General features: G+C 39.0%; 3 protein-coding genes across 12 annotated transcripts in view; 2 read left to right on the forward strand and 1 right to left on the reverse strand.

Annotated features, from left to right (window-relative positions):
- Positions 1 to 12,150: 12,150 nt before the first annotated feature.
- On the reverse strand, positions 12,151 to 19,921 carry LOC124290964 (neuronal acetylcholine receptor subunit alpha-5-like). The gene is made up of 6 exons (XM_046727807.1): positions 19,683 to 19,921; positions 17,726 to 17,862; positions 17,058 to 17,102; positions 16,356 to 16,465; positions 15,203 to 15,750; positions 12,151 to 14,036 (listed from the first exon to the last, which is right to left on the reverse strand). Exons 1-6 carry the CDS (start codon positions 19,759 to 19,761, stop codon positions 13,405 to 13,407), a joined length of 1,551 nt encoding a protein of 516 aa, XP_046583763.1. The 5' UTR covers positions 19,762 to 19,921; the 3' UTR covers positions 12,151 to 13,404.
- Positions 19,922 to 31,329: 11,408 nt separating this feature from the next.
- On the forward strand, positions 31,330 to 55,619 carry LOC124290966 (neuronal acetylcholine receptor subunit alpha-10-like). Of its 9 annotated transcripts, XM_046727812.1 has the most exons (9): positions 31,330 to 31,613; positions 41,023 to 41,038; positions 46,593 to 46,861; positions 47,054 to 47,199; positions 47,554 to 47,598; positions 49,331 to 49,437; positions 49,697 to 50,229; positions 52,904 to 53,100; positions 54,495 to 55,619. In XM_046727812.1, exons 3-9 carry the CDS (start codon positions 46,801 to 46,803, stop codon positions 54,804 to 54,806), a joined length of 1,401 nt encoding a protein of 466 aa, XP_046583768.1. In that variant the 5' UTR covers positions 31,330 to 31,613; positions 41,023 to 41,038; positions 46,593 to 46,800; the 3' UTR covers positions 54,807 to 55,619. The 9 variants fall into 9 exon arrangements, with proteins under 9 accessions (XP_046583768.1, XP_046583766.1, XP_046583770.1 ...); XM_046727810.1 differs by lacking the exon at positions 41,023 to 41,038; XM_046727814.1 differs by lacking the exons at positions 31,330 to 31,613; positions 41,023 to 41,038 and adding an exon at positions 41,483 to 41,610.
- Positions 55,620 to 71,927: 16,308 nt separating this feature from the next.
- The window catches only part of LOC124290965 (neuronal acetylcholine receptor subunit alpha-10-like), a 22,802-nt gene continuing 22,640 nt past the window's right edge, over positions 71,928 to 72,089 (forward strand). The window contains exon 1 of one of the 2 annotated variants that reach the window (XM_046727808.1): positions 71,928 to 72,089. This exon is cut by the window's right edge and continues 249 nt beyond it. The gene's annotated coding sequence lies outside the window, so the exon portion shown is untranslated. The other variant, XM_046727809.1, reaches the window with a different exon arrangement.

Below are 72,089 nucleotides of genomic sequence, written 5' to 3' on the forward strand. Positions count from 1 at the left end.
TGCACATGTATCGATCTACTGATTGGCAGTCAGTAACCTGCACTATTCAATACTACAGAGACTTAAGAAGTGTTAACATGTTATGAATACGGTGATGGAGAACTGGGGTGATTAATGTGAGACATGGTAATTATCGATCATTTTCGTATACATCGACGTCGCATATAAGAATATTCACCTTTTATTGAAGCCCCCCTCAAAATTCAGTGCACTTGCGAATAATCAACTACCAAACGGTGAATCATACAATTCTTAAATAGAAGGGCTTATGCACAATTTACAACTTCCATTACAGGTGACACATCATGTCTATATTGCACGAGTATACGTGGGTCGATCAAAAGTACGTAGACTAACTGTATTCTCGATGCCCAATGTTTGAAAAGTTTCCATTTTGTTTTGAAGGAATCTTTAGCAAAGTCAAATCCAAAATTTCACACATGTGGGTAATGTGGTTAACGAGATATTAGTCATCACAACACATTGGGGTATAATATTTCTAACAAAACTGAAGAAAATGAAAACGATCTGTCATTTGGTACCTCTTGGATAATGGTATGCCCTCAGAGTATATCATATAAAATATGTTCAGTATAGTATTGAATGACTTCCCGTCATAATCAACAGTCAAAGATTTTAATTGCTTAACTTATATTTAGTCGAGGGCTGTTTTTAAGGACACCCCCATTTCAATCTTCCTAAAACATTACGTCCAGATATTCAAGCTGGTACTGTTTACAACATATTGTGAGCTGACACTTGTGTGACCATTCAGTGTTTCGTTTGAACCCTTGGCATCATGTATGAATAAGTGAAAACATTAGAATAAGTTATGTCCTTATGGTTACGTCATCTGAAAGGGGATGGGTAGTGTCTCCAAAACAAGCTCTTTCGGTCAACATGAAGGGGGGAGTCACTTTAACAAGCGATTGTCATTTCAAATTGCTTTTTTATGAACTTTGATAGAATCACACTTAGATATTAATCTCAAACACACAAACTATTTCTTGCATATTTTGTTTCCTGAAGTTTTTGAGGCATTTATTGTAGATTTTGCGGGTTTTTTAGGGTACCAAGATAAAGGTCAAACAAAATGGGGATCGTGAGACTGGAACTTAACAAAACCAAATTGCTTGAGCTTGACAGATACTATGTAGAAAAATAAAACATAAAAATAACTGCATTTGTATCGTTTTCTTGGTGACTCTACATACTTTTTGATCGCCCCTCGTATATGTAACTATCAACCAGGACGTAAATATTGACATAAGTGGAAGAACACGATACTTTTAGGTATCGCTAGGTTACTGTTAATGCTACCTTTGTAATATCCTACATCCAAAGTGGGTACACGTGTATGATGATATTGTCTTTGTTTGCGTCTTTGTTGTTGTTTTTTCAGTTAATGCTGCACTCAGCAATATACCAACTATATCACATGTAATTTATCGAGTGTGGACCACTGGTGATTGACTTCGATCTGCGCAGTTGGGATATAATGTCTTACATCAACCTAGTCAGTGAGCCTAACCACCTGATCCCGTTAGTCGCGAGAAGAATGTGTCGCTGGAGACCAATTTCACTCGGATCTTCACAGGTCCGTATTGTCTTTGATGGTCTTTGTCGAAAACAGATGATCCTGGGCGTTGAATTCCCCTTGTTATAAAAAACGCTGTTAGACAGTAGAACGATCGGTGACTGCCAAACGATGATAAACTCCTTTGGTGTAATTGCTTGCATATTATGTTTAACATAATCCTTTCCAAATCCACACACTTCTTCCAACGGTGCTGGAAAGCCTTGATCCCACTGGTACAGAAGATTTCACCCTGGCGTTGTAAAAAGACCCTTTCAACGGAAATGACGCTGTACCCGGACCAGTTATGGGAATGTAGGTAATTATCCTGTACCCACTATCAGGTAACGGTATGCTTGTCAATCGTGTATGTTCATACTAAGATATTCCTATGAAATACACAATGCCATTTTAGAAAGTGGTCAAATGTAACGTATGTTGTATTTGGGATTACACTTTCTTAGTAAAGTACAGATTCTAGTACTTTTGGGGTTGAGTCCCATCCGGGATTCGAACCCACACCCTCAGAGTCAGGCACCTAATCGCCAGCACACAAAGTCAGACGCCTAGACCGCTCAGCCACCGCGGCGTCCACGCGGCTTGTATACTAGAATCTGTACTTTACTAAGAAAGTGTCATCCCAAATATAACATACGTTATAAGATATTCCTGTTACAATAACAGATGAGATACCGAACAAACTGCATTGACCAACTGCCTGTTTCAACATGTAGTTATTAGAACTGGTATATCAGGTAAACCACGATGTCACATTGAAAAACTGCATAAACTGCCATTTGCTAAATAATAATTGTACTGGTCGGAAATCAATCACTGCTTCAACTAATTCCACTGGACATAATGTTTTAAAGATTTTATTTATGTTCCAGATGTGACGTACTTTTCATCTGGATGTTTCATTTCTTGTACTCTATTTGTGTTCTGTAAACACTTGCTCAAAAGGTCTCTGCTTTTGTACTGTACTGAATTCCTCCACCATGTCAAAACGTTGCTAAATTTACAGTCAATATAACAAAACGTCATATTAGTTTCATTTTAATCAGTCTGTGAGGTTTCCACTGTACCCTCGGGGTCGGTCGCATCTCATTTGAGAATAAAAGCAACCTATCCTATTGACAAAAGTAAAATAAAATCTCTAATCCGAATGGTAATCAAAACGCTTTTTACCGCAAATCACAAAATATGTCCGCATATGGCATATCATTTCATCTCAGTAATGACATCGCTTCGTCCAGACTGACCTTTCAACGGAGCTAAAAGGAATGGACAGTGACGCATTAGAGAAGTAAAGGGACATTATTGATACTCACTGTAGTGGAAGATGAAAACTGGTTCAACCACGTTGCTGGCGTAACCTTTTTTGCTCGTTTCACTCGAACCTGGGTTACATTTGGTTCGTTGTACCTCAGTCGAATGTTGCGATCTAAACAATTGGTCATTATTTCTTTCTCTTTTGTGCTACTTTCTTCAAAGCAAAGTAGAAAATACAATGCCTTAACTCAGTGTGACGCCAGCCGACGCTAGTTGATTATCTCGCTAGGAAATGGATCATGGTTTTTCTATTCCCAATGTTAAATCGGAGCCCTTACTTTCAAACATTGTTAAGAATAGGTTGAAATTCATCTGAGCTTCAGTTTAACCTCTATTTACGTATGGAATACTCAGAATAGCCCCTTTCATTTTCTGAGAACAATGGTCATGACAGAGAGATCTTAAGAAATCTGAAAACTAATTATTGATCATGATGGATGCTTCGGTTGAGGTAATTATAGTTATTTGTTGAGATGATATATAAACACGCCACAAATCTGGCATTATCAGAATGGCACCATATTCATTTGGAATAATGTTTTTTGGCACAACGTCAGAATTGCACATCCAAGTTAGTCATGAGTTGAACAGCAATTTTACAGATGACAAAACTAATTTTTGAACTGGATATTGACTCAAATAGAAATGTCTGGTGTTTTCATTTTAAAAACATGTATGGGGCTTGTGAAACCAACTCATCTGTTTCATAAATCTCGAAATGTGTACAGATTCAAAGTGACAAACGTCTTCAACAGATTGTTTGACACAGGGAATAATTTCCATTTTCTTATTTCAGCAGCCTTCTCTTTGTCTCTAATGGGCAACTTGTGGGCGATGGCTACTAATTATGACCCGGTCCTGGCATACATGGACTAATGAGTGATTCTGGATAGTCAAATGGAGAGGTTTTACTTCAGTTGTCTGAATTTGTAAAAGACATGTATTTATTACGTTAATGTATATGTTAAAGGTAACCTTTTCCGATCACCTTAACCCCCTTTGCTGCACTTATATATCTGTAAAGCCCATTTATACATTCCAATAATAGAGTTATTATTAATTTTCTTTAATATGATAATTGAATAGCTGAGGCTGTTCAACAAATTGAAAGTGGATGTCCTTCCTTGGCACAGCCCCTCTTGAATGGCACGGTGACATGGCTCGGTGATTGTTTTAACGTCTTCGCTAGGCCTATGGTTTTGGCACCAAGACTCACCCACGGCACGAACCCTGAGCACGTCCAGAGTGTCAGGTAAAATTATGTTTCTGAACTTCTTTGGAAAAGATTACATACGTCTTAAAAGAATCCCTGCTAACAAACCTGTTGTTGTATTTTTTCATAATGTCAATGAAATTGTTTATGTTATTGAATTTTCTCTCCCTTTTGACAGCAGGGTGATTTGGCAGCAAGATTCGGAAAAAGAATGATAGATATGCGACCCTCGTTTGTGATTCCCTGTACACTACCGTCAGGCTCCCCGTTGTTCTCGATGCCCTTGATTTGGTTCTCTCTCTCTTGATGCTCTCTCTCTCTCTCTCTCTCTCTCTCAGCTCTTCTCACTCTCTCTCTGCTCTCTCTGCAGTCTTGAGGAGTCAGCACATTCTCTCTCTTGTTGGTGGGATGGACTAGAGCTTCTCTCTCTCTCTCTCTCTCTCTCTCTACCTAAGTGGATACTGAGCTCACTCTCTCTCTCTCTCTCTCGTGTTTGTATTTTACTATCATCTGTAACAAATGATATTGCTTACAATCTATGATCTAATCTAATCACCACAACTGTATCTGATAAAAGTCCCCGCCGTGATATTGTTGGAATATTGCTAAAGTGGCGTAAAACTAAAATCACTCACTCACTCACTGATAAAAGTTCATTTCATTTTCGAAGGGAGTTTTATGCCAAGTGTACCATTTTTCAATGTAATATGCGCATACCTAGTCGTGTCACGAAATAAAACAGCCACAACCTCAAAGAGCAGATAATGCCATATTTATCTGCAGACTAATGGCAACAGAAAAACAGTAGTTTCATATGAATGGACTGAGCACTTCATCGCCTCTCAGCTGGTACTCAAACAATGGCATTTACACTCTCCATCAGAACCAACACATTCCCTATCACGCTAATGCATGCAGAAGATGCACAGATCAAATGGCTGTTCGCGATGAAGTGATGTGAGTGCATAGCCAATGGCGTCTGGTAACATGTTGGAAATGACCGGATTAGCAGCAACACCAAGGATATCGACTATTGAACATTATCATAGTTACTTCAACTGTGGCATGAACATTTTAGTGTTGGTGTCATTTCAGATTCTGCCCATCGTTGCACAAGTCTGGACCTAATTGTTTAAATATCAATTATAACGCCAGCTTCAAACCAATAAAACACAAATGGCAGTATACCTAGTGTGCATATAAAACGTTTTAGAGTGAGCACAAAACACCCCTCTGGTGGATAACGAACATTTCAAAACCACTTGAAACATGTCTACAGACACACCTGATTCTTATCTAAAATGTCAGTGCCATTCTCATCTGACCAACGCTTAATTGATCAGGCGAGATTGGCTGTAAAAAGATATGTTGTCACAGTTTGGTTAACATGAGTTACTACTAAACGTAGTTTCAAAGTGCGTTTAGATATAACTTTACTGTTTAGATAAAGTGTCTTGGCAATGGGCCTGAATTGATGCCCACAACGTGATGTTAAACTTTAAACGTTAAATGTTAGCTCTCAGTTTAAAACCTTGACCTCAATTCCATGCACTATCACCGTGGAATAACTATACACACGGAAGAAGTAACGATGGCCATATTACCATTATCCATAGTAAAGAATTTACATATCCAAACCTTATTTAAACTTGCTATCTGGATAAAGTGAATAATTAAATGGCAAATCTAAACACACAAAAATAACTGTCGTTTATTTATAGGAGCAAACATGGCAAAATATTTTTCTTATTTTGTAGTGCTGATAACTGTGGTCGTTTGACGTTGACATGTGCAGTCATTTTTAATATTTTGGCATAAATTGCTCAAGAAATACCGTAAGTATCAATAACCGAGCACAATGTCAACTTGGTGTAACCTCCGCCAACTTCAATAACATGCCTAACCCTCCTCGTCACTGACTGTACCAGACGTTGAATTTGACGGTGACATATCATGTGCCATTCTTGATGGAGGGCCTGTTCCAATACATTAAAGTTTTGTATTCATAATGTCCAAAACATGCTCTATGGGATTGAGATCTGGACTCCTGGCGAGTCAAGGTAGAGTTGCTATCGGCTAATGACATGAGAAATCACTGCACGTCCACAATGTGGTATAGCATTGTCGTCTATGAAGACTGGCCTCGTGTTCCGGGAATGGTAATCGAAATATTGTGCAACAGTCCTGTCTAGGGTATCAACGATGTACCTGTGTTCATTAATATTTTGTATGATCGTCACATAGTGAGGTTTACAATCATGAGATTTCCGCACCAACAATGAACCTCCGCCAAAACCTACTTGCTCCAAGATATTCCGTTGTGCATAAGCGGCCTTCAGCCATGAACAACAGAAATCAACTTTCTTTCTACCAGCTGACTCTTCTTCTTGACATCCAACTGAATTGACATCGCCCTTGACACCAAGCTAGTCGTGCTGCTTAGTGATCTGGCTCTATACCCTGTCGGTTGTAGGTGTTGTCGGATCGTTCTACTGTACAAACGACGATGTGGAAACCACACGCCACGTAACGTGAACCGATGAAGTCAGAGAAGGGTTGTACCCTCCCAAGGAGTAGTCACTCGTTGTCGATCTGAGCCCTGGCCGTCCTGAGTTTACCGATACTTTCTGCCAATTGGCTGATGGTCAATGGATGACAAGAAACATCTCTAGCAACAGCCCTCAATGAAATACCAGCATTCCGCATACCGATAACTTGTCATCGCTGTGCCGTTGGTAGTTCGGGATAAACCCCGGTAGACATTTTGTGGGAGACGTGATATACCTGAATTACTTTGGTTTGCATCGTTAAATAACATATATTCAATAGTAAAGCAACGGCTTCATGGATAACAATGTCTTCCAAGCTAGCTTGAAAACGGTGTAAGAATCTACACCGAAACGTCGCTCTGTGCAATAAACATGACGTTGTTATCAATAATATCGTTCCCTTTATTATGATGAAGTGTGTTTGTGTTATATAAGCCTCACTCTGACGAATCTGACTCACCGTCAAATTAGTGTAGATTTTATGGGTATGAATACCGTAGGGTATCGCACACCCAATGTGACTACACCCTGCATTCCTAGCAGGACAACCCCTATCAAAAGTAAAGATGATGTTTAAATGACATGAATAAGACACAGAAGCTTGTGCCTTCAGCAGAATTATTCACAAATTGAGTTCATAAAGACAGAAAGCCTCATTGCATCAAGCAACTCAAGTCAACACACACTGCCAGATCACCACCACCAATCCATACAACCAGAAAGCTAAAACATAACCCTTATATATCTATATTCATTACTTTCGAGTTTTATGAATGTATTTACATTAACTATTTTAATTTGCACTGTAAAATAGTTCTTGGCTTGTAGCACTTTAAACACATTAAAATCATTTCATATTTCCTTTTGACAAACTTGTGGTCTCGTATATATATATCCACGATTTCAGTTATGCAGGGTTGACAGATAAATGGGTTGGTCTTTCATGATAACGACAGGCTCGGAAGTCATATACACATAAAGCTTACAGGAACCATGTATCATTCAAGAGAATGACTGGTTTCCCATGTGGGTGCTGCTTCGTCATTCCTTTACAGAATTATGCTTTCTGTTTGCACATGGTTGTAGAAGTTGAAGAGAGGATTGTACCATGGGAGCAGAGCATAAAACACTTTATATATTTTCTATCTCTCAGTGTTCAACCCATGCTTTTTAATCACGCTATCGATGCTGGTTTTGTGAAGTAGACTATGTCATCTATGACAAAGTGAGAAAATGTGTCTGCATCAGTAATAATGTGAAGTCAACGATGATTTTGGCACAGCGAAAGATTATTCTTTCAATGATATATTCTACCAAGTGAATGACTCAGTGATTTTGTGAACAGTGTTCGTCTAAATCCCGAAGCGGAAATATATTTTTTATAGTGCAATGAGAAATTTGTAGATTTTAAAATGAATCAAGCTGCAAACGAAATGGAACCAGTTTGTTGGGAAATGAAAATCATAAGACACAAGGACATTAAGGAAGTTCGCTTTGTTCGTAATCATCTCTCAAATTTGTTTTCGAAACGTGAACTTAGTTCTTTGAATGGCATTTAGAAGTGATGGAAATAAAGAATGGAGCTTTTTGTGGATGTTAACTTCTTTATTATGAGGAACACAACGTTTCGGGGTATGTCCTTACTCCTTCATCAGGTGAATGGATGATATGAGTCAGAGAGCATATGTATGTACACGTAAGAACAACAAAAGTAATAGAACAACAAAGATGCAGGCTTCACAATGGAAGACAGCAGTTAACTGGCGTTGATGTGTGATTGGCAAAGCCAGCATTTAACAGTTAATTAGCGTTTCCTGTCATTCACCTGATGAAGGAGTAAGAACATACTCTGAAACGTTGTGTTCCTCATAAAAAAGAAGTTGACATGCATAGAGAGAATTCTCTTCCTTATGAACTTCCTTATGTACGCCATTCAGACCATGTGATCAACATAACATTGCCAAAGTGCCATGTGTGTAAGATATATATACCTCCATTACATAGCTGATAGCATTTCAGAGCATATCATTACCTTCGTATTAGCAAAACAAAACAGTGTTTCTTGAGAACATTCGTTGGTATCAGCACCAAAAAGAACGACACATAATATGGACACTATACAAATTGAAAAAAATAGCCTGACACACTTATAATTCCATTAACACCAGCTCTTCATGAAAACACGGTGCACCTGGTAATGATATTGCCTTTTCCTTTGTTCAAACTTCTACAATCCGTTTACGGCTACAACACTTCATGGAATATTCTTCAGAACATTTATCCAAAGTAAGATATATTCGTGTACTGGATACCAAATTGCATGTATTTATTCACTCCCCTTCGAGAATAGAGAAACGCTTGTATGTCTGACCAATAATAACCACGTTGAAATACAAATATAAATCCCATGGTGTCTTGGACAGACTAGGTACTTGGTTTTGCACTTGTAGAAATCGCCGACTGACGTGTTTCGCGATATCTGACAGTTTCACAGATCATGACAACGTGGGGTTGTTGTTCATAACGTCAACCACTGGTTCGCGTGTCTCAGACTCGTTTATTGACTAACTCACCACTGCGACCTTAAAGAAATACTCAATTGTTTTTGTTTCATGTACGATGTTTCATGGTCTTTATTGTCAGCAGAACATCTGAACTTGTACATAACAGACTTAATTCAAACTTTACATATCGCATTTCGGTTTCATTAAAATTTCGTCCCTGAATCTTGTGGTCCATCACTTGATTGTCTGGTTGCTTCCCGGCCCCTATCGTACGCAAGTAGTACGTCTGTGCGGCGTCAAGAAAGCAAATCCTTACTTTCATATGTAAATTGTATGAGTGGCGGGACATGTTCATATGCTTCGCAAAGACCCACAATCGAGACTAGTTATTCTCTGACGCTGTTGTTGTATATGTAAATGTCCACACACACATAACTATTTAAGCTGAACAAAGGGCCACCGAAAACCGCCTTAGCAAATAATCGTCACGACATACTGTAAGCTATCGAATCATCTGGCAATATCTTTTAAGACATCTCTTTGAGTATTAACATCTTTGGTATACGTGTCATAAATAGTTTCGACGGCAATTTGCACTGTGTGAGGTTACATCTGGATGATGGACAGACACGAACCGTCAACTTCAAGGTTATCTATCCTGGGAACTAGGTTGTCTAGAAGCGTGAGAGGGGACGCGCTGACCACAGACCGACGAAGGTTTGTCTGGGGAAGAGAAATGCCCTTGTGAGATATGCGAGAGGACGGAAGCAAGGGGACAACCCCTCTATTAAGGCGCCCCGGGATCGATACCTGCCTTACATGTCATTAGCGGTTCAACAACTGGCCCAGCGATGACGCACTGTCGGGAATGGATTGAAGTTACTGATCAAGGATGATACACTTTAGGACAGTAGGAAGTTCAGCTCAAAGTTCAAGTTTCAGGATACGCTCGAGCATTCTTGTTTTTAAGGAAATATCGTCTGTTTATACTTTTTTGGACAACCATGTGGTGGCTGCTTTTTCAAGATATGTTTGTGAGTGGGGGTTTATAGTTATTCATGTGATTAGCGAGAAAACAAGGAATGTTTCTTAAGCATCCAAAAACCAATAAGATTATGATATATATAATTCACAAGTTAAAGAGCAACGGATTCCTTCTTATTACCATATATAAATGGGTTGACGACAGCACGTTTGTTTGCTGAATGCCGTGCTTATAAATATTCATCAGTATATTCTAATTCAATTGTTTCTTTGGAACCTTTCCAAGCGGCGGTTTTCTTTTTGCTTTGGGGTTTTACGGACAAACAAGAAAAGCATGTCATGTTGTTTGGCATCTTTGGTCAGCCTGGTATTGACATAGATGGCATGTGATCATAATACACCGTCTGTATGACTACATGTCAAAGAATCGTCATCAGTTATTGTAACCATCGAGGCGCTTCTGAAGCTAAGATGGAGTGGGCGTCGTTACTGCTAATGTGCGTCTTTTAATTCCAGCCATGTCCCTTTGTGCACATGGAACATCAAGTTTATTCTGGTTGGGAAACAAATTCGTGTCTTCGGCGTGACGAGCACAGAAAGTAGCAATGCCACCCCTTTAACAGTTTGCACAAAGTTTAAGTGCGTCCAATACAGCACATATACATAGCAATAGCCCACTGACTTGTCGATAATATTTCCCCACACCGCATTTCCAAATCAGAGACGTCTGTCAATTCACTCATTCGAATTCGAATAGGAACAAAAGACTACATATTTGCAAGTCCAAGTTTGGATTATCTTTATCGGTCGAAATATATATACAAGGATAACCATATTTGATTGTGTGAGTTATAGTTGTTGATTTTTTTAAGAAAGGTATTCATAACTAACAAATGACTCATATATATGAGTAACTGTTGTGTCCAAAATTGTGGCGATTATTACCAATGGTGCCTAACCTGCAGTTTGTCTTGTCCAGAAGTGATTATACAACTGGTTTTAACAGCAACATAGTTGGTACAAGTCACACGGTACATATTCTATAAAGCCGCTACAATATGGGTAACCAGCTGGAGTCAAAACAAAAAAAACAATCCAAGGGAAGTAACTCTAATTATTCTGGTGCATCTGCTGGACCAATGGCCCATGGTAGAGTTTGCGCGGTATGTCTTCCGGTCACATGACCCCTCTGATAAACTCCATTTAGGCACCAGGGTGCAAACAAAGTAACCAAAATAGCGTCTTCGTCAAATTTACGTGGAACTCCATTAACAAACTAATTTTGTAACAATGAGTCTGCCATGAATGTCGCCAACAGTACGTACTACATTGGCGGATCCAGAGGGCGGGTTCAGGGGGTTCGCTCCCCCGTTGAAAATGACAGAAGACCACAGTAAAGATTGTTTTTGCGTTGGCGGAGCCAATGGGGGGTTTAGGGCTTCGAACACCCCCCCCCCTCACACACACACACACACACACACACACACACACACACACACACACACACACACACACACACACTTTCAAAATCCCTGGATCCGCCCATGTAATACTTAGGACTCCAGTTTCTCCGTTTCAGTAGACTTTAAATAGACATACTTTTTATAGACTGACTGACTGAGTTTGGTTTTACGCCGCTTTTAGCAATATTCCAGCAACATCACGGCGGGGGACACCAGAAATGGGCTTCACACATTGTACCCATGTGGGGATTCGAACCCGGGTCTTCGGCGTGACGAGCCAACGCTTTAACCATTAGGCTACCCCACCGCCCCACTTTTATAGAGCATGTTTCAAAAGTAATATAGCAAACACGTACTATCAGATTTAGCTATATATGGGTGCTATGTGTGGATCTCATACTTTCCAATAGTTTTCAATAGTTTAACCCAAATAAAACAGATGCCATGCAATGACACATGCACTGTCAACTGACAAATATTTTCAAATGTCATATCCGTCACAGTTCTCGAACACATAAAATACAAGCTGTTCAGTTCTTAACTTTATTCGGTACAACACAAGTAACCACCTGCTGCAGTCGGGCATTGTACTATCACATAACATAGCGCAATGATATTTACAAATATAGTACAGTAAACGAGATGCGTAGATAATACTGAACACAACAAGTTTGGGTTTATGAAGGTTGGGGGTATGTTTTGAAAGTGAAAACTGAGAACATAATTTCAAATATATCCCCCAAAGTATTCATGATACCTAACTTTTTTACTTCTGAATACAATATGTTATAACACATTACCCCGGTGGTCATGCAATGGTCTTTGTTTCAAAATTGATCCATGAAATATTCCTGGATACATTCTTACAACAGGATTGCCATCCACATTCGGGTTAATACAAGCGTGGTCCTCCGTCTTTCAAGTTAACAAGAGTATTGTCCTCCAGATCTAGGAAAACACAAACGTGGTCCTTCGTCTTTCAAGCTAACAAGAGTATTGTCCTCCAGATGTAGGATAACAAAAGCGTGGTCCTCCGTCTTTCAAGTTAACAAGAGTATTGTCCTCCAGATCTAGGATAACACAAACGTGGTCCTTCGTCTTTCAAGCTAACAAGAATATTGCCCTCTTTCTCTGGGATAATACTGTGGTCCTCCATCTTTCAAGATAAAACGTGTTTAGCTCTCTATGTTTGGAATCGTCTTTGGTCGGTGCAAAGAATAGCTACGTCCGATATATCCGATTATACAATACTCGTCTATGCAAAGCTCACAAAAGCAACATTTCAACAAATCACATATCAAAACATCAAGGGAAAAACTGTATTAAACGACTCTTCCTTTTTCCCCTTTACCTGTCGTGGCAGTCACCCCTCTACTAACAACTGACTAAGTAACCATTTACTACTCCGGGTGGAAGTGTCTGGGTTCGTATTTAGAGACAGAATATTTTTTCGGCCATTGTATATATTTTTGCCTGAAATTAGGAGATGAAATTCCCTTCTTTATTCGTTTCACAACATATTTTTACAGGACATCGTACAAAATTTTGAATCTCCAAATACGAGGGAAAATGAGTTTGTCGACACGATCACGATATACAATTTCAAGCCCTCTCTATTGAGGGGTTTGCTCTCAATACTGTTGTTGGAGGAAGAACAGATTATGTGCGTGCGTGTGTATTGGACCTCGTGTTTGTGTCTTTGTCTGTAGATTAAGGAGTGCGCATCAGAACATGTGTGTTCGTGGCGGTCCGACATCTGAGCTGATGTTGGGGTGGTATGACTTTAAGAGTACAGTTTATAACTCGGAATTATCACCAGAATCATACCAATTGATATTGTCATCGAGATGAGATAAATAAGAAACAGAAACTTATCAACAACCTCAGCCACAAAAAACCATTGCCTCTTAATCTGAATCGAATGGTACTGAACGCTTGTGACACTAAATCGACCATCCGGCTTCCGGGTACGCCCAACTTCACCTATTGCGCCTCTGTTCATTGCCTCGATGTGGCCATCGGTACAGATCTTCCGGTCACTGCGGGATCTCGGGAACAATAGTTCGTTTGTTGGCCTGCTGGGAAGCAACTCTGTCGTACAGGTAGCCTCGTCCGGTGACTGATCAGTTTCATCTGCTGGCTGAAGGATGTTTTCGGAAGGTTGGCCTCCATTTAAAGTGACTTCAATCTTACTTGAAGGGTCAGGCTGGAATTCGAACTGATCGCAAGAGGCAGGCTGTTCCCAAGCATACTTGGTGAGAACTATTTTGCTAAGGACGACGCGACACAGCCAAAACAGCCATTTTGGAATGGCGGGGGACTGTTTATCCTCCCCTCGCTTCTTGATGTTCATCACTAGTGTGGCCATGATGAGGGACACGCAGTTGAAGGTCATGACCATGAACAGGAAGATACCTGGAGAAAATGAATAACACGTGTATTAGACAGGGTTGGGAGGTTAATATATGCACGCGAAATACAAAACAAAGCGTGAAGATCCGGGTAAGATTTATTTTCATAAACCCATGTCTAACCTAGCATTGGAATGTCTCGTCTTGATTCGATTGTTTGCAGGCCGCCAACATATATCTGGAATATTGCTGAGGGCAGCGAAAGCAACAACCAAGCTAGCAAATGAAATCCTGACAACAACAACAACAACAGGTAATTGTAGCCCTATGACTACTGGTCTCTGCATCCATCCACCTTGTGACAAATGAAAAACAGAAACATAGAAATAATCAACAACCGCTCTACCCCGTTCGGAATTATTGTCCTCCTGAGAGGGTACGTAAGTCCCAAAACATTTCAAGTAAATTTAAGTCTACCAGGTTTTTAATCGTAGTATTTTTGTCATTTTTATGTATGGCTAAATCTCAGTATAAAAGCCAATGGCTGAAGGGATGGTGTAAATCCAGCTAGGGTCCATGCAGGTAGCAAAGGTACTGTAAGTCCCCATGGTCCCTAGTATGGTGATCGACCTTCAGTTGTTGGCGATCTATAGCCTGTTTTTATCTTGTATTGTCCTAATAGTGCTATTAGTTTTAACCTTCCACACTAGTTTTAAATCTAATTGTGATATTCTAGTTGTTTTACTGTCCTTCGATGACAGGTTTTATAATATACACATATTCCATTTCAATGTAAAATGTTCTCGTGACGATATGGCTGAAATATTGGCGATGTGACGTTAAATATTAACTCACTCACTCACTCTACCCCGTTCGGGACAAGTGGTTCGGACCATGACATTATATTACCTTGACAGCATGTATTTTCGGCATAGACCAAGGATGATTATTCACCATCACCACCACCACCACAAAACAAAAATACAGAGAGACGCGCACACTTACACAGAGACCATAGTGGCAAATGCACAAGCACCTATGCGCGTCGCCATGGAAGTGCAAGAATAGTGGACTCGACATTTAAACTGATATTGTCCAACCTTACATCTTATCTGTCTAGACTAGCTGACCACCGTGTTCATTAAAGTCGACAGTTACAAACAGAGCAGACTGCAGAGTCTGCCCGGGAATCCCCAAAGGGAGAGAACTCAGTTCTTGTTCATATCTCACCTAGCACTGGCGTGGAGTTGGTGTCAGGAACGTTCTCAGCAATCAGCAACTGCAGCACGTACAAAGTGAGAAATACTGTCAACCCAATATTGATCTTCTCTCCCTTGTGACACGGAAGTAGAAAACTGACCAATGTCAGGATGCAAAGCATTATGGTCGGCGCAATTACAATATAATCGTAATACAGGGACTTTCGCTTGACACTGATGTGACAGTCAACCATGGCGTGTGAGCCATCTCCAGGACAACAGTTACTGTCCACAAGGCTCCGGCTCACACTAACAGCTGTCAGGTCATATTCGCTGTTCTGGACGTAATGACTCAGGTCTGGTCTGTCTGCGTTGAGACGCATGTCAACTTGGGTAACATCATAGATCCACGAACCGAACCGGAGGTGACATTTCTGATCGTCGTAGGGGAAGTAGGTGACATCGACTACGCAGGAACTCTTGACCATAATAGGCACCATCCACTTGACCAAACCATCGTTTCCAATCTTCACCTTGCTGCCGGTCACGTTCACAAAGCCATCAGCGTTGTCACCAGCCCTGGAAGTAGGCCAACACTGCATATAAACTGGTCAAGAGATGCCAGCCTCACGACTGACTGAATAATGCTTACACTGCAGTTAACACTGACTTAACATAGAAAAGCTTCCCTCTCATTAGTGAAGGGCATCAAGAGAGACCGTGAGAAATACCGTAAGGTGTATACTTATCAAACATTATACAAGCCAAATCTCGCCACATCACAATCCAAGGTTTATTGGGGCTCAAGGGTACTGGTGGGTTCTTTTTATTTGAGGTCCACATGTTTTCCGAAACATCAAGTAATAAGCTTTGTAAGCGCTTGTAACGGCCATTTTTCATAAATGGGGCATCAGGTGACTTTCAGATAAAAGGGGATAATGCTGAAAGAAAGGGGGAAAAGGATTCAAACACTAATGGGCTTAATAACATTTCAATTATATAAAATGAACTTGTATTTAGAAATCGCAAATGACATAATAGGAGGTAAATTTAATATTGCCTTGAAAGAAGCTAGAACTATGGGACTTGGTGGTTTACGATTCTAATTGTAAATTTGAGAATCGGAATGATGATCAAGATCACCGGATCACCGTGCATCATGCAGAAGGTTAAAGTAAACTTACTTGTTGAAGAGAAACATGTCAGGCACCCACACGTTGGTAGAGGGAATCATTAGTGTGTCTAGTCCATCGTAGTCCTCGGGGTCCCATCTCAGGTTCTCGTCAGTCCATTCCTGGATATAAAGATTGGCGTCCATAACAATTTGTCCATCAATACATTTTTAATATTATCAGATGGTCGGGAATAAAATAAGTCAATTACCTGATTGTAACTATTGATATAGAGACAACCAAAGTTATTTGTTCACGGAGGGGAGGGAAGCAGCTGATATTCTTTTCAGCCTTACATTTTCACTCAAAGTCCCCCTTTTTCACAATGTGTGTTAATAGCTTATATTTTTTAATACATGAATGTATTCCCTGTCTTTGGTGTATTTTTACACAAATGAACTGATATATTTTTAATAATTCTACAAAAATGCTGTTTCGGGTAACTTCAGTAAATGTAGATATGAAGAGAAGTGAAGGTACACAAGTACAGAAACATACATTTGGCAATTATCTAGTGCTTGTTGAGGATTTCAAATTATTCATTCGCACCTGTACCCAGTCAGCTACAGGTAGAGAAATATGTGGTGATTTAGTGTCGGGTCGTCAGCATGGTTCTTCATTGTGAATTAATCGTTTACACATAATAAGTCGTTGTTGTGAAGCCGGTTAGGATTCAACAAATGAAGCGCGCATAAAATGTATCCAAGTACTTACCTCGTGAACCCAAACGGCCGTGGTCAGAACTTGGTTCTTCTCATCCTGTCAATGGCAGGAGAACATGAGCACAAATACAGAAAGGTAATTATGTTTGGACAGTATTCATGATTCACGGAATCAAGGGACAATTTGACACATTTATCTCAGCGATTTTGTCAGTACAAATTTACAAATTTGGCCTTGGTCAAAGGCTGCCTTTAACTTGGTTTTTCAATAATTTATAAATACACGTTCTTTTTGTACCCCAAATGCATCTGTTCCGGATAATGTCTAGCTTGGTATATGAAGTGTAGTTAGTCATGACTGTGGAACAACTGCAGCCTATATTCACAGAAAGAGAGGCCCCTATAGACAACCGTCCTCCCTCCAAAATATTTACTACGTCGCCAATGTTATGGAAAATACAAATGTCATAAAAACTGGGCGACAGGACCGCTTGTTCTTAAAAAATATTACCTTTCGCATTCAGAGAATTTCGTATTGCGGATTAAGCAAGTGCACTATGACCACAGTGATATTGTACCTAGAAAAGACTGTACGTGTAATGCAGCAGGCATGTTTCATCGCAGCTTCCAAAACACAAAGCCCACTCATACCCTACTGTCAGGAATACGCAATATGGTAAGAGATGTGCTTTCTACTTTCCACTGTCGCCTCCAACTTACCAGATCAAGGAGCTGATTGAGAGCGATGCCGAAGCTGACGATGACTGGTTTACTGGCGTTCTCCACGGGCCTGGATTCAGGGTTGTACGACTGGAACAGATCGCCATACAGACGCTGTTCTGTCCCTACACGCCGGCCTATAATATACAGATAAACATACTCACTGTATAAATTAAAGAACTGAACACATTGTACAGGATTCGAACCCAGATTTTCGCTGTGGGGAGCAAAAGCTTTAAGCACAGTGCTACTCAGTCGAGCCCTACAGACTTTTGACATTGACTGAAGCTACAAGAGTATATAAGAATTACTATGTTTACTTACTTCAATACAAGGCAGACTTGTGAACAAGTGATCTAAGGCGCTACTAGTTGGTGTGCGGAGATGTGTCTATTACATAAGAATGATCTTTTTTCGGAGGTTCGAATCCTGTTCACCCTGGTTATGATCCTTGGTTTGTTAGTACCGTGTCCTTGTATAACGTTTTCACCAACTTGAAGGATGGTCACGCTGGTTGATTGCGTGCCAGTGTACTCAGACGGCATGGATTGCTGCTGATAATGTACAAGACTGGTTTGTCTGGTCCAGAGTCGATTGTATACAGACAGCGGTCGTATAGATTGACTATTGCCTCCTTAGGCGTTTAACAGCAAACCAAACACCCATGCAGTTTTCTGTATAGCACTAATTGATCTATTTGACACATTATTGTGCGTTGTATATCTTGAAGATAATTTCACAAGTATTAAGACTGAATTTATTCATAATGAGGACGTCGACGTTGACGCCAACAGTGTTGTTTCCAACGTCAACCTGTATCGTCAGCGAGCAGCTTCCTGAGCCGTGACAAATAGCTAGTGTGGCGATCCTGTCTGAGTAGTAGTATGTATAATTCCAAAAACTACGTATGTGTACAATATCGAAGTGCGTGAGTGAGTAGTATCCTTCAAAAAGTCGATACCGGGATTTCCTCCTCGTAGAAAGCACTGGTCATTATTTTCATTCTATTTTGTACGGCTACGTATACTTGTCATTTATCCATGCAACCGTGGTATTTTTGGTACGTTGTTCCGTCCATTCAAAACTGTTAACGCCTAACATACTTGACACATGCACCAGCATATACCGGGAGTAATAGCACAAAGACTTTCTCCTGAGTGGGGCGAATGTTTTATCTAAAATCAAAACTTTGCCAACGCCAGTCTTGGCTAGCAGGACATCCAATAATTATACCTTAATGTATTACATGTACATACGACGAACTATTGTATCTGTTTTTACATCTGAATCATCTTTTCCACAGTTCCCCTCGTAATGAAACCCACTGATGAGCACGGTTCCTTTAGGAAACAGATATCCGTCTTTCCGACGCCATTCCGCCTAATTGGCTCTGACCGTCTATACATACACAGCACTGCTGATGCGGGGGAGGGCCTGTCAGTTTAGGAAACTCACATCACCATGGCAGCTGAGAAAGATGTGCGGGAGATTAAAGGCGGGTTAACAAAGTGTAAATAATGGATGTCAGGTTTTACCAAGTTTTACGAATCCTTGGATCCACAAGAGAGTAGTGCAGCTTTTGAACATATACCGAACTTCTACAATTATTATACACGTATTATATCGTAGTTGTGACGTGTGTAGTTTTTAAAGAGATATAGTGACACAATATTGATAGGAGATGAAGACAGTTATTCGCTGGGCATCAGAAGTACATGTAGCACAATGCTTGAATGTATCATTGGTGCGATAGTGAGGTTTGGCGATAGTGAGGTTTTCCTTGTAAATAAGAATCTATGTTATTTTACCTGCCTCCACACACACGGCCCTGAAATAGTTCAATACTATCATTCGTCAAGTGTAGAAATGTTAATCAAGACCTGTGAACGAAACGACTACACATACAGCACATACAGACATGCAGGCACATAGGAATACACGTCGCTAAATACAATACCGTCGCTTCCGTGAATTATTAGCGCCAAAGCCAGGAGCACAACTGTACACTTCATCTTCGAAAGCCCGGTGCTCAGCATCTTATCTGTAAACAGACGGCCGCCATTTTGTTACACGACCTTGACCTTGTGCCAGTGCCCCAAGTCTGTAGCATATCGATAAGTTATGAGCGGCCGAGGCAGGATCTTCCATACAGCGGGGATTCATCCGGATTATTGATTCAGCAGCTGGCTGTGATTTAAAGCTGTGGGCTATGTCGGAGCGAAGCCCAAAACTTTTACTATACTCGAAAAGCTGTTAATGTGATACGCAAAGATAAAAATATTGATATTGCGCAATACAGAATGCTGATAGATTGTTGCAAGGAATGGAGCTTATAGATCTCGTCCTCGTGACATATTGAGTGATTGATTAAGTTTAGTTTTACGCCGCACTGAGCAATATTCCAGCTATATTGCGGCGATCTGAAAATAATCGAGTCTGGACCAGAAAATCCAGTGGTCAACAGCATGAGCATCGATCGGCGCAATTGGGAACCGATGACACGTGTCCACCAAACAAGCGAGCCTGACCACCCGACCCCGTTAGTAGCCTCGTACGACAAGCATGGGTTACTGAAGGTACATTCTAACCCGGACCTTCACGGGGAGACAAGCATGGGTTACTGAAGGTACATTCTAACCCGGACCTTCACGGGGAGACAAGCATGGGTTACTGAAGGTACATTCTAACCCGGACCTTCACGGGGAGACAAGCATGGGTTACTGAAGGTACATTCTAACCGGGACCTTCACGGGGAGACAAGCATGGGTTACTGAAGGTACATTCTAACCCGGGCCTTCACGGGTAGACAAGCATGGGTTACTGAAGGTACATTCTAACCCGAACCTTCACGGGGAGACAAGCATGGGTTACTGAAGGTACGTTCTAACCCGAACCTTCACGGGGAGACAAGCATGGGTTACTGAAGGTACATTCTAACCCGAACCTTCACGGGGAGACAAGCATGGGTTACTGAAGGTACATTCTAACCCGAACCTTCACGGGGAGACAAGCATGGGTTACTGAAGGTACATTCTAACCCGGACCTTCACGGGGAGACAAGCATGGGTTACTGAAGGTACATTCTAACCCGGACCTTCACGGGGAGACAAGCATGGGTTACTGAAGGTACATTCTAACCCGGACCTTCACGGGGAGACAAGCATGGGTTACTGAAGGTACATTCTAACCGGGACCTTCACGGGGAGACAAGCATGGGTTACTGAAGGTACATTCTAACCCGGACCTTCACGGGGAGACAAGCATGGGTTACTGAAGGTACATTCTAACCCGGACCTTCACGGGGAGACAAGCATGGGTTACTGAAGGTACATTCTAACCGGGACCTTCACGGGGAGACAAGCATGGGTTACTGAAGGTACATTCTAACCCGAACCTTCACGGGGAGACAAGCATGGGTTACTGAAGGTACATTCTAACCCGGACCTTCACGGGGAGACAAGCATGGGTTACTGAAGGTACATTCTAACCGGGACCTTCACGGGGAGACAAGCATGGGTTACTGAAGGTACATTCTAACCCGGACCTTCACGGGGAGACAAGCATGGGTTACTGAAGGTACATTCTAACCCGAACCTTCACGGGTAGACAAGCATGGGTTACTGAAGGTACATTCTAACCGGGACCTTCACGGGTAGACAAGCATGGGTTACTGAAGGTACATTCTAACCCGAACCTTCACGGGGAGACAAGCATGGGTTACTGAAGGTACATTCTAACCCGGACCTTCACGGGGAGACAAGCATGGGTTACTGAAGGTACATTCTAACCGGGACCTTCACGGGGAGACAAGCATGGGTTACTGAAGGTACATTCTAACCGGACCTTCACGGGGAGACAAGCATGGGTTACTGAAGGTACATTCTAACCCGAACCTTCACGGAGAGACAAGCATGGGTTACTGAAGGTACATTCTAACCGGGACCTTCACGGGTAGACAAGCATGGGTTACTGAAGGTACATTCTAACCCGGACCTTCACGGGTAGACAAGCATGGGTTACTGAAGGTACATTCTAACCCGAACCTTCACGGGTAGACAAGCATGGGTTACTGACGGTACATTCTAACCCGGACCTTCACGGGTTCCTCATCATACACACTTTCGAACAAAGAAGTTGATGTTTAACTATATTCCCTTTGTCCAGTTTACTTGCATTTGACATTTGTATCAAACCAATTGACCATGTGTCCATTTGATCTTATATCTTACTTCTAATAATTATTACGGTAATACTTTACTTTCTTCTGTAGGAAGATTTATGTAGGAGATGTACTGTATGTCGCTTTTCTGTTATTTTAATGAAAATATTATTTTTTATAGCAGCATTTTCTTTAAATTTCGTTTTCATGATGATGATGATGATGATGATGATGGGCCTGCCATGCCATGAATATTTAATTAGGAAATTTACCCGAAGTGGTAGGGGGAGCTGAACGGCGGGGTGTTCTGGTTGGTATTTGTTTTGTTTTTATGTTTTCGTGTTTCTTCTTTGAGGTGAGGTGAGGTGAAATTGAGTTTAACGTCGCGCTGGAGAATATTTCGCTCATATTACGACATGCATGCGTGTGTATGTGTATGTGCGGCTGCTTATACTAGCCCAGACCAACAAGTACCATATTTTAACGTCTTTTGGTATGACGCGGTCCGGGATCGAACCCGCGACCTTCCGCTCTCCGGGCGGACGCTCTAACCACTATACCACGGAGGCGGTCCTATTTCTTCTTTGAAAGGCATTTTAGAAGTTCAGTTGATGAAGAATGATGACACTGTTTATGGATATATAACTTCTTTTATTCTGTGAAGGGCGACGTTTCGACAGATTCTAATGCCGTTGTCAAGCAAGTGATGCATGAGAAACAAATTGAGAGAATATATACATGATTTGTTATTACAATAGATTGGGGATGTGTTGTTTATACAGTAAATGAAGTAGATGTACAACTATTGTATATGAGATTGAATAAGTTGATTTGAGTTTTAGTTTTTGTTTAGTTTTTTTTTAAGGCTATGTGGTTAGGTAGTTTTTGATTTTAGGTAGGTACTAGTTGGTTACGTGGGATTACATACAACCTAGATTGCCTCTTTTGATTAGAAATATACCTAAGGCTTTGAAAGTGAGTGTTATTTCGTGGGCGTCTGGAGTGCTTGTAGTGTTAGGAGTATGTTCGTGTCCAGTGAACTCTGGAGCACCATTCTGTGTTGTTGGTAGAGTATGCAGTGTAGAAGTATATGCTTACTTTTTCACCTACCGGTCATTCTTCAGGTATTATATATACATAAAGGTAAATCGTTATACATGAATTAGCTTTAACCTTCACGTAAAACACTGACGAATGACATGCATAAAATCGAACACTGCGAAAGAACAAGGAAAGTCAGTGAAAACAATGGTCGGGAAAATACTCGAAGCGCACATACAATATTTGTGAGAGCGTTGCAATATTGTAAAACGGTCACACAGACACGCACTACGCGAGTTACTGCACATGAAAAGCGAGACTTGTCATCACACGAAGACCAGATATCAGGGACCATATATGGTCTCTGCAAATATTAATGTTCGATGACATTTGGCATTGTTTTTATCACGGACAGATGTTCTTGTTAAGTGTTAGTTACACATTCGACATCGGTATTGAATATGTAATCTGTTTGCACTCGCAAAAACGTGACGAAGTATGCGTGCACTGTTTGAGCCTTTTGTAATTGATTACATACGCTAATGAAATATGTTCAGTGCACAGAACAAGTGCAGGACACCAACGCGTTGACAAGAACAATCATGATAGTACGTAGTGTTCAATTGTATTTCACATACGTCTTTTTTATTGCAAACAAAAGTGACGAGTGAAATTATACATTTTCCCCTCCGATACACACATTGAACATACTGAACGTGGCTGTTCTTTCATACAATGTTATTTGTCTAGTGTAAATATCAGTCTGCTTCTCTGGTGTGTTTGTTTGTTTGTTTGCTGTTTAATGTCGCACTCTGCGGTCTGTAAATAATCGAGCGTGGACCAGACAATCCAGTGATCAACAGCAGGAGCACCGATCTACGCAGCTGGGCTGCTTCATATCTTGCTGAAAGTCACGTAACAGTTTGGAAAACATGACTTTATGGTAACTATCAACCGAATGAAATTAGAGCGACATCATATCCACGTTACCTTGTGACCAACACTTTGTCGACGTTGTCAAGTGACGAATCTAGTCTTTTCACGCCGTTCGCCTCCCCTGAAAATCAACAGGCTGTATATCCGTCTTTCTGTGAGTGAGCGTTGTTTTATGCCGCTATCAACAATATTCCAGCTGCGTCTGGACGATATAGAACGGGACAGAACAATCTATGACATTGAGGCAAGATGACAAACTGTTTCAAGTCACCGACGTCGGCCAAACAATTGTATACTCTTGAGCGGGTTAGGCTGCTAACTTTAGAAAGTGTAATCCCAAATATAACACATGTTACATTTGACCACTTTCTAAATGGCATTGTGTAATCATAGCTACATGTAATGTATTTTAGCCGTTTGTAATGCACTTCACTGTGCCACCGGATACGCTCACCTTTTCACGATCTCGTGTTCACGTCAATATTTGGCAGTGATTCATAGGCATATTTTCACGATACATTTGTACATGAAATCGTAAATCTCTTCTTTTGGCGGATATTACTAATGATTATTAACCAGAATTGGCTATTTCATTTAATTACCACTGGTGTGAATAACGATTTATACAAAGTTGTTATGACAACCCTAAATCTCTATTTTATGAAGGTATCACAGAAGATATGATGTTTGTCCATTCCTAAATAAACATGTCAATTCCAGATGGTTTCTTTACATGTTGACATTTTGTTGCTTTTGAACGCAATGGTGTAATCACGTCTGTTCTCACCTCACAGTAGGGCTGCACGGTATTACCGGTATACCGGTAAACAGCAATACGATATTGTAACAATTAGGTATCGCGATTCGTTTATGATGTACCGGTATACCGACAAAGATTTATTTGTTCAACTCTAATCCGCTGATCGGTCTAGGCGTCTGTGTGCTGGCGATTAGGTGTCTGACGCTGATGGTGTGGGTTCGAATCCCGGATGGGACTCAACCCAAAAAGTACTAGAATCTGTACTTCACTAAGAAAGTGTAATCCCAAATATAACATATGTTACATTTGATCACTTTCTAAAATGGCATTGTGTATTTCACAACTCTAATCCATTCAACACCGTAGGTAAGACTTCCGCCCGTATACCCCCCTAAATGTTAATGGTGAGGAATAAGATATATATATGTATATTCAGGTAATATGGGTAGTGGTGGGTGGGGATTGGGCGGAAGTCTTTCCAAATGATTGGCAACGGGTCCACGTAAAGATTGTCAAAGAGCAAAGTATTGATGTTTCCAGGAAATCATTAAAGAAAAAAAATCTACAGTTTTCATGAAAGTTGTCAAACGTACATCTAAGTAACTATTTCCATATTTTTGTGTGCGATCATGTTATGCAAGTAAAGTGGCATCTCGGCTTTCGTCGCCTCGATCTTCATGCTCGAACAGCCACTGTCATTGGGTCCAAAACAATATCTTCCAGATTACCCAATAGCAGTTCAATTTTCACAGCAGAAGCAAACGCCACACTAAACAGCTCTTAAATATATAAATAGACACCCTAAATATAAACAATATATAATATTTTCAGACTCTCTTTCTTGCCTTCAGGCGATTAAAAATATTTCTTGTAAACATCCACTTTTAATAGAAATTATAGAATTATATAATGATCTTGCAACTGGTCAATACGACATCGTCCTCTGTTGGTTACCCAGCCACGTTGGCATTTCTGGGAATACAATGGCCGATTTTGCTGCCAAGGCAGCACTCAACAAATCTGTGACACCACTTCTGATCCCATACTCTGATTACAAAGCTAACATTAGAACTTACATCCGTGATCTGATGCAAAAGAAGTGGGACGCCCAAGTAGGTATCAATAAATTACATGCAATAAAACCAACTACTTGGGTTGTCAGTCCAGATTTGAAGAGGTCATCAAACGACGATGTCGTATTGGCCACACAAGATATACTCCTGAGTACCTATTGAAAGGTGAGGATATTTTAATGTCAAAACAGTAAAGGACCTTTTAGTAACGTTAATTATCATTTAATCATTGATTTTTTAAAAGAGATAGATCTGTTAAATGAATTTTGATATATGTTTTGTAAATAGATAAGGTTTTATAATTAGTAGTTTAGATTATCAACTTCAATTGTTAGTGGCTGTACCCTCAAAGGGGGTTGAAGTATTTTAAAATTATTGTCCTCCTGAGAGGGTACGTAAGTCCCAACACATTTAGAGTAAATTTAAGCTTGCCACGTTTTTAATCGTAGAATATGTGTGCTTTTAATTTATGGCTAGATTTCTCTTCTGTCGCCAATGGCTGAAGGGATGGTGTAAATCCAACTAGGGTCCATGCAGGTAACAAAAGTAATGTAAGTCCCCATGGTCCCTGGTATGGTGATCTACCTTCAGTTATTGGCGATTTATAGCCCATTTTTATGTTGTATTTTTTTTCCCTATAGGTAAAACGTTTTAGATTTAATTACTAGTTTTACATACATATCTGTGATATTCTAGTTGTTTTACTGTCCTTCGTCGGCAGGTTTTTTATAATATACTCATATTTCATTTCAATATCAAATGTCCTCGTCACGATGTTTAATGTGAAACAAATTGCATAAAGAATATTTGTCACAGGTCGCTTTCGAACGATACCCGCCATCACATTAATCTTCTCAAGTGTTAGTCATACCAGGGATAATCTACAACATTTACATAGTCTCCCTGTTCATACGGAGCTTCGAAATCAGAGGCATTTCCCAATGTTGTCTCGTGTTACCGGGCGAAAAGCCACGGCTATCGCGAAAGAGGCGACGATGCATATTATTGGATTAATCTTTTTAAAATAATTTTCTGATTACGTAAAAATGAAAATATACATATAATAGGTAAGAGGATATTATGACATCTTACAAATGGATTAAAATAGCGGGAGTTTTCGTCTCCTTCGTGGTATATCTGGACATTATAAGTGTGTAAACTTGTATTTTTATTGGAAATAAACTTTTTTAAGTTGAAGTTGTATTATTTGAATAATATGTTAAAAATACCTTTGGGATTTATCAACAGTTGGATTAGACCTTAATTATTGTAGTAGCAATAATATTTCACGAGCTGATATTTCCCTTGACAAACGTAGGCTTCTATCTTATTAAAACTAAGGCTGTTTCTCAAGATTCATTTGTTTCATTATTCTATTCAGTCTAAAGAAAGTTTACTTTAACTAATACAGAGAGACCTTTGCCCATCTTGAGTGCTTTACTAAATCATTTCTTTATGAGAAAGTGTACCAAACGTCATTCATGAATTAGGTAATGTTATTAATACTTTTATTCAAAGACATAGGTGCATAAATCATTGTTTTGATTAGAATGTTCACTTCAAGATCATGTCACATGATTGTGACTTCAATTATTTTTTTCTTGAGTAATACAGATGTGTACAGTAAATTCTTTAACTCTTTAAATTATTTGAAATTCAACATCCTTTGTTGTTTAAAGAAGTTAAAGTATATAAATAAACTAACGGCCAAAAGACACGATACCAAGTCGTAATCACTGATATTACAAAACGACAAACCACCATTAGTGTAAAAGGAAAGAGAATTTTGACAACAGGTGTATGGGCATGTGTATGCACGTGCATGTTGCCCATACACCTGTTGTCAAAATTCTCTTTCCTTTTACACAATGGTGGTTTGTCGTTTAGTATTATCAGTGATTTTGACTTAATATCGTTTCATTTGCTCGTTAGTTTAGTATGGGTGGGTTGATGGAGGACATGGTGTAAGCTAGTTTCAGTTGATTTTGTCATATATATGAAATGAGAAATCATACATTTATCTGTGTTAACTTTCCCTTGGACAGTAGTTACCATTAAAAGAAAGACTTGTTGAAAGGTTTTTATAGCAAAGTGTCGGGCTAGTAATATTTGGAAAGGACTAATGACATACAAAATCCACTAGCCCGGAGGTCTAGTTAAAATGTTTAGTGAGTGTCGATCCCTGCTGTCTTAAAATAAAAATATAAACAGAAGAATGTTCTGGTTTTTCCTTTTTCTTGCTTTGAAAGAAGCTATACAATGCGCAATGGTTATTTGCATATATACTGTGATTCAATATGAAGGTAAAAGAATATTACAATGTCGACAGATTTCTATAACTGTTCTTCCACAATATCTTGCAATGCGTATCGCAATACAAAAGAGTGTATCGCAATATATCGCAATACGAAATTTGGGGCAATACACAGCCCTACGTCACAGGGACTGATTAAAGTAGAAGGAAAACAGAACTTACAGCTTGTACGTTTTCACCGCTATTTGCCCTTGTTTACGAGCATTGTTTAACATTATTATGTCACAAATAATAAACAAACTAACGAATCTTTTGCACTTGTGACAATGTACTGACGTATGGCTTTATTGTAAATGTTTACTGATGTAATTAGATGTAAACAGACCAGATGTTTATATAATAATTGGACAACTAGGTGCAAAGCCAATTATGGTTTGAATCAGTTATGTCAATAATCATTAACAACTCACATAAATCTCTGTCACAAAAACTCGAAATGTCATTTATTCATGAAACTGGTGGCAACATACTTGACTTTTTTGGACCGTGGACCAGCACGAATTGTTTGTCTCAAGCGAGGGAACCTTACGTAACCATGGTGTATTTAATACTCACCATCCCTGATGTAACATTTGCATAAGTACGGCAAGTTAAGCACACACATTGCCACAATTTGTGGGGCCAGTATTGGTTTAACGCACATTAATTATTGACGTATTCCTTGTGGACATTTCCATGTCGACTACAAATTATTGCATATTCATATCCCATGACTGTTCTGAAGACAGGGGCGATACTGGTGTATGATCATGAATACGGAAACGTTAATGTTTTCACAATAACATTTAAATATAATCGATTCGATTGAACCAATTGGATGACGGAAGGACGTTTTTTTTGTTAAAATATAATTAGGTTGCCCTGTACTTTTAAGTGCATGTTGAACCATCTGGGTATTCTCTTGCTAAAATGCTAAAGGATAACGGATTTATATAACAATGGAAACGTAATTGTCACCATAAGTGAAAATCAATAATAATATTCATATGGACTTCATGGTCATCGATACCGATTATCATCTAACTTTGTGCCCACTACAGCACCTGCAGTTGCGGGTGTTTGTGTGTTTGGTGTATTGCTTGATGCCACAATATTACATCTGTAAGGTCGAGCTGCTAGTAATCAAGTCGGGACCAGACAATCCAGTGATTGACATTATAAGTATCGATCCGATATGTTGACATTCGTCTAGGATGTTAGCGGGCCTAACCAGCTGAACCCGTTAGTTGCTTCTGGCTACAGCTTAAGCATTTATATGGCTTGCTGAAATCCAGTTCTAACCTCAATCTGCATGGAGTCAACCTAAACAGAGACAACAGGGTATCTTATATACGTTTCAGTTCACATGATCAAGAAGACGCTAATACTTCGCATTTTCATTGCTGTTAAGATGTGCAATGTATTTTCCGAGATGTAATACAAATAACCAGACACAAGGGTAGAATAGAACCTAGAGGACGTTTTTTAAGAAAACGAATTTAGAGCAAACGTTAAGAAATTCTAGAGACAAAGTCTATGCACATAATACAAAAATCACAATATTATAAACAAAATGACGACGATGGTGATAATGATGATGATATGCGTTGGGCGTCATTAGAATGTTGGAGTTGGGATTTCACCAAATAGAGGAATGATTAATGGGTGAATATGCTTTTATACAAGAGACATTTCGACATGTCAAACTTTAACTTCAGGTAACGTTAAATGACACACATACACACAGCGAGGAACACACACACACAGGAACACACACACACAAAACCTGTTTCAAACATCCATAACACACAGATGTCACGGAAGATTAATTGATAAATTGCCCACGTTCCTGTTAGGAAAATACAAACTGTATCCCTGCTAATGGTCCTTGGTAGAGATAAGCATGTTGTCAACTTAAAACGTGACAGCTGATAACACGACAGACACCTTGCAGCATGTAATCTATACTGTACCGGAACAGAAGTATTGAGTTGTAAATTACAAACGTGATTTTGACACGTGAGTTAACCTGCTGCTACCCACTTGAGAATGAACTCACTGCCAATGGCATATAGCCGGATCTTTAGAAGCAGATGATATATAACACCACCCGGGATAAAATCAGGAACTGGTTTTACAACCAGTAGCTCCTCTGCTGGACTAGGGCGGTGGGGTAGCCTTGTGGTTAAAGCTTTCGCTCGTCACGCCGAGGACCCGGGTTCGATTCCCTACATGGGTATAATGTGTGAAACCAATTGCTGGTGTTCCCCGCCGTGATATTACTGGAATATATTGCTAAACCGTCGTAAAAGTAAACTCACTCACTTACTCACTCACTCACTCATTCACTCTACTGAACTATGAAATATTGGTTCTTATGTTCAAGGGATGTTGACATGGTGTTGCAAGTAAGACAAATAATGAAGAGTGTATTCAATGAAGAGTTCACTTTATATTGACATTCATGGAGGTATAAACGTACAACTCGGTCTTCACCGTGTAAAACCGGTGTTTACGTTAACAATATAACTCCATATATATTAAGAATACATTGAAGCCAAATGTCATGTCTAAAAATCTATTACGCAACGGTTGTAGCGTCGTTGACTCCGTATTCTAAATGCGAGTTCATTAACATCCTTCAAAGCAATAATCCCCTTCCCCTTTTCCGTTAGTGGGCGTATATTTTTTGGTTGTATGTCATTTACGATTTCTTGTAGTGAAAACTCTTTTATGAAATGATCCATATTTTCTAATTTTGGACTGACTAAAACGGATATGCAAACGTATGGTTTTAATCCTATACAAATGTTCAGATTTCCGGGTTAACAAGGTCCGACTATACAGGGCACACTAAGTGAGGCATGTGGTATGATGCTACTGAATGAATCCGGTGGTCAGTCTCAGTTAATTGGTCCATAAAGTGTCATCGTGAGAGCATGGCATCAGTCATTAGATTGTCTGAGTCAGGTTCGTGCGTTCCAAGTCTCCATCCACGTGCTGGAACATTGTTGAGTGTGGCGTTAAACAACAAATACCACTTCCTAAAATTTTATCGATAAAATTGGCAAAGGTGTCAACAACCATAACCACACACAATATTACACATAACACGTGTTATTTATAAATCTGTTGTAGAATATTACACGTGGAATACCTGATCTAGAGAGTATTTCAGTTGACAAAACATATTTTTATGTAATAATACAAAGACAATAATGTGAAATATCGTTGCAGTTAAACGAAACTCATCAGACTAGAAACAAATAACTATCGTACAACATCATTAGTCATGAATCACGCTCCCAACATCGTCATTGAAATGTCTAAACGTGAAGCAACTCCAACCCCTCGAGACCTTATCAGCCATAGACCGTTAATTGATGTTGTGAACGTCAAGGAGACGTTTACACATGTCGTCGTCACAGAGTTATCGAGGACAAGCCCAGCCGTCCCACACCCAGTTCCAGAGCAGTATTCAACTGCTACATCAGGCCCAATCAATGCTCGATACACACCACGGCCGACGTGTTGCCCTCGGCTCTGTGTACCTGAATGTTATAGAGTTGTGTGATGTCATTGGAAGGAGTAAAAACAGTCATGAAGATGCGCTTACAGATAGAAAGGTAAGGATGGAAACTGGTCCTGCAATATTTTTATGTCAAGAACTATTACATTTGTTCATTTAATTTCAGTATTTCGTATGTCAATTTAGATATGTTATCAATACTATAGAGTCATATAACGACACTACAATTGTTATACAGGTGCACGAAAAATCTGTTCTTTGGAGTTGTCAGATTCATAATTTACGTAAGAGTGTAATTAAGTGAACTCGGAGCTAAACAAAGGTGATGGTGAACCTTTAACCAGCTAATAGTGAACATTGCTGACTTTTTGGTCATGATGCTGAGTGATTAAGAAAAGTAGTCGTATTTACTCATTGCTCAGACATCGATGTATTCAAACACTATGTATCAATGAAGTATGTATACACCTCTCTACAGTGAGTGTTACATGTGTGCTGGAATAGGACTGGTCGCCGCAGACTAGTATTTGTGTCATTGTATTGTTGATAATCAAATGTTATTGATAAATACAGACAGACAGACAGTTTTATTCAGTAAAAGGCCACTGGCCCATAATACAGTCAAATGCATGATCACACATCACATGAATGGTACACAGTGATTTATAAAAATGTTCTGCTCTTAATTCTAATTTGTACACAATATAAAATAAAGAAACACTGATAAGCATTGATATTGATAAATACAAGACATGATTGAAGCACGTTTGTGCGATTACAGCATTACACACAAAGCGGTGTCGTGTTTCACAAAACTGTTTATCACAAGTCAGATACCTTACTGTCTCTACCTGTGTTATACTTACTTATCTAATACTCTTTGCATCTTTTTGAGCTTGTTGTTTTCCTACGTGCACTGGACATTAAGGGAATAAAGCATGGATTGTTCGGCTCGCACGCACGCACGCAAACACGCAAACACACACACACACACACGCACACACATACATACATACATACATACATACATACATACATACATACATACATACATACATACATATATACATACATACAAACATACATACATAAATCGGTGTATCTTAACTTGTCTGTCCTGATACTTAAGATTGAGATTACACAGTGAATAGAGGGAATGATGTGTTTCACTAGCTACCGTGACCCCCCTTGACTACTGGTCAAATCCCTTACCCAATTCCCAGCCCCAGTATATGTTTCCTGTATTTTTACTCAAGAAGTGTCCACCATGTCCCTCATGTTCAAATATTAGATACCAATTATTGAAAACCATCTAAACTCCTTCACTCCTCATTCCGTTACTCCTTACCTCTATGTGGTGCCATAATATGTCCGAAGTGGGCATTTGTACATATTCGACAATTTCTTTCAGTTATTGCGAATATATCAGATTAAACATTAAAACATTATAAGTGACAGGAAAGACTTGTCAATTCTTTGAGATTTTTAGTGTGCAGATTCTGTCAGTGTTGTCACAACCCCTAGTGTACAGAACCCAACCCTGTGCTCTTAAAAGAACCCACGAATCCGTTGGTAAATGACCAGATGGTGGCCACATGAATACGTGCAAACACCTAGTTGCGGGTACAGCAACGTGCAGTAAACTTCACCCAGCCGTGAATGGGTACCTCGTAAGGATGGGAGAGCCACATTGACTCGGTGCGCCTAGTGGCTGCAAGACTTGTATGCTGCTCAGGGAGTCCAGATTGATAATACGATGTGCCGTTTGAGATTGACACCCAGTGATCGAAGGAAAAACAAAGCGCCTTTGAGCAACTAAGCTGGATATCCGCGCTATGCAAATATTAGCATAATGACATTAATGACATTTTGCTCAGATGCTTTTAACAGATCTAACTGCAGGAATTCAGACATCGTGGAACCAAGATACCTTTCTGCAGTGGATAATGCACAGATGTTCAACATCGCGCTTATTTTAGCTAAGATATGTATCAATTTCGTGAAGTTAAGCTTCATACGAAACATATCCTATACAGAAGTTGAAACCTTAATATCAAAGACATACATGTTATTTTTTAAAAGTCCAGTTTTAGGTTGACAAAACCGGATAAACGTGAGGAGAATAATAATACACTGGAAGTTATAACAATCTATCAGTACCCAACGTTAATCTTTACATGTAAGTAAATGCTCAATAGCTCAGAGTGCGCTTGAGCTCTCGCGCCGTTGTACAAAGCGATCTTAGCGCTAAGGTGACCGTAATTCCCATACCTTAACATAGACTGATCACTCGATGGCGCTAAGGTTGCTTTGTACACGGCACCCTGATATTCAACCTCCAGCTCACTTATCTGAAGGACTGGCAACACAGTGAAGTGTTGTAACTGACCTGATGACATATTGGTAACGTGCCTGCTTCCATGACAGTGTTTGGCTTAAACAGATCAATAATGGTATAAGGTTAATGAAGTAATAGGTTACGGTATCAGCATCGGTGTCAGCTGGCATAATGGCATTATGCTTACCTGGACCCTAAAGCGTGATAAGGTTAATGAAGTTACATGAGATTTGGGTGGCAAAGGTAACAGCATATTTGAAAATATATTACGCGAATCCAACATTTCAAATGCTGGAAATAAATGCACATTTTGTTTTGGTAATATTAGAATATAAATCCTTATAGCCTTGTTACTCGAAATGATGATAAACACCTTCTAAAGCTCGATAACATTTGACAGTTTTCAAATTACAAATGTTTCGCCTCCTAAAGAGATGTCAGTATTTCTAATCCTAGTAAAATTCACTGGTGTCGGAACTTTCATCACCCAATCGTATTGGAAATACCCTGAGATAAAGTGTCCACTTTAGTGTAACATTTTCAGTTCAAGCTGAGATATGTCTGCAAAACCGGTCTCAACATTAATAACAATAGTGAATGAGCATACGGCAACGCCAAGTGATTATATGCTTCGAAGGTGTAGCTACACATGACATAAACACACAAAGTCAGTGCATATTGGAAAACATATTAAACTCTTGCCATTTCGTGCATTTCCTCCTGCAATTGTGTTTGTTTTAGTTGTGTTAAATCTGACATTTGGTTATACATCCAAATGTTCCATCAAGAGCTAAAATGTCTGTTTGTAGCGTTCAAACGTCAAAGAAAACTACTTTTATCTGAACGGTGAATTAGCTTCCTTTCACAATACCCGAAGTCCTTTGTTTTCATTCTTCAGAACACTTTACTTTAAGGTTCATGCTAAAAGTATAGCCTAGCCTTTAGCCTTTAGTTGGTGTATTGTTTAGGCACTATCGTCTTCGTAAATAATTTAACTATTTATCTACGACACACGGTCATCAGGTACTATGATATTGCCACAGCGGGAAATCATGTAAAGTGGTATTTGTACATATTCGACAATTCTCTTTCAGTTATTATGAATATATCAGATTAAACATTAAACATTATAGGCGACAGGAAAGACTTGTCAATCTCTTTTGAGATTTTTAGTGTGCAGATTCTGTCAGTGTTGTCACAACCCTAGTGTACAGAACCCAACCCTTAAACAAAAGAAACCCACGAATCCGTTGGTAAAATGACCAGATGGTGCCGCCATGAAATACGTGCAAACACCTAGTTGCGGGTACAGCAACGTGCAGGAACTTCACCCAGCGAATAAGTACCTCGTAAGCGATGGAGAGCCATATTGACTTTCGGTGCGCCTAGTGGCTGCAAGACTTTGTATGCTGCTCAGGGAGTCCAGATTGATAATACGATGCCGTTTGGAGATTGACAATCTTGCGATCGAAGGAAAACAAAGCGCCTTTGAGCAACTAAGCTGGATATCCGCGCTATGTAAATATTAGCATAATGACATTAATGACACATTTTGCTCATCAAGAGCTAAAATGTCTGTTTGTAGCGTTCAAACGTCAAAGAAAACTACTTTTATCTGAACGGTGAATTAGCTTCCTTTCACAATACCCGAAGTCCTTTGTTTTCATTCTTCAGAACACTTTACTTTAAGGTTCATGCTAAAAGTATAGCCTAGCCTTTAGCCTTTAGTTGGTGTATTGTTTAGGCACTATCGTCTTCGTAAATAATTTAACTATTTATCTACGACACACGGTCATCAGGTACTATGATATTGCCACAGCGGGAAATCATGTACTTAGCTTTTACTGGAGAGGTGTATAATCTCCGGTGGTGTCCAATTCCCATTGCATTAACTATTAAGCTTGACGTGTGTGCCTCTTGATAGCATAACTGCTCATTTCACTGTGTTCAGTGGGCATAACGTCCGCCCGGTATTGACCAACATCCTTCTCCCATCAAAAACACCTGATAGGAACAGCATATTTCATTTCCATTCAATTACAGACAATTTGTATTGATTTAGGCAAAAAGTTGGGTGATCCTAATCGAGTTTTCATTATTCTTATTGCTATTATTCTGTTTCGGGCCTTTTGTTCTTATGATTGTAAGATACAGCAACGATGCAGTTGCATGTAGTACACATTAATTTGCAAAGTGAAATTTGAAATACTTCAAATCATCAACGAACGCGTAACACATATGAAAACACAAAGGCACATGTATTGCAGTTACATAGAGGATCTCACAAAAGGCAGGATGCTAAAAATGATTCATATACTCTATGTTTGTTTGTTTCTTTCTTTCTTTATTTGATACCCCGCTCTCGATGAACTTCAGGCTACAAGACCGGAGCTTGTTAATCGAGTCCGTGCAAGACTAACTAGTGACTGTTATTACAATCAACATATGACAATGGCGGCGTACAGCGATACGTAGCCAACAGGTAAGCGTTCTTTACAAACGATCCGACAAGAATTGGTTTATGTTTCAATATTGACCCAAAGGAGAATTCAACCGAATAACTGAAATACTGTATGCGGACACCAGATGTTGCAGACACATCTAAATCTCCCCTCTTATGGGTATTTGGTAAAGGTAAATTACAATCCATGAGGTTTAACTCACTTATAAGTCACTCTGTATCGTAATATACAGTCAAGCTGCGATAATCCCAACACTTTCGTTTTTCATCAAAAACGTTCGGATAGTGAAATGTACGGACTACTGAAACGAACCATTACAATATAGGCGTTTTTTCCTATAGGATCTCGCTAACGTTCAATCCTTGCTAAAAGAGGGGAAAACATAAATAGCATCACAAAATACACATTTACATGTTTGAGCTTAAAGTAAACAAATGAATGTCCTTGTTCATGAGAGCAGTGATCGTTGTCCACTTGATCTATGTTAAAACCCTAGCAGTTGCGTACTGGATGAAAACAAATATTCATTGGCACCCGGATATATATGTCAAGATTTAAGACAAGGCAGCGCTTCAACAATTTGCGATATTTGCACCATGCATACTCTACTTGTTGAGAGTACACCACTTTAAAGGATTGTTGATCGTTAACTGGTCTGAAAAACTGATTGACGTTGAGTTACTTTCTTATATTATTATATCCACAACAAGGTTAATGATTATTTGTGATGATTCAACCGTAGTAAAACTACAGCAGTTGTTTTAATTATCCAGAAAGAAATAGTTGTTGTACAAGGGTGCCATTTCTATTATTACATCACGCTATTTACATCTGAGAATATATTTCACAAATAAATACTTTCCGCTTGAGGAAGATTAGGAAAATTAGGAATTCTCAAAAGAACATATATCCTTTGGGCACAAGGCTACAAATATATTTTTAATCTTTAAGATAAACATATATAGAATATATTATCCCTATGAGCATGCTTCTGAGCGTGAATATGTGCGCGTTATAAATATGCACTATCATTATTATTAATATACAATTTTGAGATGATGAATGAAACACTGTTTGACCTTAACCTATTTCTTTTTACTATTTCCACGACAAAGTTTATGATGATATGTGATGAGTTAACTGTAGGAAAACTGTAAAACTACATCAGTTGTTTCAATTATGCAGAAAGGAACAGTTGCTGTTCTTGTGTGCCATTTTAATTATTACATCACGCTATTTACATCTGGGAATATATTTCACAAATACTCACGGTCATCAGGTACTATGATATTGCCAGAGAGGGAAATCATGTACTTAGCTTTTACTAGAGAGGTGTATAATCTCCGGTGGTGTCCAATTCCCATTGCATTAACTATTAAGCTTGACGTGTGTGCCTCTTAATAGCATAACTGCTCATTTCACTGTGTTCAGTGGGCATAACGTCCGCCCGGTATTGGCCAACATCCTTGTCCCATCAAAAACACCTGATAGGAACAGCATATTTCATTTCCATTCACTTACAGACAATTTGTATTGATTTAAGCAAAAAAGTTGGGTGATCCTAATCGAGTTATCAGTATTCTTATTGCTATTATTCTGTTTCGGGCCTTTTGTTCTTATGATTGTAAGATACAGCAACGATGCAGTTGCATGTAGTACACATTAATTTGCAAAGTGAAATTTCTAATACTTCAAATCATCAACGAACGCGTAACACATATGAAAACACAAAGGCACATGTATTGCAGTTACATAGAGGATCTCACACAAGGCAGGATGCTAGAAATGCTTCATATACTCTACGTTTGTTTGCTTCTTTCTTTCTTTCTTTTTGTTTTGTTTTTTATTGTTTGTTTGTTGGGATTTTTGTTTCTTTCTTTCTTTCTTTATTTGATACCCCGCTCTCGATGAACTTCAGGCTACAAGACCGGAGCTTGTTAATCGAGTCCGTGCAAGACTAACTAGTGACTGTTATTACAATCAACATATGACAATGGCGGCGTACAGTGATACGTAGCCAACAACGTTCTTTACAAACGATCCGACAAGAATTGGTTTATGTTTCAATATTGACCCAAAGGAGAATTCAACCGAATAACTGAAATACTGTATGCGGACACCAGATGTTGCAGAAACATCTAAATCTCCCCTCTTATGGGTATTTGGTAAAGGTAAATTACAATCCATGAAGTTTAACTCACTTATAAGTCACTCTGTATCGTAATATACAGTCAAGCTGCGTTAATCCCAACACTTTCGTTTTTCGTCAAAAACGTTCGGATAGTGAAACGTACGGACTACTGAAACGAACCATTACAATATAGGCCTATTATCCGGTAGTGCAGTCTATGTTTACGATGTCGAGGATCTCGCTAACGTTCAATCCTTGCTAAAAGAGGGGAAAACATAAATAGCATCACAAAATACACATTTACATGTTTGAGCTTATAGTAAACAAATGAATGTCCTTGTTCATGAGAGCAGTGATCGTTGTCCACTTGATCTATGTTAAAACCCTAGCAGTTGCGTACTGGACGAAAACAAATATTCATTGGCACCCGAATATATATGTAAATATTTAAGACAAGGCAGCGCTTCAACAATTTGCGATATTTACACCATGCATACTCTACTTGTTGAGAGTACACCACTTTAAAGGATTGTTGATCGTTAACTGGTCTGAAAAACTGATTGACGTTGAGTTACTTTCTTATATTATTATATCCACAACAAGGTTTATGATTATTTGTGATGATTCAACCGTAGTAAAACTACAGCAGTTGTTTTAATTATCCAGAAAGAAATAGTTGTTGTACAAGGGTGCCATTTCTATTATTACATCACGCTATTTACATCTGAGAATATATTTCACAAATAAATTCTTTCCGCTTGAGGAAGAAAAATTAGGAAAATTAGGAATTCTCAAAAGAACATATGTCCTTTGGGCACAAGGCTACAAATATATTTTTAATCTTTCAGATGAACATTTATAGAATTTATTATCCCTATGAGGGTATATACAAATTTGAGATGATGAATGAAACACTGATTGACCTTAACCTATTTCTTTTTACTATTTCCACGACAAAGTTTATGATGATTTCTGATGAGTTAACTGTAGGAAGACTGTACAACTACATCAGTTGTTTCAATTATGCAGAAAGGAACAGTTGCTGTTCTTGTGTGCCATTTTAATTATTACATCACGCTATTTACATCTGGGGATATATTTCACAAATAAACTCTTTCCACTTGAGGAAAAAAAACAAAATTGGGAATCTCCATATATCCTTTGGGCACAAGTATACAAATATATTTTTAGTCTATAACATGCAAAACTATATAATATATTATCCGTGTGTGGGTATATACAAATTTGAGATGAATATGCCAACCATGACCTGTTCACATTTGTTGTAGTGTAAATGTATGCTTTTAATGGAACAAGAAATTTTGTTACCCCGCTATTGTCAATGCCGCTATGTCAGGAATAAACAAAATGCAAAGTCATGTTCTTAAATTAAATGTTCCATAATTGCATAGGCATAAACGTGGGCGATAAACTTTTGTCATAAACTTCTTTTATCAGAAGAAAAGAACAAATTACCTGTTCAGCAGACATTACCTGTTCAAGCAAATACAATTTGTTTCAGAGAAAACCGTTATATATTTATACTGACAGCGCCAATGCCATGTATTCATATTCGTACCGCCCTTACACGGGGGCTATTATAGAAATACATTCATTTTACAATTAATTACTCAAATATGTACACTAGTAAATTACACATTCATGGGCAGCCTAGGCTCCAGGTGGTCAGGAATGACTGCCAGGCATAAGGGAAATCCCCACCGGGTATACGCATTTAATATTAAATCAATTCAGCCATAAAACCAAATCAACCACGTTAATGAAGAAAATGGACGTACTGTCAAAATTGTGTCATCCAATTGATTGTTCTTGATATTTGCTCCTGCTGTCAATCCTTGCCGTTAACACATTTCCATTGTTAAACCCCTTGAAAGTAATTAATGACAGTGGGCGTACGTTTCATACAATATTGATCAAACCCAGTAACCTATTAAATCTGTAAGCTCCGTCATATTTAATTCACCACAACCATTTGTAACCGTTCTTTTCAAACCTGTCCATCTTCCAATAATATACCAGTGTGCTCTGTGCTTAATATCAACCTCTAAATAATGTACACAGATCTGTATAACTCCACTGTCACCTGCTGAGGGGATACCTCTTCGACACATGTTGCGGGAAGCCAAACCATCAATCAAATGTAATGATACGCAACATGATCGCATTATAACCCGGTATCAGTCGTACATGTCAGTGTAGCAGTGTCCTGAGCATTCAAAATAACAGTTTTGTCTATAATGAATAAGCAATTTGAGGAGAGGCAGTATATTTGTCTGCCGGTTTATCTATTCCCATTATTACACATTGTTCAATAAACATTTGACAGTAGGCAAATCAGTTAAGTTACCGAAAACAGCACATGATCAAATGACTGATATTATCTAATTCATAGGACCTGGTGTCGTGATCATGAGTAGCAAGATTTTATTACATGCAGTAGGTGGGCACTATCAGACGTGTTGATGGATGATATATACGACTAGGTATGTATTTGTGTATAATGATCTAATACTTTCATTTTTGTCTAAAATTGTTTATATTTTGTTTTCTACAGAAACATTTCCTCACTGGTGAGTTTGAAGAAATCATACTTTTTACTCTCGAATCCCGCCGATTTTTAAGCCTTCACAGATATGATTGTATAATTATATTCCCTTCAGGTTTATTTTGTGTGCAAGGACATTTTCACTGCATATCAGACTTGCTGACATATGTAAAATTATTGATATTTATTCATATCTGCCAAAAGAGTATGTTTATGTCAAGCATTCTGAGCCTGAATGGACAGCTTGGCCACCCCGTGCCTGACGTACATTAGGTGCGTGCCTATTATTTGGTAATCTTATGCCGGCTTGGGTGCCTCTGGCCCGGGACGAAGTTATAGACACCACCGTGATTTGGAAAATGTGCGTCACCCGATGATGACGTCATTGTGCACATCGACTCAGCTCCCAGTGTGTTGGTGTTTCCAAACTTCGACCGCTCATCGCTAACCTGCGGCTACCTGAGGAAAAGATCGGCGTTCTGAAATCACTAGCAGAACTGAACAATAATGTCTATAGCGTATCCAGTGATTTAACCAGACAACGTGAACAACTTAAGAATTAGAAGAACACAAGACTGATATGCTACTTTAAGAATGGTAAGTTTTTGACCAAACCATGTAATGGACACCACTGTGACATCTGGACAAACGAGGACTAGTAGACCGCGTTGTGGTTACAATCGTAAATGCCAATGCGGACAGGCATAAAATCGTTTCACACAGGACGAGAATGACTCACACACCGGTAACAATAGACTGTCTATATAATCATCTAACATAAACGGCTTATGTAAAAAGCTCTATGACTTTGACTTTTTGCTTATCTCAAGTCATTTGACATTGTATTTTAATGGAGACAATTATAACTACTTTTGCCAACGTATATTGGCTACCTGGATACCAAATTTCACTTTCCCCAGCAGTGACTCTTTCGTCATCGGGTAGATAATCTGATGGTCTGCGTGAGACAAGTTATTGTGAATCAGTGCGTTCAAGCACACAAACTGACACATTGATATGTCTAAAATTTCCTAAAGCAGTGCTTAATTTAAGGAATGACATCTTGCTGTTGAGTTTATATGTTCCGAGAATAGGCTCTACATTCTACAACGGGAATATTGATTCATGCTTCCTAACTAAAAGCCTTGAGATTTTCACATTGCAACATTGATCTGATTTTACTTCTTCTCACATGATACTTTGTGGGAATTTTAATGCTTGAACGGGTAATGAAAACAATACAATCTGTGAGCAGAGTGTTGTTTGTGGTAATCATGATGACATTGTATACATTGATGAAAACACCGCACCTTTTGAAAAGCGTGTGTCGCATGACAGTACTATAAATAGATTTGGACGCGCTTTACTGGCTTTTAGCTATGGTTGTCTGTTTATATGGAATGGTACAGTTGAAGGCGATAAAGGTGGTGAGTTTACACATGTAGGAGATATGATTCTAATGCTGTTGATTATTTCTTTGCATCTGTTGGTCTGTTTGAGTTTGTATAAATGTTTAATGTTGGTGACGGATACGATTCTGAGCATTTCCCCCTGGCGTTATTCATGCTAAGCTTACTGTAAATACTGTAGGAACTATCTTTGAACTATACGTATGTCTACAAAGACTTAGAATCCATTTTCAAAGGAGGGTTGTCAGTGATATTTTAGATTGGGACGATGATTATGCAAGTAAAGAGCCTAATGATGTTGATAGTTTTTGTTGGAATCACATATCACGGAATGTGAAATGTTCGATGCTGTCTCTCGTAGGTAATTTGTGGGCGTTTACCTGTGCTTTTTTTATTGCCCTGTTGGTTTACGTCAAGGTTGTGTTTTAAGTCCATTACTTTTCTCATTCTTTCATAAACGAGTTATGTTTTGATTTGGAAATATGGAAAACATGATATCTTCCTAATCTGATAGAACTTAAAATGTTACTTTTTGCTGATGATGTGATCCTGATGACGAGTACTTCAAAACCAACTTGATATACTCTTCGCGTGTTCAGATGACTGGCAATCAAATGTGATTGCTAAATTTCGCAGGGGTTGACCTGTGGCCGCTGCAGAGAAATGTTTTTTCAAAGGTAAATCAATGTTGTAAATGAATGTAAATACCCTGGCATATTGTTTTCCCTGAATCTGAATAAGCCGCTTATTAACTTGTTCAGAGCAAAGAAAGCTCTTTTTCAGCTTCAATCTGTTATTCCTAAAGTTGGTGTTATTCTACCAAATACGTATTTTAAATTATTTGATTGTCCAATACAACCTATTTTACTTTGTCGATCTGAGATATGAGGTTAAAAAGAGTATTATACAATAGAAAACGTTCATCTGCTTGTGAAAAGTTATATTTTGATGTTTGTACGTCAACACCAAGTGCTATGGTTTATGGTGAATGCGGGAGATTCCCACTGTACATTGTTTCTTACTCTCGTTGTGTGAAATATTGGTGTAAAAGTATTAGTATGCCTGACCAGTGTTTGCTTAAGAAAGCCTCCAGCATGTACATATTGATAATCTTGGTAAGAACACTTGGGCATCATGTATCCGCATACAACTGACTTATACTACTGACTACTGTTTATGGCTTTGGCTATATTTGGCTGCCGCAGATAGTAAGTAGTGTATATGTCTTATCAGACAGTTTCTTATGCGTCCCATCGATATGTTTACCCAGGAATGGCATTCATCTATTTATGAAAGTTAGTTTAAGTCGTTGCTAAAATCCAGGGTCATATTTAGTTGCTAACCTACCCTACAGGAATGTCGGTAATGTCTTTCCACGTTTTAGACTAGGACTTAATGGTCTGGAAATAACCCAGGACGATATCTATCTCTTGGTAAAAAACAAAGTATCTGTCTATTTTGTAACGTCATCGAAGATGAATTTTATTTCATGTTTATTTGCCCTATCTATGACAACCTAAGAAACAAGTATTTACCATCTTTGAGTGGCATTTAGAAGCTGGTATGATGAACAGGAACGATGTTTATGGATGGACAACTTTTCTATTTCAATGAACACGACGTTTCTGATGTCAGTGTTAAAATATTCTATTCATAACTGTCCCACAAAGAACTCTCTAAACAACACCGAGTAGCTCTGTTCATTCATCATGAAGAATTGAATTGATACCCTAAAGTGGCTAATATATGCTAATGCTATGTAACTCCATTGTATGTAGGCCTATGACCTGTCATGCAACGAAGAACGTATATGAAGTGACATTCAAATGCACATACACTTAATATACGCGATCATTCGTTTCCGAGACAATATCAAATAGTGATGTACCAGATGTTTGCACAATCAGGCGAACATGTTCTGCCACGCCGTTCACACCCGCAACAAACATATGCAAAGGAAATTCAGGCGTTCACCTGTACAAACACGGGGCCATGTGTTACAAATTGGAAAATGCATCAGACGTGCATGGAACGAAGAAGGCATCGAAGTGAAAAAACAATTGTGCTATCCCTATTGCTGATATCTGTATGCTTATGAATCGGAATATTTGCACCTATGGTCGTTTTTCAACACCAGTAATGTTGCCAAGAAATGTAAATTAGATTTCAGGTTTAACGATGATCGGATATCATTCATTAATGGTCTCATTTCCAACTCCATCCCAATGATTTACTGACCTGAACTTGAAGCAAACGAGACCAATGTGACTGCTTTATACAGTCAGATCTGGGCATATAGATTCAGTATGACAAACCTTGCTCGAGACTGTATGACATTAATGTTTTCAATTCATTTGATGTTGAGCAATGGTTACGCAACTCCAGCTCTTGGTGTCTACATATTACAACGGTCGAGGTACAGTCGAGCATGCTCTCTCTATGGACATTGCACAAAACGACAAACTAATTTTTTTCAAATGCTGTTAGAACTTGAATACTTCATACAATGCCTCAGTAACGTATTCATTTTAACGAGAATTGTTGAAAGCAGTACGAGCAACGTCGATATTTGCATGTAAACCAGTGGCATTGCATTTTGTTCTCATGATACCTTTAATTTTAGTACGCTTATGTACTAAGTAGCATGAAGTAACACTATTGCATATGGAAGAGAGAGGTGTATAGAAACAGTCGGCGTATGAAGTGATACGAAAACGTCGGGGTGTCTGATAAGATACCGTATATATTACTCCAGCAGTCTATTCTGAATTAATGCAACTGTTGAGTGAAACAAATTCATTGATCAACAGATCGCATTCCTCAACAGCTTGTTTGGGTAAGTAGATATATATCAATAAGTTATGCAACCTCATTGTTTCCCCATGGCACAGCCGTGCTGGAGTGTATCCCAGGTTGAGGATCGTAAATATATACGCAAAATCTATTCCATAATCATACCAAATCTATCTGATGCCAACAAGTGTTTATAAATACGTTTTGACGCCACTTTTAAGAGTTATCCTGATAAACCGGTGGCAACGGTCAAAAACACATGCAAACAGAAGTCACGCGTGCACCTTAAAAACACCACGGACAGATATGGTAAGTCAATCCATCATATCACTTTTGTCAATGGCACCTTAACTGTCCTCGAAAAGTCCACCATAAAATTTTGAAAGTTTCAAAAGGCTTTGAATGTTGTAACCTTTTATGAGTAAATGCTCGGCAAGAGTTTGAAATCTACCAAGAAAGAGTGTGTTGTATTGTACGTAACCAATATAACGTAGATACCAATGGCCGGCGCTCCAAACATATTGCTCTAGTCATCCCACTAGTCATACAGTGTTTTGTTACTCTGAATCGTTTTGCATAGATTTAAATATGAAACAGTTGATGCGGTCCTACTGCTGCGCTTCATTCCAAGTTAGACCCGTGAAGTGCAGGGCTAGAATTAACCTTCAGTAACCCATATAGTTGTCGTAAGAGGCGACACTAACGGGACCGGGTGATCAGGTTCGGTTGACGCGACTTGCTTGACACATGTCATCGTATCCCAATTGTGTAGAACGATGATCATGATGTTGATCACTAGATTGTCTTGTCCAGACCGCCCCCGTATAGCTGTATTATTGCTGAGTGAGGCGTTATATAACAAACCAACAAACCAACCATTCCAAGTTATGGTTAATAAGACAGTGGAGGGGACTCGACTATTGTGTCTAAATACCAATCCCCAAATTTCTCTAAGTTGTCGCAACGAGGAAATCCAGCATTTCAGTTGATATTTACTTTATTCTTTTCAATTACCGTGTATTGATGGGGGTATATATAAATATGGTCACACTGTTAAGCGACGAATGCTTCCAAAGAACTCCTTCATAGCATATTTTCTTGACAGTCTGTTTTAACCGAGTCTTGTAATATAGCGCAGTGCTGCAAGGACAACGTGTGGAGAATAGCACGGCTACAGCGCATCATGTAGGTATATTTATAAACCTACCCTGCTGAGGACAGTGATGTCCATATTCTATTCCCCATGGGACACAACTTAGTCGCCATGCTTTCGACGAGCCCTAGAAATCATAATAAAGTTTGGTAGCTGATTATTCACCAAACCCCTCATGCAAACATGGGTAGATTTATATTATGTTCGATTTCAATTTCTTGCAGATGGTCATCGACAAGAAGTGGATGTTACACAGCCTAGAGTAGATCATGTGTTTCATGTCATGGTTCGCTGACGATCTTGTGCAGTCAGAGACCATAATGCTATGACAGTTAGAAGTGCCGGTCCATGGAACACTGTTTCAGAAATGGCGATATTCCATAAATAGTTCACTGATACATTCCGATGCTGTGAGAAGTTATATAACCAGATATGTATTTTCGGATGTGGAAGATCGAATTGGTGTCAATGCTCTGCCTCATCGCAATACAAGGTGAGCTGTAGGATCGCCATATCAATATATTACATTGATGCAACCCAGAAACTAATATACTAAGTAATCACTCTTCTCGTAAGTATTCCTTTGACGATAAAACCTTGTATTAACATTAAAGCCCAAAGTCCGTTACCTGTCTTCTGAATCTCTATTCAGTATATTTGTCTGATGTGGATCTCTCTTTTTCAGACTTGATGTGTGATGAGTTCGTTGCTGATACCATCATAACAGCAATACTAGCTAAGGGTTACCGGAAGGAAGTGAGGCCTCGGTGTCCTGGTGTCACGTCTGTTGATGTCACCCTGGACTTGGCACTCAGGCAAATCATTGAGTTGGTAGGAATATTAAAATGTTATTTTAATTATAATATAAAAATATTCAGTCTAGCTACAGTTTGTTATGTGCACAATACATGTATGTGCTTGGCAACGCAAGGCAATGCTCTTTTTCAAAATGCCATCAGTAAATATTCCAGATTGTTCAATCTGTTTCTTGATACAGTGCTTGCAGTGATGCCCTGTAGGCGACGTTATCAGATGCTGATGGGCATTAAAGGCACATGTTTAAATACACAAGCGATAAGCACACAATGGTCGGAGGTTTGTTTGTTTTACATATCTGTCCTCGTTGTTTTCTGTTTTATGAGCACTCACATTCGTTTCCTCTCATGTATATTTTCCTCTTTCCAGAACGAGCCTAAACAGTTCCTGCAAACAAATGTGTGGTTACGTGCGGTACGTACATGGACAGTGAAGTACGAACCATATTCAGAATGTCAGAAATCGATAATTGTAACATATCAATTACGGTAGTAGTAACACTGGTGCTGAAAGACAAATTATGTATTTCAGATGTTGCCTACATCTGTTGATAAACATCAATAATGTTTGTTCAGTTGTTCAACTGATAATTATGTATACCATGCAACACGATATAGAGGATCGGCCGTGTACATGTAAGCCTCCCCGTTCACCAGTTAAGAGATTGTTGCAGATTTTTGGCGAAATATTCCAATTGCTCACTCAGTGACTTAAAGTTAGGAAAATGATTTTATTAAGAATAGTTTCTTGTGCGTGATGCGATACTTCATAATTTTACAGTCAACTTCCTTACCTAGAATTAAGGTTGGTCATTCTAAACAAACCATGTTTTTATGATTCAGTGTACTTTTAGGGTAAAGGATAGTTCATCATTTCAATTTTTCTGAAAATGTTTGAAATTAATTAAATTTTTATTCACACGTCGGTTAAAGTCAGTGGCCCCGACCTTGTTTAACACATTTCTTTCTCACATCATTTTAAGAAATGTAAGCAAAATATGAGCTACAGACACCTTCAAAAGTTGTAGATAAAAATGTTGAAAAATGTCTTGAACCTTACCATTTAGCACTTAGCTAACCAATGGCGGTCCTATATTACGACTACGGGACAGTGGGGCATTACTGAGACCCCGACCCTACCAAACAACCACCGGGGATGTTCATGCATTTTGAATTATAATACTTTATTAGTAATATGCAGCTCATGATGATTCACTCCTCAGGGGACTAAAACCATTTGCTTATTTATTAATATATTCTCCCCGTCACTGTGATAAGTTAAAGCCTTTATTTCGATGACTGGTTTCAGATTTCATGCATTGTTCATGATGTTCATTATAAAAATGACATCGTATTTCCTAAATGATTTCAGTAATGAATAAAACTAGTGTCCTACTCAGGAGTATGGATTTTCCATGAAATGCACCAATATGCACCACCCTCATCTGGAACTGTCAATTATAAAGGACGTGGTGCTATAGAAAGGTTATGTACAAAACATTCGTAGCCACACATGTCGAGGTGCCCTTGTCTTGCTGAAGGCACAGATAGTCTGTTTATATACCAGGTCTAATGGCATTTTTATACACTCTCACAGTCGCCCGATTGTTTGCTGCCCAAAACGTGTCACTGCATCTACTAAGAGAGCATGCTTCAACGAAAATTATTTCAAGTGGTGACAGTCAAACCAGTTGATTCAATTAGTGGTATTTATTGCACTTTGACACCACTGATGGCACTTAGGGATTTGAAAACATACTGGACCATGTGAGCCACCTCCACCTCAGAAAGATCTTTGGCGTTGGTTAATTGTTAGTGACCTTCACATTAAGTTGGATTTAATGCCTGTTTGTTTGAAAGGAAAGCTTTAATGCTACCAATGGGCATTGATATGGTGAGAAATATAATCGTATATAAACTAGATTCCCGCCCACAATCGGAGGTTACTTGCCTGTCCAAGTTTTGCGACTTTGCGCAGCGAACTTGATGAGGACATCAACGCTTTCAGCTCATACCGACTACATACCATCCTCAAAGAGCGCGTTGACCTATATTTCTCATTTTTATGAGAGATAATAAGACCTCCCAGTGTGTCGGATGATAATAATTATTATTGTTTTCCATACTTGCATATTTATATATTATAGTTTTGGAACGACTGTCGATTGACATGGAACAAAACTGCAACAGGTGTTGACAACCTTGTTCTTCCGGCATCGTTCATGTGGATTCCTGACATCACGTTATATGACAAGTATGTGATTTTGTTACACTAGCATTCAAAAGAATTGTCATAAAGCTTCTCATTTGGAGTAACATATACATCGAGACCATATTTCAGTCTTTCCCGCAGTGATGAAAGTTTAAGTATAACATGTTTCATATTTCGATCAACAATCGACTTATTGATTAATTTGTCCTTGGGTTAAATCACTTTTTCATAACTTGGAAGAAACACAATTTATTTATAATATTGCTTGCTGTAACTATACATTTAATAATCCTGTTTAAAGCAGCGCAGATGAAGGAATGAAGGCCGCAAAGGAATACCGTGTCAGCGTGACGAGCGAGGGGGATACCCGTCACCAGATACCCATAGTCCTCACAAGCCTTTGCACCATAGACACAACCTACTTCCCTTTTGACAAACAATCATGTCCTCTCAAATTTGGGATGTGGGCCCACAGTGCTCTTGACGTCAACTTCACAAATATCAGGGACGATGCTGACTTGTCGTCGTATGAAGGTCACGTGGAATGGAACGTGGTCAGCATGAACGTTGAACGTAATGTGTCCTATTTTGAAGGCATTCCCTATCCTTCGTTGGTATTCGATCTGAAGCTGAGAAGGAAACCTCTGTTCTTTATTCTAAATCTATTTTTCCCATGTATCCTCATCTCGATGGTGGCCATCCTTGGTTTCATGCTGCCACCAGATGCAGGGGAAAAGGTCAACTTGGAGGTGACGGTTCTGTTGTCGCTGGCTGTGTTTCAACTTATTGTCTTGGAGATGATGCCACCCAACTCGGAGACATTACCTTTTATCAGTGAGTACTCATTCTTTGGCGTCTTGATAGAACATGTTCCCATGATATGTTAGTTCTATTAACATACTCACGATCTGGTGTGGGCAATGATCTTGAACATGTGAACAGTTTACACGTGTGAAATTAAATTTGATTATACTAATCATCACTCTACAGAGATGAACCAATTTTCATTGAATCTACATTTTGAACCAATACTGCTATGTATGGTTTAATTTCGGTACTAAGGATTTTGAGACATCATTATGCAAATTGTCTAGTTAAACGAAATTACACAACAACGCTGACACACATAATATGGTATACACTGGGTCACATAAACATCTTTTGGGGGATGGAATCTATGCCCTCGAGTCAGTGTGACATACAATAAGCCAGGTCAAACATCCAATCCTAGAACCTGCTTTGTATAGAAATGATTTTGTTGAATAGAAATATCACATTGATTAACGGTATAACTCTGTTGGCGCATAACTTTAAAGGATGTGAAGTGAAAAGGCAAAGAAATGTTAGTCACACTCAATGCAAATACCCCCATAGCCACAGGAACCTTTCTGCAAATACCCCCATAGCCACATAAGACCTTTTGTTTATTTATTATATTTCCACAATGTTCGGTGTTCAATATTCAGGATGGTATTGGGTTTATGTTCACACATTAAACAACCATTTGTATTGCCGTTAAGGTTTATAAATTATTAATAAATATTGATTTCATATTTCATTTTGGAGACTAAACATAGTATTCTCAAAATGGCAATATGCAATCTAAATATATGCAAAATACCATGCGAAAATAACATAGCTTAAATATCTATATTCCAGAGTGTATGTATTACTTTATGGAAGGCAATACAGATGTACTATTTCATGTAAAACAGAAACGTTATGAAAGTGCCAGGCAAATTTCAAATCCCATGCCGCATATGTAATTATTTTTTTGTGTTATGTTCCCACTTACCTCTTCTTGAATAAGGGGCGGCGGGGTAGCCTAGTGGTTAATGCGTTGGCTCGTCATGCCGAAGACCCGAGTTCGATTCCCCACATATGTGCAATGTGTGAAGCCAATTTCCGGTGTCCCCTGCCGTGATATTGCTGGAATATTGCTAAATGCGGCGTAAAACTAAACTCACTTACTCACTCTTCCGGATTAAATAGATACATTAAAAATACAAAAATCACCGTCAGTTTTGCTGCCTCTCATATGTGTAGCATATATTCTGGAACATATTGACCAAATTTGGTTGTATCCTTTCTAAACCTAAAACCTATTGTAATTTTAACAAATTCAAACATTATTTGGAAGGGACATTAGAATCAAACATAGGATCGGTGAGCATGAATCATTGAAACTGGCTCCAGAATTAACAAGAGATTCCTTTATAATAAAAATATTTTGCCTCCTTCCGGTGAAAGAAAATTCTTTCGGACTAAAATATGTTCTATTGATATCAATGCAAATTTTAGTTCCATATTTAGTTCACATGAGGCCCATACCACTGAAAAGGAATTTCCTGCTTTATGTCGGATAATATAGCGCAGTTATACGACACGCACAACAGGCACAAGCATAAAGATATCAAAACATAACAAATTTACATAATTTACAGATTAATTGACTACATATCCCGTACCATAGCAGAGCATAAGGCATCATCTGTCCATCTGTCATGACAGGAGGAAATTATTTGGAAGGCAATCAGACCTCTGATTCACATGCAATGTCCCGTCAAATATACAATATGGATGTCAACAGACATAGGATCATATTTATATCATCACTGAATAATAATCCCAACTGCCCAACGTTCAGTGCAGGATTACTGGGAAGAGGAAGAGTTTGTTTCCATGTATAGAAATGCCCCATTGATTCGGACATCGTAATTATTTCCATGAAGCCTTGGTATGTGTCCCCAGACTGTCAATATCCTGGTATTTCCTGAATTACCTGATTGAAACTATTGGTTAATAGCACAGACAATATTATTTAGCATGAGATGGTTTGTCATGAAAACATCCCAATATATATTATAATATATGATATTCTGCATTGAAGGCATTTTGTGTACCGTAATTCTTTGTGCACAGAGAAGACCTTTACATATATACGGGATAAGAGATGATTAAGGAATAGACATACAATGTATATTTGACAGTATAGCATATCAGAAATTGATGATATGTAGAACTTAAGTCACGGGACGAGCAAGATTCATATGTATTACATTTACACACATAGATATTGTTTTTTTATGCGCATTTGTGTCCATACTTGTCGTTTCGTCATGGCACTCTTGGTGTATCTAGTATTCCTTACTTCACATACAGGTCCAACACAATTTGTATCTTGTGCGTTATATAAGATAACTGGTGATAAAAAATATCTCTAAAACCATAGAATACGTATAAATCAGTTTCTTTCAACACAATAGAATCGAAGTTTCGATGGTTCTTATGTTATTTCACTATACAAATAGCTCACCATTTGTTAATTGCTGGAAATTTGGTCGAATACTTTAACTTATTCCATCAAAACGACGTATTTCAAAAATTACCTTATTCATATCTAAATGATGTTGTGTTTATAGACACCAATGGTAATCTTGTTTCGTTGTAATGCATGTGTGTTTTGATATGATATCTGATTCAATGATGCTGTCTTGTTAACCCACAGGTGTATACTTCGCTTCGAACATGGTCTTGGTGGGATTGTCGTGTCTCATGACCGTCGTTGTGTTGAACGTCCATTTCAAGGGTTCCCAGGGTTGGCCAGTACCACAGATCGGCAAAACTATCGTCATCGACGGATTGGGCCGGTTACTGTGTGTAAGACTGCCCCAAAAGGTGCGGAAGAAGAACCCCACAAATGAAGTGAGTTCAAAACCCAGTTTCATTCCATATTCAATTAATTTTATATTAATATGGTAAATATGGATTCATGTTATCAAGACTATATGTTTCTTTATTTGCGCTCACAAGCGCTCATAATAGGGAAACAAATGAACACAGTTAGATATAACCCATGTTTTCAAGTCATCTAATCCTGTGTTTTCATACGTCATCGGACTAATTTGACATCAAATCAAATCAAATTGGACATTTGTATAGCATTACATATCCAGAGTCCTGGTTATGTGCGCTAAGACGAATGCTCGTTTGAAGAGGATGGTTTTGAGACAAGATAGGAAACTGTTGATATTTTCCGATTTTCTGACATTGTCAGGTAATCCATTCCAGAGTACAGCACCTGCTCTGGTAAATGTTCTGTCCCCGTATGATTAACAGTATTATATTACTTCCTCTATTTTCGCTTTGTGAAACATCGTTTTGTTAAAGGGTCCCCTCACTGGGTAACTTGAGCCGGCGCAATTCTCAGATTTTTGTCCTGTATGTATACTTGAAGCAGAATTGGCTGATGGGGGATTCGAATCCTAAACTCGCCCTGATAATGTCCCTTAATTTGTAGCTATTACTATGACGATGTTTTAGGGTTTCAACATTTCTTCGCAAATCTTTCTCTCCGATATGGTACCTGTTTGTGTAAAGATTTATGTACACTTGCATAGACGGTCGCCTCGAGTGGCCCTCAGCGATTTTTGACATCACGAACAATGAAGATTGCATAGGTTCTGAAGCCAATCAGATGTTACATTTCTAAAATATTTCGGCTTCATTTCTTTACGTCTCTATTTTTTTTTTAAATCGGTCAAAGAAAGCCCCCACACAACCGAAATATACCGTTGACGCTCTCAAGGCGATAGGATATGTGAAACCATCCCCAAAAAATATGACGGGGTGGAAATCCCACACAATATGACGGGATGGAATTTCTTTCCATTTGGATTTGCTAGATTATAGCTATTTTCGAGACGAAATGTCCCACACTCGTCCAGAGAATTTAGACTCCTCGGCGCTGTTTGGCTAATGATTTTTTATTTGGCGTGACATTCTATTGAAGTGGGTGGTGGTGAGGTAGCTGAAAGCGTTGGCTCGTCACGCCGAAGACCCGGGTTCGATTCCCCACATGGGTACAATGTGCGACCCATTTCTGGTGTCACCCGCCGTAACATTGCTGAAACATTGCTAAAGCGGTGTAATTCCAAGCTCACTTACTCACTCTATTGAAATGTTATCAAACGTCCATGCAGAGCCTCCAACATAGGATGGAAATGCCATAACATACAACTACTGTTTAAAGGGATGTTGAACTGAATTCCCTCACTCATACACTCATTCATATTCACATGTTGTGCCTATCACTCTAGGTTGTTCAAGGTCTTCGATTTGAAAGACGGAAAACCGTTCCGAAACCGCTGAACAACGTCAGCGCCGTAGACACCGTTGACGCAGACACAGTCCACGCACCGGAAACAAGCCTTCTTCTTAAACACTTCAGTCGGATCAACGCCAGCCTGAGCGATATGGTGGCAAGCCTGGGAGACAGGAAGAGTGACAGGGCCATGTGTGAGGAGTGGGAGTTCATGGCCCTTGTTCTGGACAGAGCCTTTCTCCTGATCTATGGCTCCCTCACCTGTTTAATTTTGCTGATTTTCATTATAGAATTCCAAACACAATAAATAGGAGAAGGTATGAATCGAAGACCTACGGTTCTGAGCTCCTTGCGACAGCCACACAGAAAGAAGATTGATTCAACATGACTAGGCTCTTCATCTGGAAAGAACATGAAATTTGTTTTTAATCTATAATTAGGTGCCTAAAATGTGTCTTTTCACCACTTCATGATAACAGATTAATTTTTGATTGCTTGGACAATAGTGGAGGCCCCAGTTGCAGCTATATCCACAGGTATTTTCGGGTTAATAGAGCCTATTGCCGATACGTGCTGCCATATCAGTTGCTCCGATCAGGACTAGAATCAATCATTAACTTCAACTTACAGTGTACTTACGATTCAGTTATGGCGATGATGGCGATGATGATGATGATGATGATGATGATGATGATGATGATGTTGTTAATGCTGATGGCCGTCATCACGATGATGATGATAATGATGATGATGATGACTGCTGGTACAGAACGATGATGGCGAAGAAGATTAGAATATAGCTGATGATAGGACAGAGGGATAGCCACGCTCTAATGCGGATGATTCCTCATGTGGTGTGTAGTTAATGTACTTACATCAAATCAAACTGTTAATTGGTTCTCGAACATGATGGTGTATATGTAATTTAAATCGATTAACAGACATCTACATGTGAACCGCAGTCCATATATTTGTCAGGTTTGATTCTCATATAACATGTGATGTAATTCTGAATGATTATGATGATTCAATATATGAATAATATGTACATTACTGTGACATTCATGTGTATCTTGGAGACATTAAACCAGTGATTAAAGAGAATATAATCTTTGCATTACCATGAGATTTTTTCATAGTTGCTCATAGAGCTCATTGGCAGTATATCCCTGATGCGTTTTATGTTGCATTCCTTAGGCATGACTGTAAAACCTTTGATCACAGGGTCAGATCACAGTTGACCTTGATGTTGGTCGGTTGGTTGGTTGTTTAACGTCGCACTCAACAATATTCCAGCTATATGGCGGCGGTCTGTAAATAATCGAGTCTGGACCAGACACTCCAGTGATCAACAGCGTGAGCGTCGATGTACGCAATTGGGATACGATGACATGTGTCAACCACGTCAGTGAGTCTGACCACCCGATCCTGTTAGTCGCCTCTTACGACAATCTGGGTTACTGAAGATCAATTCTAACCCGGACCTTCACCGATACGAACTGCATATCTTCGGGATTTCATATTAAAGTGATACTCTGACACGTTTGAAATAATGCTTAAAGCAGACTGAGAGCCAGTTCACCAACTCCAATTCGTGTTCTCAATGCACCAGCTTATCCAGAGTTCTTTTGACAAATAAGTGGTTCAAGGTTGTTCTCTGGCTATACAATGCATGTTATAGTACGTATATGTGCTATGATACACCGAACATTTCCAATGCTTAAACAGCATTAAACAATGCGCGGATATAAAACGTTCTCTATATGTGCTATGATACACCGAACATTTCCAATGGTTAAACAGCATTAAACGATGCGCGGATATAAAACGTTCTCTATATGTGCTATGATACACCGAACATATCCAATGGTTAAACAGCATTAAACAATGCGCGGATATAAAACGTTCTCTATATGTGCTATGATACACCGAACATTTCCAATGGTTAAACAGCATTATACAATGCGCGGATATAAAACGTTCTCTATATGTGCTATGATACACCGAACATATCCAATGGTTAAACAGCATTAAACAATGCGCGGATATAAAACGTTCTCTATATGTGCTATGATACACCGAACACTTCCAATGGTTAAACAGTATTAAACAATGCGCGGATATAAAACGTTCTCTATATGTGCTATGATACACCGAACATTTCCAATGGTTAAACAGCATTATACAATGCGCGGATATAAAACGTTCTCTATATGTGCTATGATACACCGAACATTTCCAATGGTTAAACAGCATTATACAATGCGCGGATATAAAACGTTCTCTATATGTGCTATGATACACCGAACATATCCAATGGTTAAACAGCATTAAACAATGCGCGGATATAAAACGTTCTCTATATGTGCTATGATACACCGAAAATATCCAATGGTTAAACAGTATTAAACAATGCGCGGATATAAAACGTTCTCTATATGTGCTATGATACACCGAACATTTCCAATGGTTAAACAGTATTAAACAATGCGCGGATATAAAACGTTCTCTATATGTGCTATGATACACCGAAAATATCCAATGGTTAAACAGCATTAAACAATGCGCGGATATAAAACGTTCTCTATATGTGCTATGATACACCGAACATATCCAATGGTTAAACAGCATTAAACAATCCGCGGATATAAAACGTTCTCTATGTGTGCTATGATACACCGAACATTTCCAATGGTTAAACAGTTACATTAAACAATGCGCGGATATAAAACGTTCTCTATATGTGCTACGATACACCGAAAATATCCAATGGTTAAACAGCATTAAACGATGCGCGGATATAAAACGTTCTATATATGTGCTATGATACACCGAACATTTCCAATGGTTAAACAGCATTAAACAATGCGCGGATATAAAACGTTCTCTCTGTGGCTCATGGCTCCATAATACAATATGGTTATTTGTTGTATTCAGAACATACGAAGATTATAAAATATCTTGGTCATTTACAACAACTTCTAAATACCGCTAAAAGACATCATAAGAAGTTGTGTTTGTTTGTTGTTTAACGCCACTCTCAGCAATATTTCATCTATATGACGGCGGCTGTAAATAATCTAGTCTGGGCCAGACAATCCAGTGGTCAGCAGCATGAGCATCGATCTATGATGTTGGGAGACGATGACATGTGTCAACCAAGTTAGCGACTGTCGACTTTGTTATATTTCATATAAAAAACTGACAAAATAACATATTTCCATATCGCAAATGTTAAACAATAAATGTACTTGGAAATATTATTTTGATTGTTTTATACCTTCATCGAACCAAGCAAAAGCATACATATGTTTTACAAGTCATTCGCAGATAGTATAATGCTGATTTAATAGTTCCATTTTTTATGATGACTTCAATATCAACGTCACATGAACACAAATAATTATGGATGACGTCATCTATTGTTAATGTATTGGGGTGATGTTAATCAAACAAGCAATTGAGCTAATGTCAGCTGTTCAGGAAAACCCTTTTTCTATATTTGCCCAGAAATATGACCACTGAGGCTCTATCACATAACAATAACCCGCTCGCAACTCGCAACTGAATATCTGAACTTATTCTTGGAACGTACAAACCAGTGAATGAGTGAGTGAGCATGCTGTTACGTCCTTTCTACGAACATCACGGCGGGTGACGCCTGAAATGGGCTTCACACATTGGACCCACGGGAGGAATCGAACTCGGGTTTTGGGCGTGACGACCTACGCTCTAACCACTAGGCTGCCCACTTTAAAAAATCACTCAGACAGATAATCCGTAAGTTCATATCTCGTTAATAATTTTCCAATTTTGTTTCAGTATAGGATGTACGTACTGGGTCAGTCCGGCACTCATTAACAGGTTATGCCACATACGAGAATGGCTTTAAGCTCAATTACAGTCCGTTTGGCTCAAAAGCGGACCGATGAATTGCAATCTAACTCGAAAACTAATAAACATAACATACTCTGATCATAATCAAAACATCATACCCACTCTGTGAGTAAAAAAGTTGTTTAACAAACTATCATTAAAATATTCACACAGTTCACTGTTTGTTACGAGGGAGGAGTGCAGAGAAAGGGACAGCCAGGTGTTCGAGAAGCACGTTCACGGACAAAGTTATTTATTCAATAACCTGTGCTGTGCCGTCTCCATCCGTTCTCGAACACCTGGCTGTCCCTTTCTCTGCACTCCTCCCTCGTAACAAATAGTGAACCGTGTCAATATTTTAATGATAGATTGTTAAACAACTTTATTTATTTTTAGGACAAAAATTCTGCAAAAACCTCACAGAGTAGGTATGATGTTTTGATTATGATCAGTGTTTCATTGAGTATTTTATATTTATTAGTTTTCGAGTTAGATTGCAATTCATCGGTCCGCTTTTGAGCCAAACGGACTATAGATCCTTTATATAATCTGACGAAATGTTACGATTTCCACCAGGATTACACGGGCAACATAGGAATGTTTAATATCCACGAAATCAATATCGTTGCAATTAACTTCATAGTTACGACTACATTTGGAATTTCTGCCTTTGTTACAACCATTTTTAAAAATTGTTCATATAATCTTGCCGCTTGTTATTACCAAATGTTTTGATACCGTGTTTAGAAAACGCTGTTTGATTTAAGAGACAACTGTAGTTATATGAAATTGTTAACGGGAATTTTATACGTGAAGGGAAATAATTGAAAGTTCTAATACTGAACAAATCTAATAACGCAACGTGTAACAAATTGCTTTCGGACTACTTCTGTGCAATCAAGAACACCCAATTAGCTTCTGTACCGTGACAATTGTGACAGTAAGAGACCTCACCGTTCGTATGCTTTTTCTGTTTGCATGCAGTTACGTACTTCTCAGGTATGTCTGCAGTAATAAATTTCCTGTTTTTGTCTGCAGTAATATCATTCCTGTGTTTGTCTTCAGTAACATATTTCCTGTGTTTGTCTGCAGTAATATATTTGAGTGTTTGTCTGCAGTAATATAATTCCTGTGTTTGTCTGCAGTAACATATTTCCTGTGTTTGTCTGCAGTACTATAATTCCTGTGTTTGTCTGCAGTAATATATTTCCTGTGTTTGTCTACAGAAACATATTTCCTGTGTTCGTCTGCAGTAACATATTTCCTGTCTTTGTCTGCAGTAATATATCTCCTGTGTTTGTCTGCAGTAATATATCTCCTGTGTTTGTCTGCAGTAACATATTTCCTGTGTTTGCATGAAGTAACATCCTTCCCATGTATGTCTGCAATAACATATTTCCTGTGTTTGCATGAAGTAACATCCTTTCCACGTATGTCTGCAATAACATATTTCCTGTGTTTGCATGAAGTAACATCCTTCCCATGTATGTCTGCAATAACATAATTCCTGTGTTTGCATGAAGTAACATCCTTCCCATGTATGTCTGCAATAACATATTTCCTGTGTTTGCATGAAGTAACATGCTTCCCATGTATGTCTTCAATAACATATTTCCTGTGTTTGCATGAAGTAACATCCTTCCCATGTATGTCTCCAATAACATATTTCCTGTGTTTGCATGAAGTAACATCCTTCCCATGTATGTCTCCAATAACATATTTCCTGTGTTTGCATGAAGTAACATCCTTCCCATGTATGTCTCCATGTGTTTCATGAAATAACATATTTCCTGTGTTTGCATGAAGTAACATCCTTCCCATGTATGTCTCCAATAACATATTTCCTGTGTTTGCATGAAGTAACATCCTTCCCATGTATGTCTCCAATAACATATTTCCTGTGTTTGCATGAAGTATCATCCTTCCCATGTATGTCTCCAATAACATATTTCCTGTGTTTGCATGAAGTAACATCCTTCCATCGTATGTCTGCAATAACATATTTCCTGTGTTTGCATGAAGTAACATCCTTCCCACGTATGTCTCCAACAACATATTTCCTGTGTTTGCATGAAGTAAGATCCTTCCAATGTATGTCTTCAATAACATATTTCCTGTGTTTGCATGAAGTAACATCCTTCCCACGTATGTCTCCAATAACATATTTCCTGTGTTTGCATGAAGTAACATCCTTTCCACGTATGTCTGCAATAACTTATTTCCTGTGTTTGCATGTAGTAACATCCTTCCAACGTATGTCTTCAATAACATATTTCCTGTGTTTGCATGAAGTAACATCCTTCCCATGTATGTCTTCAATAACTTATTTCCTGTGTTTGCATGTAGTAACATCCTTCCCATGTATGTCTTCAATAACATATTTCCTGTGTTTGCATGTAGTAACATCCTTTCCACGTATGTCTGCAATAACTTATTTCCTGTGATTGCATGTAGTAACATCCTTCCCATGTATGTCTTCAATAACATATTTCCTGTGTTTGCATGAAGTAACATCCTTCCCATGTATGTCTTCAATAACATATTTCCTGTGTTTGCATGAAGTAACATCCTTCCCATTTCTTGTGTTTCCATTATGATGACACTGAGGAGCACTGGTATATTGCTGGAAAGGTACAAATCATAATCAAGAGGAATCACATCAGTCTGGTATCACATAAGGTGACATATAAGATCCTAAATGACTGTGACACCTAGCCAGGTAAATGCTGACAATCAATCTGTGTGCCGTTCCACAAAATGATCTGAACTAAGTAAATCCTAGCTTACGACAATCTTAATGCTAATATCGTTTTGTGGAACTGGTCCCTGCTCATCTGAACAGTCAGGTAACAAATATCTGGACATACCTTTCCTAATGATTTTGTTGACCAGTCGTGTAATGAATGTGTGCAGTATTGCCAAATCAATACTTGCAGTATTGACCATGGGAATATTTAATAGGCCCTTTGCGAGCCATTAAACATGATTAAATTTCGCGTAATTACAACGTCTGTTTCGAAATGAGAAGCACACACAGATTCCTGCTGAAGAGGTCATTAGGTATCAATAGCCATAGTCGTTAGTAACTATAGTTCCCGGTCGATTCCCAGACAACGTGATTCCCAAACAACAATTACAACCTTCAGGGTATGGGATAATTCCTGATCTGTTGCTTTGTAAACATTTATTCCTGAAAATAGACAGGAACACTTTGGGAAGACTGAAAGGATTTAGATAATACGTTTCTAATGGTATTCACGAACGGAAAAAGCATTGACCTTGGTCGTTCAGAATTCTACATTGCTTTGCGTAGATATATATTTACATGTGTGTGTTCCTGTTATGTATACTAGAGCTATTCTTCCGCTGTTGAAAAGTAAGGATTCAGTAGTACGGTTTGGTTTATGTATACTTGTCTAACATTGATATTCTTTAGCTTAACATCCATGAATGTATATCTGACTGTAATTGGGGGCTTTTCAATTGTCGTTCAATCACTGTTTTGCTGTGTAGATGTTGTTTAGTTTCTTAATCTAAAAATATTCAATTTCGGTGAATTATTACATGTAGCTTTAAACCAGATTGCGATACACAGCACTACGGTACATATATATGTGTGTGTGTGTGTGTGTCCTTTTGTAAGTGTGTGTTGTTGAAGACATTAATGATTTCATTGGCTTTATCAAAAGGACAAGATCAGGTTTGTTAGCAGGAAATTTTCATGCTGGCTGTATATGGGCCATTCCTGGGAGGTTTGATAACATCATGTTCCATGACGCCCTGGACAACTTCAGGGTCGTACTATGAGTGGGTCTCGGGATCAAAGCCACCGACCATAGAAGCCACGAGCCATATCTGTTTGTGCCAAATTAGGACATCCACTGACAAGGTGTTCAACAGTCTCCGCAAATTCATTACATAATTGACATTTCATTGCAGGTGGGAATAGACTGGCCATATGTTTCAATTTTTAGACCATATGGCCTCCTCCAAGAGAGGCAGTTGTCTGGATTTATATTCTGTTCTACACACTGGATATATACTGGTTGTTCAGAAAGGTTTCTTTAAATGACCATCTGTGTGTAGGCATTGTGAATGACATTACCTGACTTACTCAAATCGCTGTACCGTCCAGCAGTGCATCGCCAACAAGATCAATCTCAAATTTGATATTCTGTTCAACAACCTTAAATAGTTGTTGAATTCCTTGCTTTCATCATGACATGTCTACACACGCTCAACCTGAATTTCATCTGATAAATTGATATGTGCACTCCTGCACAATACGATTTCATCATGACATGTCTACACACGCTACCTGAATTTCATCTGATAAATTGATATGTGCAATCCTGCACAATACGATTTCGTCATGACATGTCTACACACGCTCAACCTGAATTTCATCTGATAAACTGATATGTGCACTCCTGCACAATACGATTTTATCATGAACAGCCTTATCATTAAGAAAATCCCGAACTCCAGAATTGCTTGGCATATATAACGATTAAGAGAGTTACGAGGGTGGTGGGCTTTGTTTCAGACATGATCCTTCTAGTGAGCGGTGAAGACCCTGGTTTGTCCAATCATCTGACTGACTGACTGAGTTTGGTTTTACGCCGCTTTTAGCAATATTCCAGCAACATCACGGTGGGGGACACCAGAAATGGGCTTCACACATTGTACCCATGTGGGGATTCGAACCCGGGTCTTTGGCGTGACGACCCAACGCTTTAACCACTAGGCTACCCCACCGCCCCTCCAATCATCTACTACAAAGGAACAGGAAAGGACTGGCATAGCAAAAGTATTTGCCGCTTTGACCTTGTTTCGATCATTGAGTTCTGAGCTCGAGATTTTCGGTGATGAGCTGATGTGTAATGGTGTTTAGAACATACGCTGACCTATGACATTTAGATTTTCTATGCACCTCCCATTGTTTCTACCTTTACTTGAAATGCTCACTTCCAGCAGAAGAATATTATAGCATTATACAAATGTAATTATTGTGCGTGTTCAAAACACACATGCATGTTACATATGCATGCAAACAGGTTCATAACATCACAGGTTTGTATCTACCAGCATTTAGTTATGAAAACAAACATCCTCCATTTCAAGGTACAAATGTCATGAATGCATTGCATTGTTCTGCTAAGTTCCAATTTTTCAATCCAACCGTTATAATCCATTTATAATTAACTCGACGTCAAGAAAATGACTGACGTTATGATACATCTCGGTAGATGATTGATACAAACCTCAGAACAATATGGGTACAATAATGTATTTCAAACATTGAAACGTCATTTCAAGATTTTGAAGGTAGTGGGTAACATGTCTTTCTTAGGAAACCTCGTTGTCAAATTTGCATTCAACGATGAGGATAAACTGTACACACCTTTAGCAAAGATGTAATTCAACACTGCATGTAAAGCATGACTCATTAACTGAACCTGTTTCTCACAGTTATTATTGCCAGTCAATATTGAATCATTCCTTCTACGCCCCTGTACACAACCAATGTATTCCATTGCAATATGGTCTAATCATTCCACAGGGGCAGTTTAACTGATTAGATGTGTATAAATAAACCCACAAAGGGTGGAACCGCGATGCAAACTATTCATTTGTCATTTGTCGCTGTCCATATAGAAATTCGACAGTCTAATCTGTCTTAAAGATCAATACTTTCTCCAATGCAGACCAGACAACACCGATTTCACCATATTACACATGGACATGAGCTATCAATGGAATTACTGACGTCCGCATTACTACTGCATGTATTTCCATGTTCTGATTAACAGCTGGGTTTTTTAAGGTAGTTGCTGTCATCACCATTAAAGGTTTATCGCAGTGTTCCGTTACATCATCACTGGGTGTAGCAGTTTAAGAGAAATTTATAGACAAAGCTGTTACCATGATTGCCTGTATACTGAAGAAGTGGTTTATGTCCTTTATCGTTGTTTCTGGTTTGGCGTGGTGTAGTGGTTAGAGCGTCCGCCCGGAGAGCGGAAGGTCGCGGGTTCAATCCCCGACCGCGTCATACCAACAGACGTTAAAATGTGGTACTTTGCGGTCTCTGCCTGGCGCTCGGCATTAATGGGTACAACAAGGACTGGTCGGCTCGGAGTCAGTATAATGTGTGTGAGTGGGGTATTCATGCTTCACTGCGGCATGGTATCTCAGTGGGCTAGCACTATAAAACCAGCTTCAGTCTGGGCTAGTACAAGCAGCCGCACATACACACGCATGCACGTCGTCATATGAGCGAAATATTCTCAAGCACGACATTAAATCCAATTTCACCTCCCCGCACCTTCTGGTTTGGGTAAATAGTTTTCTTTACCGGTTTTACCCATAACGTCGGACATATTTCTGCAGTGTTAACTTATACTGTGATGAAATTGATTTACCTTAAACAGAGGCTGTGCTTAACAGTATGTGGTCCATTCCCACGCTATGGGTAGACCATAGGATTATTTCCATTTCTATGTAGTAACGTCATGCCGGTGGAGTTTAATTATGAGCTCGATAATCAACGAAACCAGTTAGTAGAAAAACAATGCCAGTAGTGAATATTTTGAGTTGGTTTGCAGCTGCCAAACGTCAATGCCCTCATTTGTATTTTATTGATATATATCACATTCAGTTCCATAAGTAGAAAGGTGCTTCACTGTTACTGGGCTTTGTAAGAAGTGGTAACTTACCGACACAGCTGGATAAAGTAAGTAATTACAAGTTAATTGATTACATTAACCCACGTTGTCCAATATTTGCCATGAATGTGTACATAGGACAATGTGACATTGAGTATCGACATTACTACAAGGATACGAGTATGCACTGAGTGATGTAGATGTTTCCTCAGGTAAATCATGTGAACGGCGGGTGCTACCGGTAGGACAGGTTATCCTTTTCGCAAACACCTGGTGTCAGCACTAAGTTTTAACTTTAAATTACCAAAATGTGAGCATTACGACATTTACACCACATGGAATTTGTTTCTGAGGATAGCGAATACTGGGTATTCTTTTACACTGGCTTTTTATATTATCTTTTTCATAGGCTTTGACCATATAAACTTACAAATCACAACAATAATGTTGCATCTGATAAGGATGAAGATCAGGATATCTAAACCTGTGGGTAGATGGAGGAATGCTCTTTATTTGTATTTGTTCTTGTAGAGTCTGCCTAAGCTTTTTCGGTTATGTTGTACGTGATCACCGAATCAGCGTACGAGTATACTAAAACCTGTCATCCGTTTTTAAACAATGTTAGTAATCTAGAGCACAAATATCTATATTTTCACAATTAATTTAATTGAAAACAATTGGAAGTATATGATACATATCTGGTGACGTGAAAACGTCATATGTTTCGACACATGAAATATCCTGTATATCATTTTGGTGGTGTTGTCTACAATACGCGTGTATCAATATCGCTCAGGCGTTTACGCCACTCGTGACAATATCACATTTTCACGTCACTCGAGAATAGACATCATATTGCACTAGACACAGTAAATATCCTCTATATATGAAAGAAAAGAAATGTAGAGAACTATCAGAAAATATATCAACAACAATGCCAGAGCTCCTCTTTATTACACATTCGAGCTGGGTTTCGTCATCCGCCTTTGATTGTAAAATTCTCTGACATATGTTTCGTGATACCATGTGCCATTCAAAGAGGATGGAGAGTATCATATTGCACAAGCCTGAATATTTTCAATAGTATCTGGAGTGTATGGTTCATTAGGGACATTATATCATACGCTTGTTTCAAACGATAACAGAAATAGTCACATGACAAATGGGATAGAGATAATGCTTTCCCTGAAACTAATAACTATATAAAAGACATTTATCATATATTTGGAAATTAAAACTATAGGAAGGTTATCGCACACTATGTTATAATTATTATATTTGTAAAAAGAAACAGTAGTTTTCCTAATGTCTTCATATAACAAAATGATCACCAAAGACTATTAAAGGAGAGTGTGAAGGCCATGTATCCTTGGCACTGAAACTTCAAACAGTCACTCACTCCTGCAAGAACACACGGGCACACGTGTTTAGACACCAAGCGCAAACGCGTGGTCAATGAGTGTTTGACCGCCTCCGTGGTGTAGTGGTTAGAGCGTCCGCCCGGAGAGCGGAAGGTCGCGGGTTCGATCCCCGACCGCGTCATACCAAAAGACGTTAAAATATGGTACTTGTTGGTCTCTGCCTGGCGCTCGGCATTAATGGGTACAACAAGGACTGGTCGGCTCGGAGTCAGTATAATGTGTCTGAGTGGGGTATTCATGCTTCACTGCGGCTTGGTATCTCAGTGGGCTAGCACTATAAAACCAGCTTAAGTCTGGGCTAGTACAAGCAGCCTCACCTACACATACACACGCATGCACGTCGTCATATGAGCGAAATATTCTCCAGCGCGACATTAAACCCAATTTCACCTCACCTCACCTCAATGAGTGTTGAATGACTGTATTTACAACCACCCATATTAAGATCACAACGAATGGGGTTGCGCGAAATGACACAACAAACTATTGGAACGCGATGAAATGATCTCATTTGGCAACAGACTGTTCACAATATTCCGGAGTATAGTATACATGAATAACCGACGCTGGATATTATTGCTTCCAATAGGGACGTCACTAGTGATTATATGCCAATAGGGCTTCCAATAGGGACGTCACTAGTGATTATATGGCCAACAGACTGTATACATGAATAACCGACGCTGGATATTATTGCTTCCAATAGGGACGTCACTAGTGATTATATGGCCAACAGACTGTATACATGAATAACCGACGCTGGATATTATTGCTTCCAATAGGGACGTCACTAGTGATGATATGACCAACAGACTGTATACATGAATAACCGACGCTGATATTATTGCTTCCAATAGGGACGTCACTAGTGATGATATGACCAACAGACTGTATACATGAATAACCGACGCTGGATATTATTGCTTCCAATAGGGACGTCACTAGTGATGATATGACCAACAGACTGTATACATGAATAACCGACGCTGGATATTATTGCTTCCAATAGGGACGTCACTAGTGATGATATGACCAACAGACTGTATACATGAATAACCGACGCTGGATATTATTGCTACCAATAGGGACGTCACTAGTGATGATATGACCAACAGACTGGCATGATGAGTATTGTTAGCCATACGTAGTGGACGTCCACGTTTTGCAACACGTTCCAAAAGATGTTCGTATAGGGAAATTTAAACGTATTTAAGGAAAAGATTGTCACAATATGTTAGTCCAAATCCAATTTCAGGAAGGTGTGTTTTCTTCTGAATTAGCAGAATCAAAGATTTCAAACCTGTGTCAAGAACTATACTTTATCACCTGATGAAGGAGTAAGGATATACTCCGAAACGTTGTGTTCCTCATAATAAAGAAGCTGACATAAATAAAAATTCTCTTCCTTATACCTTGTGGTCTGCACTGTGGGCTCTACATATGTAAATCTGTTTGAAGGCATTTAAATTCTTCCAGCGACACTGGGTACATTCTTTATCATATGGCACGTTCGGCCCACAACAGTAGAATATAGTGAGTGAGTTCGGTCAGTTGGGTTCAGCATCCCTTTGAACGGTATTCCAGCTGGCCTGTCCTCATATGGCCTACACCCCTTTTTGCCTACACCTCATTTTGTTGGTATTTAAGAGAGATTATACTCTGTGCATCGTATAAACATTTGTAAACATACAGTTTATTATATATCCATAAGCTGATCAAGTTCATTCTCCGGTGAGTGAGTTCATTATTATAGAGGTAGGACAGCATTTGCATGATGCTCAGTGGTCGTACATTTGTTTTGATAACAGTGTCAGCGATATGAGGTGAAAGCCAAATGAGGGCAAGTCTTCGAGCTATATATGGTAGGTAAACCGTGAAGGTTGCATGTGTCAGACGTTAAGAACTTCGGTGAAACCCACGGGCCGAAAAAGTTAGGAACACAACTGGGATTGAACAGGGATTCGAACAAGTGAAACCTGAAATCACAGGTTTCCGGACAAGGTGGCGCAACTCAGTGAGTGAGTGAGTAAGTTTAGTTTTACGCCGCACTCAGCAATATTCCAGCTACATGGCGGCGGTCTGTAAATAATCGAGTCTGGACCAGACAATCCAGTGATCAACATCATGAACATCGATCTGCGCAATTGGGAACCGATGGCATGTGTCAACCAAGTCAGCGAGCATGACCACCCGATCCTGGTAGTCGCCTCTTACGACAAGCATAGTCGCCTTCTGTGACAAGCATGGGTTGCTGAAGACCTATTCTACCCCGGATCTTCACGGGTCGGCGCAACTCAGCATTCTGTCGATGAATTCATTTGAACTTCCTACGAGGTGTGCTATATTTAAGGAAATTACATTGACAGTATTATTTTCTTCGTCTCTGCATTCTGCATTTAAGGATGTTTGATGGAATGCAGGTTTTCTCCAACTTCCATGTAAAGGATGCTGAGTTTCAGAGACGACACAATTCGAACAATGATATTGTGTTGATGCTTGATTTATACAGGCTCATTTTGAATTCGGATTCATTGTTTCTCCATCATAACTCAGTCGTTGTCAGAAGACCGTAAATTCGATACATTCAGTTTTCAAAAGTTCTGTGAAAATTGTTTTAACTGTAAAGTTAGATTTAATTCACAATCGCTTATTGGCTTTCAAAACTGGCATTAGCTTTGAAATTGGTTGTACCGCACCAAAGAATGGCCGCATTGATGGTTTCGTAAGAAAAAGGTTTTCAACTATGAGCAAATGTACTGAGCATTTTGTTGACAATGCATCTTCTTTTTACACATGGGCGTGGTCTTCATATTTAAAAAAAAACACACTCACACAGAAAAAAGTATGCACGCGCGAAACCGCGCTCACAAACACACAAATAGAGACAAAATTATATATCGTCTCTGTAGGGAAGCAATAGAGTCGAGATGATGTTTAACTGAAACTCATTCAATCATACCCAATACCACTGTAACAACATTTGACCATACGAGAGATTAGACATGATTGAAAAGGATTTTGACACATTAATGGACCGCGATGTTTTTGCTGATTGATTATATCGACAACGCACGGTCACACCACGCCCACACATCACAATACAACACCAACACATGAAATTGAAATGGAACAGGTATTCAGGACTAATTGTAAGAACGATTTAGGGATGTCCACTCGCATTTCCTCGATTGAGCAATTTCATTACGTTCATATGTCCACCTGAGAATTCTCATATAACCAATTTGATCACCCATTGATACCTAGGGAGTGCTTGCTTGTTAAATATTTATGATTCAGGTAAATGAACGTGAGTAGAAAATGACGAGAAATCACTAGTGATGTCCTGGAAATGGGGCATTCATCATGTAGCATCATGTGCGTAGAGGATAATAAACAACAGGGAGTTGTTTCGGTTCGTTTCCTGTTACCAATAAATCTCACATATACATGGTACAATGATGTTTCACTTAATCACTATTTCATTTTGTCTGAATTTGGACTGAAATTCCGTTCTACGACACCTATGACATAAAAATATAAAACCTATTTGGTTTAAGTGGATAAGCAGTTTTTACCTATTTAATACTAACTGCAAAACCCGAACAAGCAAACTCTACTAAACGTCTATGATTCCGACTATATCAGGAGAATGTGTTGATGAATCAGTATCAAATGCATTTGTTATTGCTCCTCACCACTGACACCAAGATGTCAGAGTAACCCTGAGGGAATTTAATAGCGATTTGTTGTGCATGTGTCATATTGTATGCATGTAGAACCTTTCTATAAAATTAACTCAGGTCAGCCTTTATATGTTCAATATGTCAGGAGCAGTTAAATGTGAACCGTCGAGTTAAGCAAAAACGTTAAAGATTTTCGATATTCAGCCAGTCCATGACATCCTGTTCAAGCCGTGTCAATTTGCTGCATGGCAACATCTGCGACATGAGCAATGTATATACAATGTGTACAGAGCATTACATGTTAAAAAGATGTACACACTGCCTGTATGACCAAACTGATACACCCCAAAAGCAGTTTGAGAGTTCCGATGCTGGTAACAGTGTCCAGTTACTTCTTTGAGTGACAATTTAGAACATGGGGAAGTACAATAATTATAGGGTACATTTTTTTAGCTTACTGCACAGACTTGTGACATTATCTATGACATTATTTATCACGTGCGTTAATACACTCCAAATGCGTTCTATATGGCTTTGGCATCTGCTCGTAAGGAGGTGACACGTGGTCCTTTAGCGTACGTCACAAATCAGCAAAATCGTTTTTATCAAGGTCCAGAAACAGGAACATGTATTTATATATCTGTACTAACCCCGTGACTTCAATTCTTTATCTTTATCTCTTTCTTTCTTCGATCTATTTTCTTTTGATCTTCTAGTCAATGCACACTGACTGAAAGAGAAACCTGTTTCGTTAATTCACAAATACTGAACGTCTTAACTTAAAAGGACAATGAGAACTCAGTTATTTAGGATGATGTTTGAACGTGATAGGTAAGTACATGTACGGTAAGGTAAGCTAACACATGTGAATTACCGCACACAGGGGGAAACAATTATTTCTTGCTGATACCAGCGAATTACACAAAATTATGTTTACATAATAAATATATGCAACGTAACATTACAATTACAATACTTTGGGTGAACTTTTAAAACTGACCGGATTACCGTTGTTTTACACTATTTTATAACTTGGTGACTTGACTATGTGCTTGCTGAGATTGTGGCCTCATAGTTTTTACCTTTTCCTTGGGAGATATGGAGGTGTAACATGGCCAGTAAATCATAAATGTGGAGCCTTAAACGAAATAAGAACTGAAAGGAAATGCTAAATCATCATCTCTGCGATGCTCCACTGATAGTGACCGCGGATAAATGCCAATGCAATGAAATTGCAATGAGAATTTGTTTATGAAACACTGCTGGACAGTGATGAGTCGGATTTCGCCAAAGGGTGTGCATATCTTGCCCACCAGTGCACTCGTCACAAACACATACAGAGGCATTGCTACGATTTATTGGACATTTCATAAATGCCACAATAAGGAATTACCATCATTTATGTCTCTGATTATTTAAAGTTAGAAATGCGTTCCACATAGTATAACACTTCAAGGGTTGTATGCCACTAGTACTCCTCGAATGGGCATGTTCGATGTTACGTCAAAAGTTATGAAATGTAACCACCAAAGGCTGGAGCTGCAGGCTTATTGCTCTTCATAAAAAGGAAGTTGACAATTGGAAACTTGACACTGAGTCATTAGTATGAACAGTTACATGACTGTCATTGATATATTGATGTTGTTTCATATCAACAAACGAACGATTGTCACTGCTCGTAGTTGTATCCGAATGTATAATTACAGTAGATTTTCCAATCTCAATGGCTCAGCATAGAGAAACAGGAGATATGTTTAAATGTTTGATGACAAGACTTTCACAAATCGCATTGAGCACCATCTGTCTGATAGTTAAGTATTGTTGACACCGTTGCTATGACAATGAGCATTGTCTCGTGAGACTGCCCCACAGCACAATGCGTCTGTTTGCCGTAAACACATGGACAGTCCCCGTGAGTCGATGATTATTTTGCGCCTCCGGATCA

The sequence above is a fragment of the Haliotis rubra genome, unplaced genomic scaffold (assembly GCF_003918875.1).
Source record: "Haliotis rubra isolate DU_JTF1 unplaced genomic scaffold, ASM391887v1 Scf48, whole genome shotgun sequence".
Taxonomy (NCBI): Eukaryota; Metazoa; Mollusca; class Gastropoda; order Lepetellida; family Haliotidae; genus Haliotis; species Haliotis rubra.

What these genes read in the sequence shown, in the direction of transcription:
- LOC124290964 (XM_046727807.1), bottom strand. Translation starts at nt 19,761, where the DNA reads ATGCTGAGCACCGGGCTTTCGAAGATGAAGTGTACAGTTGTGCTCCTG. An exon ending in GACATGTTTCTCTTCAACAA is followed by an intron (nt 15,751 to 16,355) that starts GTAAGTTTACTT and finishes GCCTACTTCCAG; the next exon opens with GGCTGGTGACAACGCTGATG. An exon ending in CAACTCCACGCCAGTGCTAG is followed by an intron (nt 14,037 to 15,202) that starts GTGAGATATGAA and finishes CATTTTCTCCAG; the next exon opens with GTATCTTCCTGTTCATGGTC.
- LOC124290966 (XM_046727812.1), top strand. Translation starts at nt 46,801, where the DNA reads ATGTATTTTCGGATGTGGAAGATCGAATTGGTGTCAATGCTCTGCCTC. An exon ending in CTGCCTCATCGCAATACAAG is followed by an intron (nt 46,862 to 47,053) that starts GTGAGCTGTAGG and finishes TCTCTTTTTCAG; the next exon opens with ACTTGATGTGTGATGAGTTC. An exon ending in CAAATGTGTGGTTACGTGCG is followed by an intron (nt 47,599 to 49,330) that starts GTACGTACATGG and finishes TATATATTATAG; the next exon opens with TTTTGGAACGACTGTCGATT.